We start from the raw sequence: 72,089 nt of genomic DNA, 5'->3' as shown, positions 1-72,089 counted from the left end.
CAAAAACTATGAAATACCTAGGTGTAACTCTAACTAAGCAAGTGAAGGACCTGTATGACAAGAACTTCAATTCTCTAAAGAAGGAAATCGAGGAAGATCTCAGAAAATGGAAAGATCTCGCATGCTCATGGTTTGGAAAAATCTACATTTTAAAAATGGCCATCTTACCAAAAACAATCTACAGATTCAATGCAATCCCCATTAAAATTCCAACCCAGTTCTTCATTGAGTTGGAAAGAGCAATGTGCAATTTCATTTGGAATAACAAAAGACTTAGAATTGTGAAATCTATCCTCAACAACAAGAAAACATCTGTGGGAATCATTATCCCTAAACTCAAGATATATTACAAGGCAATTGTGCTGAAAACTGCTTGGTACTGGTACAGAAATAGGCAAGTGGAACAATGGAATAGAATAGAAGATCCAGAAATGAGCCCTCACGTATATGGTCACCTGATTTTTGACAAAGGAGCTGTAGATATTCAATGGAAAAAGGACAGCCTATTCAACAAATGGTGTTGGTCCAACTGGCACTCAGCATGCAAAAGAATGAAAATAGACCCTTTCTTATCTTCTTGTACAAAGCTCAAGTGCAAATGGATCAAAGATCTCCACATTAAACCAGGTATACTGAAACTATTAGGTGAGAAAGTAGGGAAAACCTTAGAACTCATAGGCACAGGAGAAAATTTCCTGAACAGAACACCAATAGCTAGAGCTCTCAGGTCAAAGATTGACAAATGAGACTTAATGAGATTGCAAAATTTCGGTACGGCTAAAGACACTGTCAAGAAAACAAAATGGCAGCCAACAGAGTGGGAAAAGATATCAGATAGAGGCCTAATATCCACGGTATACAAAGAACTCAAAAAGCGAAATACCAGCGAATCAAACAACCCTATTAAAAATGGGGTACAGACTTAAACAAAAAGTTCTCAATAGAGTTATATCGAACGGCTTAGAAGCATCTAAGGAAGTGCTCAACATTTTTAACCATCAGGGAAATGCAAATCAAAACAACCCTGAGATTCCACCTCACACCAGTCAGATTGGTCAAGATCCAAAACTCAGATGACAGCAGATTCTGGCAAGGATGTGGAGAAAGAGGATCACTTCTCCACTATTGGTGAGGTTGTAAACTGATACAACCACTCTGGAAATCAGTCTCGGGGTTCCTCAGAAAAATGGACATAGTACTACCTGAAGACCCAGTTATTCCACTTCTGGGCATTTACCCCAGAGACGTTTCAACATACAACAAAGATACATGCACCACAATGTTCATTGCAGCTCTATTTATAATATCCAGAAGCTGGAAAGAACCCAGATGTCCTTCAGTAGATGAATGGATACAAAAATTGTTGTACATTTACACAATGGAGTACTACTCAGCCTTCAGAAACATCGGCTTAATGAAATTCTTAAGATTTGGATGCATTAGAGACTATCATCCTGAGTGTGATAACCCAGTCACAAAAGAACAGACATAATATGCAGTCACTGATAATGGGATACTAACTTCATAAAGCTCTGAACACCCCAGAAACAACTCACAGACTGTGTGAAGTTCAAAAAACAAGAATATATTTTAATTAAATAGAACTGTACCACATCCCCCTTTTCTTCCTACAACCCCTCCCAGTTTCTCTCCTATCCCCTCAAATTAATACCCTCTTTTCCTATATTATTGTTATATATATACATATGTGTATGTATATGTACCCACAAATACTTAATTTTAACCTTAAAATGTATTTGTATACCTTTATGCAAAAATGCTTAAAATTTTGTACATTTATCTTTGTTTTTTAAATAATGTTTTTCAATAAAAAATAAAGAAGCTCTACATTTTAGATCCTAAGCCAATGCCAATTTTTTATACACAGGTTCCAGTTTTGCATAGTAAGTGTCCACTCTGAACTTCCTATATAATAACAAATGCAGTTGCTCCAGTAGTTTCATGACATGTAAATGGATAAGAATCTCTAGGCCAAGGATGTAAACAGCATTTCGGGGAAAAAAAATAACAACCAAAATACCCACAAAATGAAAGTTGATATTTAAAATATGTTTTCTACCAAAAGTTTATTTCATATCAACAGATACAAAATACTAAAAAAGAAGGAATCTCTTCTCAAAGCCATGAATATGCAGTACAGTAAAGACTGATGGTCATAACTATACCAGTGACAGAAAACTTAAAACAAAAGTGTTAAAATGCAAAAGAAGAGTACTAACAAGTGGTATACGGTGCATAGATAGAAAGTCCTTGACCAACACAGGTGCAGGTCACAAACCCAGAATGCCAGCATCTATAACAGACCACATAATACATGTGAAAACCTGCACCTTGACCATATGCTTCTCAAACATGCGAAGACAACCTGGTTAAGATGCCAAGTAAGTCCATTAAAATCCGATGTGCATATTTACAGAAAGTCATCCTGAAAGCACCAAGAAACAGCACAGAGCCAGGAAAGACTAAGAGGATCACACCCAGAGGTGATCTCACAGGATATTACAATCACAGCAATGAAAACCACTTGGAATTGTCATGACAACAGACAATAGGAAATATCTATGGGAAGACAGGCTAGACAGAATTTAACTATCTACGAATATAGCTCCCGATTCTCATCAAAAGTCTCTTGGCATTATTTAAGAACTGAAAAAACAAACACTAAAATGTAGAGAAGGTCCTAGAATACCAATAGCTCTAAAAATCATTAAATATTACATTTAGTGGTACTAATTTTATAACTTTAAAATATATTAAATCATAGAAGTGTACACCATTTAATATTGATATGTAGACCTGCCACCAACCAGCTGGCACAGGCCAGAATTGAGGTTGGGCCACCAGGTGTTTAGGGATTTAGAGGCCATCAGGGAGGTGACCTTATCTCCAGTTCCAGTGGAAATCACAGTCCAAGGTTGATGGACTGGCACAGGAGGGCGGGGGTGAGGACCTGGTGAGTGTCACATGGGATGAATGCACTCGGGCCACAATACCACCCACCTGGAGGGCTGTGGAAGGGTTAACAGCACTAGGAAGAGTCCCTTCCACTGGGGTTCCAGCAACTGTGTCCGATGCCTCTGGACATAGACCCAGTCACCAGTCTGAGAAGAGTGAGGGGTTTCTGGCATTCCTGGAGCATATAAGGCAGATTTGGGTAAAATCTCATGTTGTATTGTATGAAAGGCTTGGAACCTCAAGAAGAGGTTCCTATCAGTGAGTTGTGTTACTTCTAGGGAGGACCCAGTGGATACCAAGGGTGTTTGGGTACCAAACAGGATCTCAAAAGGGGTCAGGTTAAATGGTAAGATGTGTTCCAGGCTTAGAACAAGGAAGGAGCACCACCCAGTCAGTACCAGTCTCCAAGGTCAACTTAGTTAACGTGTATTTTAGGTTCTCTCTACCTACCTTGAGCTCTGGGGATGGTATGCACAATGGAGCTTCCAATTACTCCCCAATATCTTTGTCAATCCATGACTTACCTTAGAAACAAAAGCAGGATTATTGTCCAATCCAATTATTTTGGGCACTCTAAACCTCAGGAAAATTTCTTCTAATATCTTCTTGGCTACCACAGTAGCTGTTTCCTGCTTGGTGGGAAAAGCCTAAACCCATCCAGAGAAAGTATCTACAAACACTAGGAAATATTTGTAACCATATTTTCCTGACTTAAATTCTGTGAAATTAGCCTCCCAATATACCCCAGGTTGTTCTCAGGTCTCTTTCCCTGTTTGTTCTTGGCTGACACACATTACACTGTTCTATGCTCTCTCTGGCTAAAACATAAGGTCCTTCTGGCCTCAAGTTCCAAGACTCTGGTGAAGAAAATTAGCCCTCTTTCTGTAACAACATACCAGGGAGTAAGAGGTTCAGCCCAGATGACATTTGTGCCATCCACCATGACAGCACCTGCTCATCTCTGACATTCATGGAGAAAACTGCTTCTGTCTGTAAACCACATAACCTCAGCTCCTGGTAGGGTTGGTCAGAGAGGTCATTCCTTTGCCCATGGGCTTCTGCCCGTATTTCTTGATACTTCGGTTGTGGTGGCTTGAGGTTGGGATCAGGCAACAAGGTGGCCAGATTGAGCCCAGATTGACATGGAGAATCTAGTCCACATCATCTGACCGGTGGTCCCATCCTTTGGGTCTTTCCATTCAAAGGTGAAGTATTTTTGATTTTGGGATGCCAATGTCAGGCAAAAGAAAACATCTTTTGAGTGTTTACCAAATTCTGGAACATGGCAATGAACTCAACGGAGTGTAGGGCTAGGCACAGTAAGGTAGGTGTCAGCCACCCGACAGTTTACCTCTCATAAGTCCTAGATTGGGGAATAATTGTTAGTTCCCGGCTTGTTAACTGTCAGGAGCAGTGTGTTCCAGCCCGAAGAGTACAAAGTAATACCCCATGCTGAAGAAAGCTGGTTATGTGTGGCTTAATTTCTTCTAATTCCACCCCAATATCAGGTACTGGCGCACCAAGACAGGATCAGCCTGGGTCTGAAGCTCCACATACACAGGGGTCTGCATACATGCATGACCTAACCCTGCCATTTCAGCCCAAGCTAAAGGAAACTTTCTCAGCCACTAAGCAATATCTTCTGTCTTTTGGGTGTTGGTCTCAAACAATGTGTTTTTGTTTTCCAGTCTAATAGTAAGGACTGAGGCAGGTTCCCGGGCAGGCATCCTCAATTGAGGGCCCTCAGGAAGGAATTAGATCTGAGCTCCCATCTTGGAGAGCAAGCCTTGCCCCAATGGAGGGTAGGGACAGTCTGGGATGACCATATATGATTGGGATACCCGACCCATTCCTAGGTCCACTGTTCTTTGGGTAGTTTATGAATATATTTTGGTGTTGGTGGCTACTTTGATCCAATATTTTTTCTTGAAAACAGGGTCATATTTTGACTGCACCAGACCAGAGGCTCTCCAAGTTTTACAGACACTCATGAGAAAACCAAAACTGAAAATAAGAGAAAGACAATCAGACAGGATAAGACAAATGCAGTACTTGACCTTCATGCCTGTGTTCTCTGTTCACCAGGCTCTCATGTCACTTCAGGAATTCTTGATTCCTGGCACATGCACCAAATGTAAGACTTGAATTAAGCCTTAACTACCTGGAGACTCCCTTGAATAAGACTAGAAATTGGGGATTGATGCAAATACAAGAGTTTTATTTTCCAGCATGTCAGGGTCAACCTTCAATCAGCCCCTCATGGTGAGTGATTAGAAGGTGACCCAAAATGGCTATAACAAGCAGTTTTTATACTTTTTGGGGGCACAGGTTACATCAGCAAGGTTACAGTTTAAACATATTGGCTAAGCATATTGACCTTTAAATTTATTGACTGGCAAGTATGACACTGATTTGAACTCTACCTGGGGCTCTTCAGAGGGCCAGTTAGTACATTCTGAGAACTTCTTTATTCAACGACGTTTCTGTGGGTAGAGAATGGAACTTGGCCTAGTCTTATCACCAGGTGAGGGGGGAAGCTGTAAGAAGGGTGTGGGACTGTAAAAGCCCTTAGAGTCCCTCAAACATTTTTGTTAGATTCGGAGACTCATGGCTATCCTAAATGTAGAAAATAAATAAAGTACATGATTCTAATTCTAAAATAGCCAGTTACACCATCCCGTCTCTATCTCCAAGAAGAAGGATGAAGAAGAGGTGGTTAGGAAATAAGAAGGGAAAGATGAGGGGAAAGGCTAAGACACACAATTCTCTAAACTCCATACAGCTATTGCAATCAGTAGTGAAGAGCAACTGTACTCACCCGAAATACCCTCACTCAAGACCATAGTCAGTCTAGAAAGGGGGACAGCTCTCTTTAACTCCCAGACCTTGGCTATAGATAGATTTGAGAAGAATCACTTCCATTACTTGTTATCCTCTGCTGAGCACATCAGGCTCCAGTACATACCTCCAAATGAGCAAGCAGTCTCACAAATAGCTCTGGTTAATCTCTGTGGGTCCCAGGCAATATGAATATATATGAACACAATAGAGTGATTGTTGTAATTGTGTACCAGGATACTGGAAAAAAGTTGAGGTAAGAGTAGGCAGTATTTGAAGTGGGCATAGAAACTCACAATGATGCAGTGTGTGTGTGTGTGTGTGTGTGTGTGTGTATAATTTCTAAAAATAGAAAATTTGGGGGCTCATTCATTCATTCATTCATTGTAGACAGGGTTTCTCTATGTGAACCTGTGTTTAAAGACCCAGGCTAATGTGACCAGATCAATTGTTTAAAAAAAATCAGTGTGTGATTTTTTTTTGGTTGTACCAGTATATGGTATAATTATTAATTATATTTTTGAGACATGCTGGCCTGGAACTAATTGAAATCAGCCTTTTCTGCCTCTGGAATACTAGAATTAAAGGCATGTTCCACCATGCCACGTTCATCATCTGGTTTAGCATCAGGTCATAGAATTAAGAAGGCTTGATTTCTTTGTCAAATGTTAAGTTGATTGACTGTTAGTTCTTTGAAGTTCTCATAGAATGCTGTCATTCTGGGTGCTACTGTTTTAAGGATGGGTTTTATAATGGCTTCAGTCCTATTGTTCCTTGTAGGGTGCTATGCTGTGCTGCGCCCCAAAGATGGCACTGACCTCCACCTTCCGCCTTCCTGATGGCGAGCGCTCCCTGTGATAAACAACTCCTTATTTGGACGCACTTGCCTGGCTCCTTAACTTCCGAGTGGTTACAACCTATCTGCATTGCCCACGTGGCAGCTTATGGTTTTCCAGTCTAGAGTATTTAGCCTGCTCCCTCCCCCCCCCCCCCCGCCCGGGAGCGGAGACAGAGGCAGAAGCTGAAGAAGAAGCTTGTTCAGGTTCCTGAATAAGCTGCTGAAGAAGATCTTCCCCAGGTCGTGTCTTTCTTGCTGGTTGAGGTTGGGCATGACAGTTCCTCTTAGTCCTGTTTATATTATTTATTTCATGTTGTTTATATTTGGTATGTTATATGCACCTGGAAACTCATCCATTTCTATTGGAGTGTCCTATTTAGTGGGATAGAAGTCTTTAATGTCAGTTGACAGAAATGTACTTGTTAGCATGTTTCTATCAAGTAAGTTGTCCCTTTGTCAGGATCTTATGAGCTGGACAGTGGTGGATGCATTTAATCCAGGCAAAGACAAGCAGGTTCCAGTGAGTTCAAGGCCAGCCTGGCCTACAGAGTGAGTTCCAGAACAGCCCAAGTTTCACAATGAAACCCTGCCTCTACAAACAAACCAATGAACAACAACAACGACAACGACATAAGAAAAAGGTACGTGTAGTTGGGTAAGGTCTTGTAAGCCTTCAAACCAAGCACTCAAGAGGTAGAAACAAAGGAACTATGTACTCAAGGCCAGCCTAGACTACATAGGGAATCTAGGACATCTGACATTACAGAGAGAGACCCTGTCTCAAAATAGAGCAGACTGCTCCCCGAGGAATAGCTTGTATAAAACCAGAATCAGCTTACAAGCTTCCAAAGGAGGAATCTAATGAATAGTCCCACTCAGTTATGATGCCTATGAACCACTTCAACAGTCATCTTTGCAGGAGAACTCTAAGGGTGCAGTAATGGCAAGATCACCTTGGTAACCAATAGTTCTCTCACTGAACATAGGACACTATTAACAAAAGGAAACCATGACTGACACTGGAAAACATAGCTACCTTTTCAGTGCTGGTGAAATCAGGAATCTTACAGGAGAACCAACAACCACCACTTTACTAAACCAGCATAAACTCTAATAAAAATCTAAACATTTTTCCTTGTACCAACAAACAAATGTAGGCTTCTTTTCTTACCAAGGAAACTTCTATTTCAACAGAGACCAGTACAAAAAAATCCACAACTAATCAAAGTGTAGAGTTGTAGAGCCCAGGCCCAATAGAAACATTAACAAAACTCTTTATTACCCACTGCTCAAGGAATAATTTTGAAGATGGGTATCAATAATCATGAGGCAGAGGATCAGGGAGTTTGCTGTGAGATTGTTTCTCCTAGAAACACCAGAAGCTTATCTATAGCATCTCAGAGCATAACTGTCCAATAAAGTGGTGAACAAGCACAACCACAAGGCACATGTCAATGTGGATGGAGAGGAGCCCACGAGGCCTCAATCTCTGCAGAGTGTATTACTGCACAATGCTGGGAGCAGGAGTCCCCCCAGGGACTTGCACACCAGCTAATCAATTCTTACCAAATGGTCAGCCTTGAAAACATATATGATATGTAATGTATAAGTAATATGATATGGACTGAATAGGTTATATTTAGTTATATATGTATTTTTATTATACATGTTGAAGTCTGTTTCTCTTAACTGTTTCACTGGCTATACTTCTTACAAATAACTATAACTATTTTGTTTCAGGTTTTGTTGCAATCGACAAAGATGAAAAAAGAATTGGAGATCTGAAGACCACTTTGAAATCAGACAAAGAGATGCAGCATTTGTGGTTTACTCAGCTAGTTTCCTGTCTTGCTTTGGGGATTGCAGTTAAGTGGTTGGATGTATCTCAGAAGAGACTTTGAACTTTTTGGACTTTTAACATGGCTGAGACTGCTATAGACTATGAGAACCTTTGAAATTAGACTACATGTATTTTGCATTATGCTATGTTTAGGTATGGTTCTCATAGATTCATATATTTGAACAAGTTTATAGGGGCCAGGGAGTAGAATGTAGTGGTTTAAATATGTTTGGCCCAGGCAGTGGCACTTTTTGGAGGTGTGACCTTGGAGTGGGTGTGTCACTGTGGACATGGGCCTAAGATTCTTATCCTAGCTGCCTGAAAATCAATATTCTGCTAGCATTCTTGAGATGAAGATGTAGAACTTTTAGCTCCTTCTGTACAATGCCTGCCTGGATGTTGTCATGTTCCTGATTTAATGGTAATAAACTGAACATCTGAACCTGGAAGCCAGACCCAATTAAATGTTGTCCTTATAAGAGTTGTGTTGGTCATGGTGTCTGTTCACATCAGTCAACCCTGACACACAGCCTGTACACATGTAGTATATGTGCAGCTTGGTCTTCATGTAGGTCCCAAACAACTGCAGCAGGGACTATCCCTAAAGCTGTTTCCTGTCTATGGAATAAGCTCTTTTAGCTGAGATGCCTTGTCTGACCCAGAGAGGACGAGCCCAGCCCTGCAGAGATTTGATGTGGCAGGGTTGGAGGATACCCACGGTGTATGTGTATGTGTGTGTCTATTTTCTCAGAGAACAAGGGGATGAGAAGTTAGGAAGGGACTGTAGGAGGGGGAACAATGACGGGGGCCAGAGATTGGGATGTAAAGTGAATAAATAGAAATAAATAAATAGCTGGCTGATTCCCACCCAAATGCTGTAGCCTGCTGCTTTCCAGGAGGTCCACAGTGACCAAGGATACAGGAGATCAGCCATAACTCAGGTCTTAGAGTTCTACCTGCCTCCAAGGAGATCGTTGGTTCCAGTCAGAGACACCCAGGCCAATTAACAGCAGAGAGTACCAGATGGCCAGAAGCAAGCGCAAGATTATAAATGACAGAACCCAACGTGATTTGTCATCTTCAGAACCCAGTCCTCCCACCACAGCAAGCTCTGGCTACTCTAACATGCAAGAAAAAAGCAAGATAATGAACCTAAAATCCCATTTAATGAAGATGATAGAGGACTTTAAGGAGGATATAAAGAACTCCCTTGAAATAATACAGGAAAACAGGCAAACAAATATAAGCACTTAAAGAAGAAATAAATAAATCCCTTAAGGAAATGTAGAAAAATATAATTAAACCTGTAAAGGCATTGAACAAAATGGTCCAGAAACTACAAATGGAAATAGAAACAATAAAGAAAACACAGAGGCAACCATGAAGATGGATGTCTTAGTCAGGGTTTCCATTTCTGCACAAACATCATGACCAAGAAGTAAGTTGGGGAGGAAAGGGTTTATTCAGCTTACACTTCCACATCGCTGTTCATTACCAAAGGAAGTCAGGACTGGAACTCAAGCAGGTCAGGAAGCAGGAGCTGATGCAGAGGCCATGGAGGGATGTTACTTACTGGCTTGCTTCCCCTGGGTTGCTCAGCCTGGTTTCTTATAGAACCCAGGTCTACCAGCCCAGGGATGGCACCACCTACAATAGGCTGGGCCCTCCCCCCTTGATCTCTAGTTGAGAAAATACCTTACAGCTGGATCTCATGGAGACATTTTCTCAACAGAGGCTCCTTTCTCTGTGATAACTCCAGCTTGTGTCAAGTTGACACAAAACCAGCCAGTACAATTGACCCCTTGTCAACTTGACACGTAAACAAACCAATATTAAGCATCAGCCCTTACTTTCTTGTTCATCCCCAAGATCTAGATAACCTTAAGAGTCCCACAGTCTTTAGAACATGTAGATCTTATTCCCACTTATATTAAAGACTTCTTTTATAATAAATTGAAAACTCTAATTCAAATAGATGAGTTCCCAGGTCCATATAACATGAAACTTAAACAACATAAAACAAGTCTACCCATAGCTGATATCAGAGAGGTAAACTGAGCCATTCCTTTCCTAGACTGTGGTCTTGTGTGAGACCAGTGCAGTCAAGGACAGTTGCTGTTGGTAACTGATTCCAGTAGTTGTATGGAGTCTAGAGAATGGCCTGTCTTAGCCCTTCCCCCTTTTTCCTGTCTTACTTCCTAACCATCCCTTTCTTCCTCGGTATTCCCAGAGCTAGAGAAGGTACATTTGGTGTCACTGTCGTTTTTAGTGTTGGAACCATATACCTTACTTATTTTCTGCAGCAGGGACTGAAGTGCAAACTTCTAGATTCTTTGGAAAATTGGGTAAGTCAAATGATGTTTTGCTGGGGCACACAGGTGAAAGGACATCTTACTATAGCAAACACATGAAAGAACATGTGACAAATACGACTTCACAGACAGAGGGAGTAAGAGCATTGGTTTGCTTTGTTCTACCTCACTATTCTTGGCTAAGGGCATGCATGTATTGGTTCATCTTACATAATGTTGTTGAGCTCCACTTGTGGTAATGCTGCCATTGAGAGAAACTCACCTAAGACGTTCTGGTGAGGTTCCTGTGGTTTCTTGCTACTTCAGTAGCCTCAGGTGGCTGTCAAGCCTTGCTGTTCCTTCAGGATTCAATTACAGTCCAGAGGACTGGACTGCAGCTGATGAATTGTATTTGGTGTTTTCTACAGGACTGAACTGCTGACAAGAAGACTGAGCTCACCCCCAAAAAGCTATTGTTAAAACAGGTCCACTTCCCCCATATCCTAATAAGTTTTCTCTTCTACTACCTCTGGTGGGGTGGTGGGAAAGAGGAGAGGTTGAACGTTTATTAAAATAGGATGCAAAAATTTATTTCTACTAGGAACATCCAAGTTTTTTTGCATTTATCGCTGTATTTAAAAAAAAATTCTAGGTTTTATCTCAAAGCACTTTTAGCATAAATCATGAAAACAAACTAGTTTCTGAGTTACTAAAATGAGAAGCCCGCCATCTAGTGCGGAAAGCAGTGCATCATGGGATGAATTCAGTCCCGGGCTCTTAGCTGTGAGCAGATGGGGGTGTCAGTCCCTCCCTACCATCCAGCATGCCTGTAGCCATTTTGCTCCATGCTTGCCAACTTCACATTGTTTCTGTCACATGCCTGCCAGTCACTGACTCAGAAAAATAACTTGACTCAGAGCAGGGTCTCGTTGACCACATACCTTGTTTGTTCTGTATTTTCGGAAGTTAATTTATCTTAAGAAATTCAACAAATGTAAATTCCACATAGGACGGATCAGAATAAAGGTCAGTTAGAACTGTTTTGTCTAGCGAATCAAAATAACCTGAGTCAGGGCTGACCACAGGGCAACACTCTCTGAACCTGCACATGAGCTCAGTGTGTGTGTGTGTGTGTGTGTGTGTGTGTGTGTGTGTGTGTGTGTGTGTATGTGTGTGTGTGTGTGTGTGTGTCTGTGTGTGTATGTGTGTGTCTGTGTGTGTCTCTGTGTGTGTATCTGTATGTATGTGTGTGTGTCTGTGTGTGTGTGTATGTGTGTGTATGTGTGTGTGTGCGTGTGTGTGTGTGTGTATGTGTGTGTGTATGTGTGTGTGTGCGTGTGTGTGTGCTTATAAACAGGCCCTGGCAAATGTTTGAGGTTGTAACTCAGCCCCCAAATTCTGAATCATGGCCATGATAGATCAGTCTTAGGGTGTGTGTTCAATAAACCATCCCTGTCTGACTGAAATTGGTTTGTGGGGCAACACCTGAACCCTAACACTAACCGCTGAGTTCTTGAGACAGTTCCTGGAAGGTCTCTCACCAACTCAAATTACAGTATTTGGTTTTGGCTTCTCGTGTTTATGTTTGGAAATGGGACTCTGATATCTGAAGTTTAGCCTCTTCTGTATGCAGTTCGTGTGGCCTACAGGCTGATACTCCGATAGAGATTTAGGTGCCTATCTTGAAGGATTCTAGTATGGTGTCATATATCCGGGTGCAGCGTCCTAGTATATCCATTTTTGCTCTAGGCTGGCAGTGAAAGACCAGGATAAATCCTGACCCCTAACAGGTAAATTAGAAGACCCTGAGCAGGTAGAGTAGAGCCAAAAATGTAGAATAGCTGGTTCATTGACTCTGTTCCAGGAACTGACTGACCATAAAACCATAAAAGTTAAAGTAAAACCTTGTAAACAATCTTGAGAAACGGGGTGTTTCCCTTGGGATTCTTCACTGGTATTTTTGGCATTCTCCAATGACGTACTCCCTCCCCTCTTGGGTTGTGGTTTTTTTTTCCTTTAAAAACTCCTTGGTTCTGGTCAATTCCCGTAAATAAACCTCAGATGATTGCAGCAATGATGGTCTCTCTTGAGTTCTTGGGGGAGGGGGTCGTGTCATCCCGAGACTTGAGTGAGAGTCTCCCCTCTGCGGGGGTCTTTCAGTCGCTCGCACGTGGGGAGACTGTGCACAGAGGGTCCAGGGCAGCCTGAGAGCTGAAACAGTATAGAAGGAAGCCAGAGACTTAGGGGGAGGTGCTGGCTTCGGCAGGGCGGGGCCACTCACCTAGAAACAGGGATGGGAGGATGTGGTCTGTTGGCTGGTTGTGCGGAGAGGGTGCAGAGTGGGTGGGGTTAAAGGAGTGACGCTTACGAAGTTGGACGCTAAGCTTGTGAACCAAAGGAAGTGGGGGAAAAAAAAGAGACAAAGCCAGAAGTGTCAAGGACCCATTTCCAGACTGAGCTGGGGCGGCCTGCACCGTGGGGAATCGCGTGTTGGAGACCTGAGTGCAAAGGGCACGGCCGGGGACTCGTGGAACAAAAAACTTCCCTAAGCCTCCGGTAGCTCTGGGGCGTCCTGGGAGAGGCAGCAGCCAGCACCTCCGCCACGGGAACCGCAGCCCGGAGGCTTCGAACACAAACAGGTCAGAGGAGCTGTGGGGCTGCAGAACCGGTGGGAGCAGAACAGAGCATGATCAGTGGGTGTGCTACACATAAGAATGACAGCTCTCAGAATTCTGCTGTGAATGTCTTACCCTCGTCGATAAATTTTCAGTAATATTAACTGAAATAATGCACTTTTAAAATCTATATTCTTCCAGATATTCTCATAAGACTAATCTAGTAGAATATTTGAATTTATCTGCTGATATTTGCAAACTTAGTTCTCTTTGCTATGATGAAAAGGACCAAGCTATTGACCTTTACTACCATCCATACTAACTTCCGTGTTTTACCACTTCCCTATTCAACCTAGGGACTTGGCTTCCCAGCAATACTTTAGGTACTAGTCATGAAAGGAACCTCTGAAAATTTATTTGAATAGGAAACTGTATTTGTTGTGAGGTCAATGGGTATGGATGCAAACATTAACTTTTAAAAGTAAACATTCTGTCCACCATTAATTTTCCACAGGAAACGTTTGCAAACCTGCTATGTGAATACAATGCTGTATAAGGTGTGCAGCAAGGTTTGGTGACAGTCTCCTTTTCTCTCCGCACCCAGGAGGCAGAGGCAGGTGGATCTCAGTGAAGCTAGCTTGGTTTTCATTGTGAGTTACAGAATAGCCAGAGCGCCAGGGTGAGACCCTGTTTCAAAAAACAAAAAACTAACAACTACAAGAAAAAGAAAAGGGTGTGTAGAAAGAAGGAAAGAAGAAAAGAAAAAAGGTGTTTCCTTGTTGTGAGTTTTTTATGACTAATAGATGTTGTTGAATATTAATTCAATGCACACTTCTAGACCAGTGTTGATTATTTTATCAAAAAATATATCTGAGAGCTGAAAACAATGAAGCCCCCAACATCTGCCTCTGGTCACAGTTAACCTTTATCAACACAGGCAGGAACATCAGGGAATTTAAGGAACATCTCTATTCTTTCATGTGTATTGTCGCGTTTTACCCAGCTTACTTCAGGAGACAAAATAAGGGAAATATGTATTGTATGTTAGAAAAAAATGTATAAAAATTAAGATCAGCATTCCTGATGAAATTACTCCAGCAAAAATTTACACACACAAAAGCCCAGAGGAAAGACAGTCTAAGAAAAAAGAGCACAATATCTTGTACAATCCATATTAAAACAAGGAATATAGTGGGATTTATTCAATGTGTATGTTTCATATAAGCAAATTTGTCACAAATTTTATGTTATGTGGGTCCATATGAAAACTCACAGGACATCCAGACTAGATGCAAAATACATTCAACAAAAACATTCTAGAGATGTTTAAGTTGTTACAACTTTTACAATATTTCCAGATCTCTCCTAATATTTTGTGGGAAATAAGGTGCAATTTTAATTAAAAATAAACACATTTTATAATTTATTTTTTACTACTAATTCCATCTCACAAAAAAATATAATTTCCTACAAATCCTAGAAAGTATTAAATTTATAGGTATCAGTTTATACAAACTAAGAAAAGGGTTCTAACTCACCAAGACATAATTAAACACATATCTGACTAAGTAACCCAAGATAGACAGTGGATTTTGTTGGGACATAAACAGTGTGTCCTTCCTTGGATGCAATTTGAAGGTGATACTTTTTAATAACCTATTTCCGTATCATGGCTTCAGTTTAGGGACAGAGCATCACAACAGAATTACCTAAACACACACACACACACACACACACACACACAAACAGAGAGAGAGAGAGAGAGAGAGAGAGAGAGAGAGAGAGAGAGAGAGAGAGGTTACCATGGTTACTACCAGATCAAACACCCCAGGAATGAATAGTTGTTGAGACATGCTTGTCTCTCAACAAGCATGAAATCAACATCCTTGATAAGTTTTAAGCCTTCATTTTTTTTTCCATTTAGGGGCTTTTTCAGTTGACCTTGGTCTTTCTCTTCATTCTTCATTTTTGCATCTTCCTGCACGGCCAACGCCTCCACTTCCGTGGAAGATCAAAGGATCCACCTGTAGCCAGTGAACGATGAATGTCGGGTAAGGCATTGCGGCAGCCTGCCATTGTTGAAGACTCGAAGCAGCTGACCAGATTCCACATCATCTCCAGTGAATCTGTCCTCATCACCAAATCTTTATCTTTCCTCTCCTTTCCTCTCAGGGGCTTTGTTTTCTGCCTCCCCAGACTAATCTTGTGTGATTTCTAGTATATCATGAACGCCCAAAATACTTGCTATTTCTCCTGGCCACATGTTTATGATCCATCTATATTCGAGGAGGCTTCTTTCTCTCTCCCTAGTTCTTCTCCCTCCTCTTGTTCTGAGTTCTTAATGTTGTAAATTAGAGCCTGGGAAATCCACAGTATGCTGTCTATGGGCATCAGGTCTCAGGATTTTCAGGTAGCCAGGGCATTATAAACCAGCCTGAGGTGGTGACACACACCTTTAATCCCAGCACTCCAGAGGCAGAGGCAGGTAGATCATGGAGTTCTTTGCCAAGCCTGGTCTATAGAGTGACTTTAAGGACAGCCAGGGCTACATAGAGAATTCCTGTTTTGCAGCAAAAAGAAAGAGAGAATGAAACAAAATTAAAAGGCACTAATTGTAGTATAGGATAATATTAGAAATGGTCCTGTAATAACCACGTTGACTCATCCACATCAGAAAACGCTCTGCAGTTCTCTTCTTATTGGTCAAGAAAGGCATTCTGCCCCTGGATACATGACCAAACTGTAGTAGAAGTCACCATGTAGACTAGGTGGACTGGGATTCGCAGATTTTCACCCACCTCAGTGCTAACATTTTAAAGCTGTGCACTCTGTTGTCTTTTATTTTGTGGTCAGTTGACAATCAGTGGTGTGACCGTGGACTTCTCCCAGGAGGAGGGGCAATGCCTGGTTCCTGCTCAGCGGTCTCCGTAAGGAGTTGGATGTTGTGAATAAGAAGAGTGGTTTCTGTGGGTGAGAATAGTCTGCTTGCTGTCTCCCTTGCTCCTCCTTGGGGTTCTTGGCAAATTAGACTGCAAGTATGTGATATTTGTATGTATGCGTCTCATACTCTACAGAGTAAGTCAGAATCCTCAGAGGAACAAAGACATTTCAGGAAAAGTTTTCTCTTTTTTGTGTGAGTTCATGTGGGAGTGAAAGGCTTCCATCATTTTAGTCCATGATAAATTCAGAACCTCTCTAGTGTGTAGCATTCTCCTTCCACTCAGTCAGTCCCACATCTGCACCAAAATGAGCTTTGAGTGGAAGGGAGGGTCAAATGATGCTAACTGAAAGTGCTTCTGAACGTTTTCAGTGTCTGACCCTGCCCGACACTTGCAGGGTCACTATAGTCTTCAGTTAGTTTGTCTCTATCTCCTGAGCACAGTACTGTCTTAGAAATAGAGGGTCTTTCTGACTGAACTCTTTCTCATGTGCAGGGTCACTATAGTCTTCAGTTAGTTTGTCTCTATCTCCTGAGCACAGTACTGTCTTAGAAATAGAGGGTCTTTCTGACTGAACTCTTTCTCATGTGCAGGGTCACTATAGTCTTTAGTTAGTTTGTCTCTATCGACTGAGCACAGTACTGTCTTAGAAATAGAGGGTCTTTCTGACTGAACTCTTTCTCATGTGCAGGGTCACTATAGTCTTCAGTTAGTTTGTCTCTATCTCCTGAGCACAGTACTGTCTTAGAAATAGAGGGTCCTTCTGACTGAACTCTTTCTCATGTGCAGGGCTCACTGATCTCCCAGACCTGCTCACCTGTGAAGATGGAGAGACATGAGACAGTGGCTGAGGATCCAGGTGTGTTGGGGGAGTGGTGAAGGGATGACAAGGGGCTCGAGTGACTGTGGAAGTCAGTTCTGCCACATCTGTTTCACTGGAAATAATTGTGGAGACTTCCACTGAGAAAAATCTCCTCAGGACTGTCCTATTGTAGAGATGAGAAGACTTTCTGCAGAAGAACTGATACTAGGAGGCAGTAAACTTTTACCTGACTGTGCATGTGAGTGATGCTGGCCTTGTTCCATGCACACCACTGATCAGGTCTACATATCAATTTTAAGGTTTTTATTTCAGTGGTTTTAATGTATTATAAAAATTAATACTTTTAGGTATATTTATTATTTTCAGAATTTTGAGCTTTTGGTATTCTACCATGCTCTCTACCTTTTATTGTTAATTTCTCTTTTCCTGAAAATAATGCCAACATTGTTTTCATAAGAATCAGAAATTATATTTGCCAACAGTTAAACCAGTCTATCCTGTCTTCCTGGGGGTACCTCTTATTGCCCGTTGTCATGACAATTCCTAGTGGTTTCCATTGCTGTGACTGTGATATACCGTGAGATCACCTCTAGGTGTGATCCTCTTAGTGTTTTCTGGTTCTTTACTGCATCTTGATACTTTCAGGATGATTTTTTGTAAAATAAGCAAATAGAGTTTTAATAGGAAGTAGTTGGAGTCTTAGAAAAGACAAACCTTTTTCTAGGTTCTTCTCAGGCTCAAAAGAACATGGCCAATGTGACTGTCTTTATAAGTTTTACACAGTCTCCTGTTCATGTCTGCTGGGGTGTCTGCATTCTGGCTTTTCTGACATGCACCCATGTTTCTCAAGGACTTTATATCTAATGCTTGATTTTATCATTTGCTAATACTTTTTATTTTGAATTTTAATACTTTTGTCTCAGATTTTCTGTCACTAGTACAATTATGATCATCAGTCTTCTTACTGCTGTTCACAGTTATAGCACTCTTTTAAAAAATGTTTCAACCTGATGGTGTTAGTGCAAGCCTTTAGTCCCAGCACTTTGGAGGAAGAAGCAGGCTGATCTCTGTGAGTTCAAGGCCAGCCTAGACTACGGAGCAAGTTCCAGGACAGCTAACTAAAGCTACTGTCTCCAAAAAATTGTATTATTGCCCAGTATTTTGTATATTTAGATATTGTTCAGACCTCCCCCGTCCCAGCACAGTGTGGCCATTTTGTTCCATGACTGCCAGGTATTTTGTATTGTTGCTGTCATATGCCTGCCAGTCAGTGATGCAGAAAATAACTTGACTCAGAGCAGGGTCATGCTGACCACATTCCCTGCTGTGTCCTGTATGATATGAGGTTTGTTAATCTTCAGAAATTCTACAACTATAATTTTTTACATAGGACCCATCAAATTAAAGGTCTATTGTATTATGTCTAAAATAGGTTGAATCAGGGTTTAACCAATAGCACTTCCAGCATTAATCTCTGAGCTCAATGTGATTTCTGCAGTTTTATTTTTATAAACTGGCCCTGAGAAATGTGCCGTGCACAGCCTTGAGCTGTTGCCCTGGTTGATCAGTCTTAGGGTGCGTGCTACATAATCTGTCTTTTTTAACTGAGATCAGTGTTAGAATGTTTTCTGCAGTAACTCCTGGACCACAACAAAATGAAATGGATTTTTTGATAGAGAATATGTAGGATGTCAAAGACCAGACTTCCCACTCATGAAGGGGAGGTGTAAGCTGCGATAGGCATTGAGGAGTGGGTGGGGACCAGTGCTGAAGAGCAGCTGATGGGGGTCAGCACTAAGAGGGGCTGAGGTGCAGGTTGAGATGTCAGTCCATGTACCTATAGGGCTGCTGCCTATGGCAGTCAGCAACTAGAGAAGTTACTCAGGAGACATTTCTCTCAGGCACAAAACTTGATTGACTGTGGCTGGCAGTCCCTGTGCCAGAGGAAAGATTCTAAATTCTTTGAACTCTTAGGGGCCAGCGAGAAAGAAAAGGAAAGAGCAAATCCATAGACAGACAGTCAGTCAGTCAGTCAGTCAGGCAGACAGACTCGCACTGAGTGGAAGCAGCAAAAGATGGATGGATGGACAGACAGATGTACGTATTCAGACATTGAATGGCTGGAGCAAAGCTCCAGCAAGCAGACTCCAAGTATTTCACACACACACACACACACACACACACACACACACACACACACACACTCTCGTGTATATATATACACATAGTTAGTGGATAGAGCAAGCTCCAACAATCACTCACTCAAGCTTTACATATCTACATACATACAGACGGATGGAACAAAGTTCCAACACATTCCCATATAAACTTTACATATCCATATATGCAGATTTCATAAATGGAACAAGGTTTCAACATCTTTATTTTTTCTCTCATAGCTTATATATCTCAGAAAAATCTTTTAATCAGTATAAAATTACAATGTGATTTCATTCTGTTTTTTTTTGTAGTGAATGACTATGAAAAAACAATATATCCTTCAATACCTTTACAAGAAATGTTATATAGTACAGGTAAAGAAAAGAAATTATGCCCAAGAATCCACTTACATTCATGACTAAGCAACTTGTAATGGATTAACAAAGTGTGAGAAAGCAAGGTAGTTTTCTCAGCCAGTTTCTTTTACTGTAAGGTAGCAAATCAGGATAGATGACTTTATTATTTATATTCAAAAGAATCTTCAAAGAATCACAAATTGAAATTTTTATATAAAACAGTCACATCTACTGTAAATCCTCAGAACTACTCATCAGCAGTTCTTATTAAATCACACCAATACTCTGAGGGCAGACATGGACATAAGAAATCAATCGTCATCAGTCCAGCCTCAGTGAGAGTCCCATCTGTCATGTCAGCCTTGTTCCTGTTATGGCCTGACCTCACTAGAAAAGCTGCAGCCATTTTTTTATGGCTGACATCTCTTTCATATTATTGCTATAGCATACCTTCTAGTGGTTGACACGGAGAACTGACTTGGATTAGAGGAAGGACAAACTGACCACATACCTGTTTGGTTCTACATCGTGTTTTAATTTTAATAAATAAATCATGACATCCTTCTTTTTTGTAGCTGAATAATATTCCACTGTGTAGATGTATAACATTTTCTTTATCCATTCTTTAGTTTAGGGACATCTAGGTTGCATGTTTCCAGTGTCTGGCTATTACGAATGAAGCTGCTAAAAACAGAGTTGAGCAAGTGTCCTTGTGGGATGTTGGAGCAGCAGCATTTTTGGGGTGTATGCCAAGGATTGATATAAGCTGGGTCTTGAAGTAGAATTATTCCCAGTTTTCTGAGAAACCATGAAACCGATTTCTAAAGTAGTCAAAACTGTAGCTTTTAAGGTTCAAGTCTAACAGAAATTGACAGTCAGTAACCTTGAAGAAGATTAAATCCTTTAATATGTTAAGAAATGTATTTAAAGTCATGCTAAGTATTGATGCAGTTAATTTTAACATTAAAGTTTTATTTAGTCTCCTGTATAATGTTTAAAAGGTGCCGTTAGAAGTAGATAACTAAGACAGACAAAGGTTGTTTAGCTCAGAAAGACTAGGTAGGTAGTACAGGTAGATCTCAAACCACTCAGAGATCTGCTGAATATGGAGCTAATATGTTTGAACTTACCATAAGAGACAGAAACTTCGGATTCCTAACAGTGACCCCCCAAGGTCTCCAAGAATATATGGGCATAATGACATAGGACATCACTGGGATTGAGGTATGATAACTACTGTACTTAACTGCCCCAATGCCTTGCCTACTGCCCAGACCCAGCCTAAGCTGTGGTCAAACAGAAGGCAACTGGAGAATTGATTGAAGTCGGACTATTCTCACTTGTTTGAGAAACCGACTTTGGCAGTGTCCTCAGGACATGTGCTCCTTGGGGTTGTGCCTCTCAAAGTCACATCCGTCTTGTCTGTGCCATCCAATGGGCCCCATTCCATGAGTTCTAAAACTGTTTGCCGTTCCTTCTGCATGGATTTCAGCAGAAATACATGTTTTAATGTCAGCTGTCACTTTTATTATTATTTTATTCATTTACATTTCAAATGCTATCCCCCTTCCCAGTCACCCCTCTACCAATCCCCACACGTCATCCTCCTCTCCTGCCTCTCCTTTTCCTCTATGAGAGTGCTCCTCCACCCATTCACTGACTCTGGTCTCACCTTTCTAGCATCCCCCTATGCTGGTGCATCAAGGCTCCATCCCCTCCCAATAATGACAGATAAGGCCATCCTCTGGTACATATGTAGCTAGAGACTGGCTCCCGCCATGTGTACTCTTTTTTTTATTGGATGTTTTATGTATTTACATTTCTAATGTTCTGCTCTTCAATCTCTCTCCCCCTACTTTTTTTTCCAAGCTTATTATATATTGTTTTTATTTTTTAATTAAACAACTTTATTTTTTAAAAAAAGATAAATGTACAGATTTTAAAAGCATTTTTGCAAAAAACTATATGAATATATTTTTGTCAGTACTTGATTTTTTTAAAGGTTTAATAGTATTCATTAGAAATGTACTAGTTATAATGAGCATAAAGGACATATAAAACAAAAAGTAACATGGAAATACTTGAAGTTTTCTTGTGTATAAAGATTAAACATAATGATATTTAAATACCAACGATTGTCACAAAGCTGCGTTCTTAGCTCTTGGATTATTAATGATTTAATGTCTAGGCACACCACACTCTGAGAGGGTGCTATACACTTTTTATTTTTACTTTTATTTTTTGGCATAGAACTATATGAATATATTTTTTGTCAGTACTTGATTTTTTTAAAGGTTTAATAGTATTCATTAGAAACTTACTAGTTACAATGAGCATAAAGTACATGTAAAACAAAGCATAACATGAAAATAGTCAAAGTTTTCTTGGTATGTAAAGATTAAACAATGATTTTTAAATATCAAAAAATGCCACAAGGCTATCTTCTTAGCTCTTGATTTATTAATAGTTTAAGGTCTAGGTGTTCCCCACTCTGAGAGGGTGCTATACGCTTATTGTTTTTTTTTCTCTAAGAAGGACTGTTTTCACATTTTGGCCTTTCTTTTTTTTTTTTTGAGCTTCATATGGTCTGTGAATTGTTTCTTGGGTATTCAGAGCTTTCTGGGGCTAGTATCCAATTATCAGTGACTGCATATTATGTCTGTTCTTTTTGGACAGGGTTACCATACTCAGGATGATATTCTCTAGATATATCCATTTCCCTAAGAATTTCATAAAGTCATTATTTTTAATAGCTGAGTAGTACTCCATTGTGTAAATATACCACAATTTTTGTATCCATTCATCTACTTAAGAACATCTGGATTCTTTCCAGCATCTGGCTATTATAAATAAGGCTGATATGAATATAGTGAAGCATGTGTCCTTATTGTATGTTGGAGCATCTATGGGGTATGTATCCAGAAGTGGAATAACTGGGTCTTTAGGTAGAACTATGTACAATTTTCCAAGGAACCACCAGATTGATTTCCAGAATGGTTGTACCAAGTTACAACCCCACCAACAGCATAGGAGTGTTCCTCTTTCACTGCATCCTTGCCAGCATCTGCTGTCATCTGAGTTTTTGATCTTAGCCATTCTGACTGGTGTGAGGTGGAATCTCAGGGTTGTTTTTATTTGCATTTTCCTGATGACTAGGGATGTTGAGCATTTCCTCAGGTGCTTCTCAGCCATTTGATATTTCTCAATTGAGAATTCTTTATTTAGCTCTGTACCCCATTTTTAAATAGGATTGTTTGATTCTCTGGGGTCTAACTTGTTGAGTTCTTTGTATATATTGGATATTAGACCTCTGTCAGATGTGGGATTGGTAATGATCCTTTCCCAGTCTGTTGGCTGGCATTTTGTTTTCCTGAGAGTGTCCTTAGCCTTACAGAAACTTTGCAATCTCATGAAGTCCCATTTATCGATTCTTGAACTTAGAGTACAAGCCATTGGTGTTCTGTTCAGGAAAATTTCCCCTGTGTCTTTGTGTTCTAAGCTTTTCTCCACTTTCTCTTCTAATAGTTTAAGTGTGCTTGGTTTTATGTAGAGATCTTTGATCCACTTGCACTTGAGCTTTGTACTAGAAGATAAGAAAGGGTCGATTTTCATTCTTTTGCAAGCTGACTGCCAGTTGAGCCAACACCATTTGTTGAAGAGGCTGTCCTTTTTCCATTCAATGTTTTCAGCTCCTTTTACAAAAATCAAGTGACCATAGGTATGAGGGCTCATTTTTGGATCTTCTATTCTCTTCTATTGATCAACTGGCCTATCTCTGTATTAATACCATGAGGTTTTTAACACAACTGCTTTATAATATAGCTTGAAGTCAGAAAATGTGATTCCCGCAGATGTTTTTTTTTTTTTTTTCTTTTCTTTTTTCTTTTTTTTTAGAATAGATTTTGCTATTCTAAGTTTTTTGTTATTTCAGATGGATTTGTAAATTGCTTTTTCCATCTCTATAAAGAATTGAGTTGAAATTTTGATGGGGATTGCATTGAATCTGGAGATTGCTTTTGGTAAGATGGCCATTTTTACAATGTTGATCCTTCCAATCCATAAGCATTGGAGATCTTTCCATCTTCTGAGATCTTCTTTAATTTCCTTCTTCAGAGACTTGAATTTCTTGTCATACAGATCTTTCACTTGCTTAGGTAGGGTCACACCAAGGTATTTCATATTATTTGTGACTATTGTGAAGGGTATCTTTTCTCTAATTTCTTTCTGAGCATATTTATTCTTTGAGTAGAGGAAAGCTACTGATTTGCTTGAGTTAATTTTATATCCAGCCACTTTGCTGAAGTTGTTTGTCAGCTGTAAAAGTTCTCTGGTGGAAGTTTTGGGTCATTTAAGTAAACTATCATGTCATCATAAATTAGTGATATTTTGACTTCTTCCTTTCAGATTTGTATCCCTTTGATTTCCTTTTGCTGGTTAATTGTTCTGTCCAGTACTTCCAGTACTATGTTGAAAAGGTAGGGGCAGAGTGGGTAGCCTTGTCTAGTCCCTGATTTTAGTGGGATTGCTTCAAGTTTATCACTGTTTAGTTTGATGTTGGCTACTGGTTTGCTGTATATTGCTTTTATTATGTTTAGGTATGGGCCTTGGATTCCTGCTTTTTCCAAGACTTTTACCTTGAAGGGGTGTTAGATTTTGTCAAATGATTTCTCAGCATCTAATGAGATGAACATGTGGTTTTTTTCTTTGCGTTTGTTTATATGGTGGATTACACTGGTGGATTTTCATATATTAAACCATCCCTGCGTCCCAGGGATGAAGCCTCCTTGCTGATGGTGAATAATCGTTTTGATGTGTTCTTGGAATTGGTTTCCAAGAATTTTATTGAGTATTTTTCATCAATATTCATGAGGGAGATTGGACTGAAGTTCTCTTTCCTTATAGGGTCTTTATGTGATTTAGGAATGAGAATAATTGTAGCTCTGAAGAATGAGTTGGATGGTGTTCCTTCTGTCTCTCTTTTGTGGAATAGTTTGGACAGTATTGGTATTAGGTCTTCTATGAAGGTTTGATAGAATTCTGCACTGAACCCATCTTGTCCTGGGCTGTTTTGTTTGGGAGGCTTTTGTTGACTGCTTCTATTTCTTTAGGTGTTATGAGACTCTTTAGATGGTTTATCTGATTCTGATTTAACTTTGGTATCTGGTATCAGTCTAGAAAATTATCCATTTCCTCCACATTTTCCAGTTTTGTTGAGTATAAGCTTTTGCAGTAGGATCTGATGATTTTTTGAATTTCCTCAGTTTCTGTCGTTATGGCTCCCCTTTCATTTCTGATTTTGTTAATTTGCATACTCTCTCTGTATCCTCTACTTATTCTGGCTCAGGGTTTATAGATGTTGTTGATTTTCTCAAAGAACCAGCTCCTGGTTTGGTTGATTCTTTGTATGATTATTTTTGTTTCTACATGGCTGATTTCTGCTCTGAATTTGATTATTTACTGATGTCTACTCTTCTCGGATCTATCTGTTTCTTTTTGGTCAAGAGCTTTCAGCTGTCAAACTGCTAATGTATGCTCTCTGCAGTCTCTCTTTAGAGACACTTAGAACTATGAGTTTTCCTCTTAGTAATGCTTTCATTGCATCACATAGGTTGGGCATGTTGTGCTTTAATTTTCATTAAATCCTACAAAAATCCTTAATTTCTTTCTTGACCATGTTATCGTTGAGTAGTGCATTGTTCAGCTTCCATATGTATGTGGGCTTTTTGTTGTCTTTGTTGTTATTAAAACCAGCTTTAGTCCAGAATGATCTTATAGGATGCATGGGAATATTTCAATCTTCTTGTATTTGGTTGAGGCCTGTTTTGTGATCGAGTATATGGTCAGTTTTGGAAAAGGTTTCATGAGGTGTTGAGAAGAAGGTATATTCTTTTGTTTTAGAATGAAATGTTCTGTAGATGTCTGTTAATTCCAATTAGTTCATAACCTCTGCCAGTTTCACTGTGTCTCTGTTCAGTTTCTGCTTCCATGATCTGTCCATTGATGAGAGTGGGGTGTTGAAGTCTCCCACTAATATTGAGTGAGGTACAATATATGTTTTGAGCTTTAGTAGGGTTTCTTTTATGAATGTGGGTGCTCTTGTATTTGGAGAATAGATTGAGAATACATCTTGGTAGATTCTTCCTTGAGTGAGTAAAAAGTGTCTTTCTTTATCTTTTTGACAACTTTTGGTTGTATTTTATTTGAAATTAAAATGGCTACTCCAGCTTGGTTCTTAGGGCCAATTGCTTGGAAGTTTTTTTCCAGCCTTTTACTCTGAGGTAGTGTCTGTCTTGTCTCTGAGATGAGTACCCTGTATACAGTAAAATGCTTGATTCTGTTTGTGTATCCAGTCTGATAGTTTATGTCTCTTTATTGGGGAATTGATTTTGTTAATGTTATCAGATATTTAGGAGTAAAGATTGTTGTTTCCTGTTATTTTTGTTGATAGAGGTAGAATTATGTTTGTATCTTTCTTCTTTTTATTTTCTTGCATAGTTTTTTTTTCTTGGCTTTTCCTAGGATGTAGTTTCCTTACTTGTGATGGGTTTTCCATCAATTATCATTTGTAGGGCTAGGTTTGTGGTAAGATATTGTATAAATTTGATTTTGTCCTGGAATGTTTTGGTCTCCTCATCTATGGTAATTTAAAGAATTGCTGGGTATAGTAACCTGGCCTGACATTTGTGTTCTCTTAGAATCTGTATGATGTCTGTCCATGATCTTCTACCTTTTATAGTTTCTGTTGAGAAGTCTGGTGTAGTTCTGATTACTCTGCCTTTATATGTTACATGTCCTCTTTCTCTTACTGCCTTTAGTATTTTTTCTTTTTTTTAAACATTTGGTGTTCTGACTATTATGTGTCAGGAAGAATTTCTTTTCTGGTCCAATCTATTTGGAATTCTGTAGGCTTCTTGTATGTTCGTGGTCATCTCCTTCTTAAGGTTATGGAAGTTTTCTTCTATGATTTCGTTGACAATATTTACTGTTCCTTTTAGTTGATTCTTTGTTCTCTTCTATACCTATTATCCTTAGGTTTGGTCTTCTTATTGTGTCCTGGATCTCCTGGACATTTTGGGTTAGGAGATTTTTGTTTTTTGCATCTTCTCTGTCTTTTTGTCTATGTGTTCTTTGTTTCTTCAGCCCCTGCGATCCTCTCTTTTGTCTCTTGTAGTCTATTGGAGATGCTTGTATCTATGACTCCTGATTTCTTTCTTAGGTTTTCGATCTCTAGGGTTGTCTCTTTTTGTGATATCTTTATTGTATCTATTTTTATTTTCAATTCCTTCACCTGTTTGATTGTGTATCCTGTAGGACTTTGAGTGATTTCTCCTGGTTCTCCTGCAATTGTTTAAGGCAGTTAGTTATTCGTGTGCCTCTCAAAGATCTCCATCATTATCATGAAGTATGATTTTAAGTTTAAATCTTGTTTGTCTGGACTGTTGGGAAATCCACTACTTGCTGTGGTCGCAGAACTGGGTTCTGTTATTGTCAAGTTGTCTTGGTTTCCATTGTGTGGGTTCTTGTGCTTTCTTCTTGTTGTCTTGTTGTCTGTGATTGTTGGTGATGTTTTTGTTTCTGACTGGTGCTTGTGTCTCCTGTGGGTCTGAAAGCCCGTGGTCTCAGGAGAGAGATTGCTCCTGGATGTTTGGCTCTCTGTGTGCAAGCAGTGAATTCTGATGGCAATGACTTAGTTCTGTCTTCGTGGGCTCAGGTGTGAGAGCTCTTTCAAGGCTGTTCTGGGAGTTCAGCCTTCTGCCCACAAGTCCTGAGTCCTAATGGCGGAGACCTGGCTTTTTCTCTAGGCCAACAAGGACCCTTTTCTAGAGAGCACCATGCTCCCTGCCCTCCAAGAAGTACTTGCATTCCCTCGCTGGACACTCAGCAGGCCTAGGCATCAGGCTCACCCTTGGTCCAGGTGGAAAAGCACCTGTGCAGCTGATCTGGGTGTACAGCCTTCCCCGGGCAGATCCCAAGTCCTGATGATAGTGACCCGGCCCTCTGTAGCCCAGAAAGGACCCTTTTTCCAGAGAGCACCATGCTCTTTGTGCTCCAAGAACTCCCGGTGTGACCACCCTGGGCCTGGGCCCCAGGTTCACCGTTGGTCTAGGTGGAAAAGAGCCTGTGCAGATGATCTGCAAGCTCAGCCTTCCCCTGGCATTTCCTCCCCATAGTTCTATGAAGATGCTCCCACTCCCAACCACCCACTCCCACCTCAACATCCTGACATTTCCCTACACTGGCAAAACGAACCTTCACAGGACCAAGGGCTTCTCCTCCTATTGATGGCAGACAATGGCATCCTGTGCTTCATATGCAGCTGGAGCCAAGGGGTCCCAGTGTATACTCACTGGTTGGTTGTTTAGTCTCTGGAAGCTCTGAGTGGTCCAGCTAGTTGATATTGTTCTTCTTGTGTGCTTGCAATTCCCTCAGGTCTCCTTCAGTCCTTCCCCTAGCTCTTCCACTGGGATTCCCGAGCACAGTCCAATGGTTGGCTGTGAGTATCTGTATCGTATTGGTCAGATGCTGGTAGAGCCTCTCAGGGAATGTCCATATCAGGCTCCTGTCAACAAGCACTTCTTGGCATCAGCAATAGTGTGGGGCTTTGATATGTGCAGATGGGATGGATCCCTAGGTGGAACAATATCTTAATGGTCTTTCCTTCAGTCTCTGTTACATTTTTTTTTGTCCCTGTCATCCTTTGGATAGTAACGTTTTCTTTTTCTTTTTTTCAATATTGTTTATATCTTTAGCTTAGGGAATATTATCTACTTATATTTGAAGAAATTGTTGAAAAATACACTTGTTACTGTTTAGAAACATGAGTGTGAACATTGAGTAGACAGAATTGGAATCTCTGTATTTGAACTTACAGTATATTACGACTTGTAATGCAGAGCCTTTTAATATGTACATATTGGCCACTGGAACTGCTGTTGAGCATGATGGGTTCGATTCAGTTGCTTATTTATTTATATCACCATTTGCTTCCTTTGTAATTATTTGATTGATTCTGGGTTCTCATCCACTGTTCTGTAGATAGACAGATAATGAGTATATTTATGGTGTGTTCTTTCTCTTTATACTTTTAGTTATTATCATTTCCTTGGATGTTTATATTGTACACAGTACTATTTGTCAGTTTCTGCTCTTACATCAAATGTTGCCCCTGTGTTACTGTGTAGGATTCACTGTTTCAGATCATACGTGAAGGCCTTTGATTTCTTGTATTGTAACAGACACTTGGACCCAGGTTCTTCTTTATATATGTGGATAATTACTTTCCCAGATACCACTGTTTGAAGAGGCTGTCTAGTGTACAGCCCTTGTTTGTAATATTTTGTAGCGTTCACATTGTCATTGCTATGGGGCAGGTTTAGGTTCTGCTGTTCTACTGCTTCGGGTTGGTCTGGAGTCACAGGGGAGAGGGTTGGCCTGGAGTCACAGGGAAGAGGGTTGGCCTGGAGTCACAGGGGAGAGGGTTGGTCTGGAGTCACAGGGGAGAGGGTTAGTCTGGAGTCACAGGGGAGAGCTCAAACATGACAACATGTTCCTTGAATTTACACAGGAATTTCTGGGTCAACATACATTTTAGGTTTCTCTTTACCAGTTCTCTGAAAGTTATTGTGTGAAGTTTAAATCTAATGCTGTTTGAACTGAAGCTGTAAATCCCATTCAGAATGACTTCAGATTTCATACTGTCCCATTCTATATCTGAACTATTGTTCCATGTACTAGTCAGTGTCTTCTTTAGTTCTTCAATGAATCAAATTTTTCATTGTATAGATCTTCATTTACATGACTATTTCAGTCATGAATTTTTAATTTTGTTCTCTCCCCCTCTCTCCAATTTCTTTACATTTAGATTCATATATTTAGGTATATGAGTGCCTTGCCTAACTCAGAGTATGCCTTTACATAGTGTAGGACTGTATATCATGTGAATATCATAATACTGGAGTTGAGATTCTAGGCATGTAACCCAGGTCTTTGCAAAAACAAAAGGCACCAAAAACATTGGTCTATCTCTCTCACTGCCTATTAAGTGTCATTGATGTTAGCAGCTATAATACAAATAGCAAAGAAGAATTCTGGTCATTGTTATGTAGATGATGCAAAATCTTCACTTTACACAGACATTTATTATTTCTTAATAACATTTTATTTCATTGTTGTTTTATGTTACTGTAAATTCCTAAATATAAAACTACAGTCTACTTGCCTGTATGTTTTCAGGGATATCCACTTGCTATTGGGTAACCATATACTATACTATTTTCTGGGGAAGACTATTTCTCCAGCTCTCAGAATTCCTTAGTGTTTGACTAGGGGTGAGGCCTAGTGAGCTTTCTCCCTTCTATGTTAGCATACCTTTGGTGTTGTCCTTCTTCAATGAATGTATAGGCAACATTAATTAAAAGGTCGCATGCATGTAGCTTCTTTGACATTTCTAGGAGACACAGTGTCACATCAAACCTCCAGTTCCCTCTTGCTCAGTGATGCCTGAACCTTAGTATCCAAGTTGTGTTGCTTATATGTCAGTTGGATCAAGCATCACAACTTTACATTTTGACTGATTGTAGTTTTCTGTAATAATCTCCATTTCCTTGATGAGAGGTGATTACCACATTTATTTGTGGGAGTTATGATACATATTTAGAATGCAGTTAGGATTTATTCTGATTTAGTGGTTGTAGGTTCTCCTCCAAGATCTGTGACTTTACTAGTCTTGGGGAAACTGGCTAACTTTTCAGTACCAGGCATGGCTCTCTTGTTGAGAGGATCTTAAGTCAATTAGAAAGCTGTTGTTTTCCACCAAGGCATGGCTGCCACTCTTGCACCCTCAACATTATCATGCAGTGCAGATGTTTTGGTTCATAAGGTGTCATAGCTGGGTAGGATTGTTGGTTGGCTCCCTCCTTGGTAAACCTGCATGTTGTCTCTTGCATGAAAGCTAGTCCCCAGGGAGGAGGCTTTATTGTCAGATCCATATCTTGAGTTCCCTGGGATCTGTGTCCAAAGTTTATGACTTCTTCAACAATATGGACTCATCTTCTATGTCTGTCAGGCAACCACGAACAACAGCAATATCCTGTAATGTATTGGGAGTCAACTCTACAGCTGTAACAGCAACTTTACAGCAAGCTTCTCATTGGTGGTTTTATTAGGAAATATATTAGGAAATAAATTCTTGCAGGGAGCATTATCAGCCCAATGGGAAGTTTTCCTTCATACTCCAAGTGTATGTGCGTTCACAGGCTTATATGCATGGTAGGCCTTTTATGGTCGATGGATAATTCCTCATGACGGTTTAGACATCCTTGATGTTTTTTCTCCTTCTTATGTGTTTATATTTGTCCCTTCTCTATAATTGAAGTTCCTCCCCTACTTTTTCTATTTTTCTTTTTAGATGAGTTGTTCCATGTTATCTCCTGTCTGTTACTCCCCACATCCCACCATGGTCTGTTTTTACTTTTCTGGTTACTGTATATACTCCAGGTTGTGTACTCACATCTGAAGATTTGAACTTAGGAACTTCCTATGAGAGAGAACATGCAATGTCTGTCTTTCTGGGTCTGGGTTACTACACTCAGTATGATCTGTTGTAAATCCATCCAGTTACCTGCAAATATCATGACTTCAATGTTCTTTAGACCTTAATAATAATTTATAGTATATATACACACATATATATGTATGTGCATTTTTATTTGTCAGTTGAAGAACATTTACTTTATTTCCACTTAGTACCTATTATGAACATAGCAGCAATGATATATGGCTATGATTTTTCTTCTTAGCGCTTATATTCCTTATGACTTTTTGTTGATGTTGCTGGTTAGATAATTTATACTATTCTTTCCTCACTGTTAAAATAGGTGGTTTATTGTCTTGAGCATGGATGATTCCTTAACAGTTTTCCTATATTTATTTATTCTTCACATGAAATGTATCATTTCTCATGTTCTCACAGATAATTCCTCTAATCGTTCTGTGTATGTTTTGCCTCTAATTTACTATGTGCTATGCTGCTTTGGTAAAATGAATGGTGATAATTCATGACCGTCTTCACATGCACTTGTGTCTCCATTGTTTTGAGAGAGTATTTTTCTGAGTGTAACGATGTGGTTGCTGGGAATTTTCTCTCTCCGCACTTTAGATGTCTTTCCATGCTCTGCTGGCTCTGGGACCAGACACCAGGTAGCATTCTGTTACTTAAGTCTTTTTATATGGTTTGACCTTGTTCTTGAACAGCATTCAGTATTAATTTTACTTTTCTCATTTGACTCCTTAATATTAAAGATCCACAAGACAGCTATTCATTGTTCTTCAAAGAGAAAATCAAAGAAGAGAAACAGAAAGACATGTCCCAGGTCAGTGGCTGTGTCTACTCTATTTCTAAAAATATTATAGTTTGATGCATTACAAGTCTAATTTTCTGCTTCTGATGATTTTCATTTTGAAAAATTTTGCCAGCAGAACAAAAAAATTACACACTGCAATTAATCACATCTATAGACTACACAACTCAATGCACTTTATGCAGATACAGCATTCATTTGGGACAGAAGCTCTGGATCCTCAGATGTGGTTTTATGTTTTCACTTTTAAATATATGTTTATATACTAATGCAACACCAAACCCCCCAAATTTTGTGATTGAATTACAGTAAGAACAACATTTACCTTTAGATCCTTTTTTATAACTGGTGACCATTACCTTCATGGAAGTCATATGTGACTTAATTATGACATGAAACTAATGTTATTGTGTATAGACTAAGATTTTAATCTTCCTGTATTTATCTCTGGTGTTTAATATCACGATTGATGTGTCCATGTGTTTATTGGCACCTCATATCTGCTAGTCTTAGAAAAATCATTCACTTCTTTAGGAAGCTCAATGATAATTTACCAAAGTAGAGAGTTCAGTATTTTTACTTTTTTTTCCCTTTATTTTTTTGTTATTGTTCCCCACGCCATCCTACAATGCAGAACACTTAGACTTGGACTCATTATGTAAAATTCTGTAGAATGCATCAGTACAAATGTCTTATGGTCATTGACTGAGACATGTGCACACGCTGTCACATTTGATGCAGAGAAACTGTCCCTCATGATGTCCTTGCTCTAGACACTGTGTTTGAAAGTCAGTGCTCCATGCTTACTTTGCAGCTGCACAGTTCTGAAATTATTATTTATTTATGGTGGCTCTTGTATATTCTTAGGAAAATTTTTGATTATATTAAATGTGTCTGATGTAAACTTTTCTGTTTGTTAGTGGCCCAAATATCCCTATAAAATTAATTGAGCAAGCGACTTGATTTTTATATGTTATAGTTAAATTTTTCAGTTTGTAGTGTTACTACAATCTTTGCTTCTGTGGGAAAAAAATCTTTGCCTTCTTTGCCTAGAAGTTGGTCATGAATTCTGCCTTCCATACCTACCCCTTTGTTATTTAGTGGTGTGGCATTGAACCTAGAATTTAAAAATCATACCTGAGCCTGTTAGAATAGAGTTATGTGAGACACAAGTAGAGACAGGATTAACTCACTATTTTAGCATGATCTTCAGGCAGAAAATTTAAGAATACATGTCCTCATCATGAATGTCCTTCTGAGACATGTACACTGTGATCCTGTGATAGATAATCATTTCTAGTTCTTAAATGTGTCTCTTTCTTCATTGATACTGCTTGTAAAACTATTGTGTCATCCTGTTTTCACAGAGTTCAAAAATTCTTTACAAAATGTGACCATATTGGAAATTTTCATTTTGATAAATTTTAAATTTTTAAAATGATTTATGATGATAATTGTCTTCACTCATCTACATACTATCTCCTTATTCTAATTTTTAGAGCATAATCAAACTGCAATTTTTATTTCAGGGTCTGTTGACATTCGGGGATGTGGCTGTGAACTTCTCCCAGGAGGAGTGGGAATGTCTGGACTCTGCTCAGAGGGCATTGTACATTGATGTGATGTTGGAGAATTACAACAACCTGGTCTCTGTGGGTGAGAACATTTTGCTTGTAGAATTTTTAACTCATCCTTTGTAAATACTGACCCTATAGGTTGTAAATTCTCAATATAAGCTATTATGGGGGAAAAAACCCAGAAAACTAGGCAGTTTGGTAATGAAAAAGAAATTTTCCAAGAGGTTCGCCTGCCCATGCTGCCAGAAACAGTCAGAGGGTGTGACAAGAGGTTCGCCTGCCCATGCTGCCAGAAACAGTCAGAGGGTGTGACAAGAGGTTCGCCTGCCCATGCTGCCAGAAACAGTCAGAGGGTGTGACAAGAGGTTCGCCTGCCCATGCTGCCAGAAGACAGTCTGAGGGTGTGACAAGAGGTTCGCCTGCCCATGCTGCCAGAAGACAGTCTGAGGGTGTGACTACTGTGATGAAGTATATGGTGGACAGACTGGAGACAAGGAGCATAGTGATTTGTGCACTATCAAGAAGAGCTGAAACTGAAGACTCAAGCACAGTGAGGAACAGCCCGATAGAGAGGCCTGTGGTGCCACCTGACGTCTTGGTGATGTCTGGGCCATACTGCCACTGCCGATTGCCATGTTTGGGTTCATGACACTACTACAGTGTGTCTGTGTCAATGTCTATGGCCCATGTTACTACAACTGGCCGTGCAGGTTTCTATGGTCTGCATTCAGGTTGCTGCCTGAGGGCATGTTGATGACTGAGGGGTTACCTGAGCTGTCTCTGCCTCTACCAGCCATGGTTGTGCAAGCTATGACTTCAGCGTGTGAGAACTGTTTCTGATGACATGGGTGCAGGAGAACTAATTGGCGACGAACTCAGCTACCCTCCAGGACCAGTTCCAGAACTAAGTTAGTCCACCCAGACATCTACCACAACTATAATCAACGGGATCATGTGAAAAGGCCAGTTATCCTGAACCAAACTGCAGGATCTCCACGACTCGTACAACAGTAAGATATACAAGAGGAGTCCTGTCCAAGGTTCTGTACTGATGGCGTAGCAGAAGCCAGAGGCCTGAAACCGGAGCAATTACTCATTGCAATAAACATTTGCAAGTAAAACTCTTTGAGCAAAAGGGTATATGGTATGATATATGTGATGGTGGGGTGGACTTGGACATGCACAGCAGACATGGTGCCCTAACAGTTTTTCCAGATATTAGAGAAGCTGCCATTGTTACAAGAGCATGGAGTTCCCCATAGGAGTTAGGCAGATTTTTTAAAAACTGTCTATTTTTAAAATTTTTTAATTAATTTTTAAATTTTTTTGTGAGGGGTAAGTTGCAGAGGTAGAAGGTAGATATGAAAGGACTGGGGTATTAATGGAATAAGGTACATGGTGCAAAATTCACAAACAGTAAAAGTATTAAGTTAAGAAAAAGAGAACACTTTATGGTATTTAGGTTTTTCTTTTCATTTTTCATTTTAGAAGTATCATACACCTTGGTTTTGGTTCCAAGATGCATTCTGAAATTCAGTAGTATATACTAATTCAAGCCATATCTTTAAACCTCCATAACCATCACTGCGATTGATATTGTTTTAATTGCAAGAAAACTGAAGATATGCAAACTGAAACTTCTCCCGGAATATGCTGGAGATTCTGACGGGACATGGTACTGGGAATTTATTCTTAGGTTCCTGTACTTTCTGTCCTTCTAATGTACTGAGCACAGTATGTTGTTAGACACCTTTGTTCCCAAAACTTCTAACATGGGTCATGGACTACCTCACAGAAAGCCTGGGCTACTCTATGTAGAATAAGCCTGGTGACTTGTGTGGAGCTAATGAGGTCACAATGGAAGGTGGAGAAGATGAAGTAACCGAATCCAGGAAGTGGGAGTGAGCCAGACAACAGCAAAGGTTTCAAGTGAAGAGAAAGACAAGAGAAAACCTTTGCTGTATTCAGCCATACTTGAAGGACTCCTGATCGCTGCACTTACTACAGTCTCCTGTCCTTAAGATGCATCCTGCCTGCTGTAACTCTTAGAAGATGTTGTGACTCATTAAACCTCTCGGCCTGTATGGGGCCTTAATACTAGTACAATGTGCATTTTTACTTGACTGTGCTGACATGAAATTGAAATGATTTTACAAATTATATATCTAATGTGAGTCCATGAACTAGGATTATTCTGCAATTGCCTAACTTGTTTGTATGTCTTCATATTATGTGTTTAATTTTCATTTCAGTGGAGATACAGAGACATCCTTGTGGAAATAACCTTAGGAGGCTGTATACAGAGTGTATGTGAGAATGACCACATAAGGAAAGTTAGGAAACAGCAGTGTGTGGGGCTCAGGCAACGGAGGAAAAGATATGGGCAACAGCTGCCCGTGGAAGTCCTGCTTCAACTGATCTAGACATTTAGATATCTGGCAAAATATTTGTGTCACATTTATTATTTTGGAAGAATCTAATGCCATTTATATATCTATCTGTCTATCTATCTATCGATTTTAGAAAGGAACAAACCCTTTAATGCTTTACAGTAAGCCTTTATCTTAAAGGGAAATGGGTCTACTGAAGAGCAGTTGTCTTTGTTATATATTAGGAAGGACACTCACTGTGAACCTGGAATTAGATTAAAGGTTTTATCCATTTCTGAGTGGAAAAAAAAAATAGAGACATGTGTTGTAAGTATAATCAGTGAGTAAGTGCCATCGAAAAGCTGATTCCTTACCCTCACTTATGTGTTCCATCTTGTGCCAAGTTCACCATTTTTAGTAAAGATCAGGTATCTATCAGAAATCACTGACCTTGAAGACTGTCAGGCTGACTTTGTGAGGACCCATATATTCACAGTGAACAAAAAGTGTCAGCTACTGGGAACGTGGTTCTAAACAGCTGTGCTTTGACCTTTTAAATGAGAACTTACAGAGACAGTCATTTATCACAAATGTCATCTAAGATCAAGCCCTATTAATCTGAATTGTATTCGTTTTCAGAGAACTACTGCAAATGTGAAACTGTCCATCAGCAAGTGAGGGCTAAAAAGGAGTCTTGTCAGTGTGATGCACTTGGTGAAATGCTTCATGATCCCTCCCGTGGTTCACACTATAAAGTAAGGGACTCTACAGAAACCTCCAATAACCACAGATGCTGTAAGGACAGGGATGCCTCTGCTGACTCGTCAAACCCAGATAGACACACAAGCACACACACTGGAGAAGAGTGTTGTCAATCTAAAGACTGTGAGAAATCTTTCAGTTTGTGTTCCAACATCAGGGAAGATCAAAGACTCTACACTGCAAAGAAAGAGCACAAGCAAAATGAACGTGATGACCATTTCAGCTCTGCATACCGTCTTATGCTACCCACCATTGAAACTGGAGAGAAACCATATCAGTGTGGACACTGCAGGAAATACTTCAGTACTGCCTCAAGCTTCAGCATACATAAAAGGATTCACACTGGAGAGAAACCTTACAAGTGCAACGTTTGTGACAAATCCTTTAACAAGGGCACAAATCTTAAAACACATCAAAGACTTCATACTGGAGAGAAACCGTACAAATGCAAAGAATGTGGAAAGTCATTTGTGCAGCTATCCGCACTTAAAAGCCATCAGAGAAGGCACACTGGAGAGAAGCCTTACAAATGCCAAGACTGTGACAGATCCTTTGCCCACTGTGCTTCATACAGAAGGCATCAGAAAACCCATTCTTCTGAGATACATGACCAATGCAAAGAGTGTGGTAAATCCTTTCTTGACTTATCACATCTTAAAAGGCATTACAGAACTCACACTGGTGAAAAGCCGTACAGATGTGAGGTATGTGATAAATCCTTTACTTCGAATTCTGCTCTTAAAACTCACCAGAAAATTCATACTGGGGAGAAACCTTACAGATGTAGGGAATGTGACAAATGTTTTACCCAGTATGTACATCTTAGAACACATCAGAGAGTACATACTGGAGAGAGACCTTACAGATGTATGGAATGTGGCAAATGTTTTACTAAAGCCTCAACTCTTAGAGTACATCAGAAAATTCACACTAGATAGAAACTTTATAAATGTATGGAAGGCAACAAATCTTTTACCAGATGCTCACATCTTAGAACATCAGAGTGTTCATACTGGAGAGAAACCTTACAAATGTATGCAATGCACAAATCTATTCCTACAGGCTCAACTCTTAGAGCACATCATAAAATTCATATTGGAGAGAAACCTTACAAAAGCAAAGACTATAACATATCTTTTTCCCAGGCCTCACATATGAGAACACATCAGAGAGTTCATACTGGAGAGAGACCTTCCACATGTAAGGAATGTGGCAAATCCTTTACTCAGTACTCAACTCTAAGAGACCATCAGAAAGTTCACACTGGAGAGAAACCTTATAAATGTCAGGAATGTAACAAATTCTTTACTAGGTGCTCATATCTTAGAGACCATCTGAAAATTCACACTGGAGAAAAACCTTACAAATGCAAAACCTGTGACATCCTTTATTTTTTTATTTCAAGTCTTAGAAGACATCAGAAAAGTCATACTGGAGAAAAAGGTACCATTGTAAATAATAACATAATATTTGTCTGGTATTCCTTGCTTACAAATCACAACAGAAAAGATGGTAGAAACATAAAGAGAAGCTTGTAAAAGCTTTTAATGAAGACTTAAATCTCACAAAATGTATCAGAGTTTATATTAAAATAAAATTCTGTAAATGTAACTGTGGGGGAATCTTTTTATTTCTTTTAAATACTGGGCTGCAAGTATGTGTCTGTACACTACATATATGCCTGGTGCAGGTAGAAGCCAGAAGAGAACATCAGATCCCCTGAAGTTGTCAGTACAGATAGTTGTGTATAGCAATTTGTATGTTGGGAATTTAACTCTGGTTCTCTGGACAAGAAACCAGTGCTCCTAACCACTGAGCCTTCTCTCCCACCCTTGGGGAAAGCTACAACAAAACATTTAGCTTATTTTACATCTAACAATTCATAATAACGCCAGGCATGATGGTACTCACTGAGCACTCAGAAGACAGGCTAGACGATCACTGAGTCCCACTCCAGGACTGCCAGGACCTCACTGACCCTCTCTATAAAGGTCACAATAAGGACATGTAATAACACAAAAATGGCAAAGACATCTAACTGTACTGTATATCACATATGTACTTATGATAGACCATGTAAAGGTATACTGTATGTAATACTGAAGTGTTGTTCTTCCTTGGAAATTACACCACCCCTAAATGTATTGAATTTGACAAATCCTTTCAAAATAGTCCTAAAATTGCAAAAATAAAAGAAAATTCATCATGAAAGAAAAGTCCTGTAATAAATTCTCATAACTCATTCACCTTCACATTTTTCATACTAGAGTTAACCCTTACAAATATCAAGGAGACAGACTGTCAAGAAATAGGCTGTGCATGTGACATAATTGGACTGCTGACATACCGCTTAGAAATTCTCAAAGGCTAAGAATGTCATCCTGCACCCTCTGATCCCAGTGATCTGGACAGAGAAGTGGGTACATCCATATAATTTTCACGGCAGCCTTGTCGACAGTACAAATTTCAACTCAGTCAGGATTACAAAGAGAAAACAGTCTCAGAGAAGGGGGACAAAGAATGCAATCAATCTCTGTAGGCAAGCAGAGATTCCTTTTGAAGTACTGATGGGGAAATATTTGCTCCAAACTCTAAAATTAAATAATACAGCTGCCATTACCAGCCACTACACCCTCATGGAATTAATGGAGACCACAGAACCCTCCCTTGGCCTTAATGAAAAGGTCACTGCACCAGTCTTACACCTAAAGAAATAGAGGCAGTCATCAAAAGCCTTCCAATCAAAAAAAGGACAGGTCCATATGGGTTTAGTGCAGAATTTTATCAGACATTTATTGACTACATAATACCAATACTCAACAAACTATTCTACAAAATAGAATCCGATGGAAAACTACCTAACTCATTTTTTGAGGCTACAATAACCCTCATTCCTAAACCACAAAGAGAACCTACAAGGAAAGAGAACCTCAGACCAATCTCACTTATGAACATTGATGCAAAAATACTGAACAAAATCTTTGCAAACCGAACCCAAGAACACATCAAAATGATCATTCACCAGGATCAAGTAAGCTTCATCCCTGGGATGCAGGGATGGTTTAAGATACAAAAATCCATCAATGCAATCCACCATGTAAACAAACTCAAAGGAAAAAACCACATGGTCATCTCACTAGATGCTGAGAAAGCATTTGACAAAATTCAACAACCATTCATGTTAAAAGTCTTGGAAAGAACAGGAATACAAGGTCCATACCTAAACAAAATAAAAGCAATATACAGCAAACCAAGAGCCAACATCAAACTTGAATGGGAAACTTGAAGCAATCCCACTAAAATCAGGGACTTGACAAGGCTGCCCATTCTTCCCCTACCTATTCAACTTAGTACTGGAAGTCCTGGCTGAACCAATTAGACAGCTAAAGAAAATCAAAGGGATACAAATTGGAAAGGAAAAAGTAAAAACATCACTATTTGCTGATGACATGATAGTGTACTTAAGCGAACCCACAAATTCCACCAGAGAACTCCTTCAGCTGATAAACAAGTTCAGCAAAGTGGCTGGATATAAAATTAACTCAAACAAATCAGTAGCCTTCCTATACTCAAAGGACAAACATGTGGAGAAAGAAATTAGGGAAAAGATATTCTTCACAATAGTCACAAAAACTATGAAATACCTTGGTGTGACTCTAAGCAAGTGAAGGACCTGTATGACAAGAACTTCAAACCTCTAAAGAAGGAAATCGAGGAAGATCTCAGAAAATGGAAAGATCTCCCATGCTCATGGATTGAAAGGATCAACATTTTAAAAATGGTCATCTTACCAAAAGCAATCTACAGATTTAATGCAATCCCCATCAAAATTTCCAACCCAGTTCTTCACTGAGTTGGAAAGAGCAATGTGCAATTTTATTTGGAATAACAAAAGACCTAGAATAGCGAAATCCATCCTCAACCACAAGAAAACAACTGTGGGAATCACTATCCCTACATCAAGCTATATTACAAGGCAATTGTGCTGAAAACTGCACGGTACTGCTACAGAAATAGACACGTGGATCAATGGAATAGAATAGAAGATCCAGAAATGAGCCCTCACATATATGGTTACCTGATTTTTGATAAAGGAGCTGTAAACATTCAATGGAAAAAGGACAGCCTATTCAACAAATGGTATTGGTCCAACTGGCACTCAGCATGCAAAAGAATGAAAATAGACCCTTTCTTATGTCCTTGTACAAATCTCAAGTGCAAGTGGATCATAGATCTCCACATTAAACCAGGTACACTGAAACTATTAGATGAGAAAGTAGGGAAAGCCTTAGAACTCATAGGCACAGGAGAAAATTTCCTAAACAGAACACCAATAGCTCAAGCTCTAAGGTCAAAGATTGACAAATGGGACTTAATGAGATTGCAAAGTTTCTGTAAGACTAAAGACACTATCATGAAAACAAAATGGCAGCCAACAGAGTGGGAAAAGATATTTACCAACCCCACATCAGATAGAGGCCTAATGTCCAAGATATACAAAGAACTCAGAAAGCGAGATACCAGAGAATCAAACAACCCCATTTAAAAATGGGGTACAGACTTAAAAAAAAATTCTCAATGAAGGAATATCAAATGGCTGAGAAACATCTAAGGAAGTGCCTAACATCCTTAGCTATCAGGGAAATGCAAATCAAAACAACCCTGAGATTCCACCTCACACCAGTCAGATTGGCCAAGATCCAAAATTCAGATAACAGCAGATGCTGGTGAGGATGCAGAGAAAGAGGAACACTTCTCCATTGCTGGTGGGGTTGTAAACTGATACAACCACTCTGAAAATCAGTCTGGCGGTTCCTCAGAAAAATGGACATAGTACTACCTGAAGACCCAGTTAGTCTACTTCTGGGCATTTACCACAGAGATGCTCCAACATACAACAAAGATACATGCTCTACAATGTTCATTGCTGCTTTATTTATAATAGCCAGAAGCTGGAAAGAACCCAGATGTCCTTCAGTTGATGAATGGATACAAAAATTGTGGTACATTTACACAATGGAGTACTACTCTGCTAAGAGAAACAGTGGCTTAACAAAATTCGTAAGAAAATGTTTGCATCTAGAAAATATCATACTGAGTGTGATAACCCAGTCACAAAAGAACAGACATAATATGCAGTCACTGATAATGGGATACTAACACCAGAAATCTCTGAACACCCCAGATTCAACCCACAGACTGTGTGAAGATCAAGAAAAAAAGAAAAAAAAAGAATATATTTTAATTAAAATAGAACTGTATCACATCCCCCTTTCCTCCCTACAGCCCCTCCTAGTTTCTCTCCTATCTCCTCAAATTAATAACTTCTTTTCCTATATTATTGTTACAGATATACATATGTGTATGTATATGTACCCATAAATACTTAATTACAATCTTATAAAAATGTATTTGTGTACTTTTATGCAAAAATGCTTAAAATCATTACATTTATCTTTGTATTTTAAAATAAAGTTTAGAAAAAAAAGAGAGAACAAAACATTCATGGGAGGAGATACAGGGACAAATAAAGGAGCAGGGATTGAAGAAAAGATCTACAGAGACTGCCTCACTTTGGGATCCATCCCATATGCAGCCACTAAACCGAAGCTGATGAGAAGAAGTGCTTACTGGCAGGAGCCAGATATTGATGCCTCCTTAGAGGCTCTGCCAGAGCCATACTGATATAGTTGAGGATGCTTGCACCTAATCATCAGACTGAACAAGGGGACCCCGTGAAGGAGCTAGAGAATGGACTGAAGGAGAAAGGGTTTACAATCCCATGGGAAGAACAACATTATCAACCAACCAAACTCTTCAGAGGTCCCAGGGATGAAAACACCAACCAATGATTTTACATAGAGAGACCTATGGCTCCAATTGCTTATATAGCAGAGAATGGCAATGTCTGGCATCAGTAGGCCTTTTGGTCCAGTGAAGGCAAATTTTCCCAGTGTCGGGGAACACCAAGGCACTGAGGTGAGAGTGGGTGGTTAGGAGATGGAGCACCTCTATGGAAGCAAAGGAAGGGGGAGGGGAAATTGATGTGGGGGTTAAGGGGATAGCATTTGAAATATCAACACAGAGAATATTAAATAAAAAATTGAAAAAATATTTTCATTCCTTTTCCTACTGCCAAATCCTCACATATATTATTTCATGCCCACTTTTAAATTAATGGCTTCTAATTCTATAATTGTTTACAAATTGTTCAGAAATTCTTCCTTGAGCCTTAGGTACAGGAATGCTTTGTAGATATCTCCAATGGGCATGTGCTCCACAACTCTACATTTAGATTAGTTGTGTGTGTGTGTGTGTGTGTTTTTTAAGTGGTTTCTGTCCATTGAAAGAGAAGTTTCCCAGATGAGGAAAGAAGATTACATTTATTGTGGGTATGATTAAAAATGTTTAAATTTCTTTAATAGAGATTATTCTGATTTAGTAAAATGGTGGTTGTTGGCTCTCCTCTAAGATTCCTGACATCACATTCCCTGAGTAGGTAGCTATGTTTCCAGTATCACACATGGTTTCCTTTTCTCAAGAGTGTCTTAAATCCAACTAGAAACCTGTTGCTTTCCACTAAGGTGAGCTTGCACCCTTAGAGCTGTCCTAACCAGATGAACATTTATGTGGCCATAGGCATCGTAACTGTGTTGGACCATTCATTAGATTCCTTCTTTGTAAGTGTTCTGGGTCCAAAATTGCTTCACAACCCACACAAACACTGATCTCAGCCAGATAGGAATCGTTTATTGAGCATACACCCCATGACTGGTAGACTTGACATGAATCATGACATTGAATTAAGACCCTACAGAGTTTTTAAGCTCCCAAGTCCACAATCATCTGTGCCAAGTTATTTCCCTAATCAGAATGTAGGGGTATCGATATTTTCTTAGGAAGATGTCTTTGTTTTCCATTTACCCTGCTTCGATTTGTTGGTGTATTCAAGGGTTGCCTTGTCTACATTCATGTCTTCATTTGTCTAACAAGATGAGACTGTCTAACATTCATGTCTTAACTTCCCAACTAGGATTTCAGTTACCCATGTACATGTCTCTTTCTGCCAGGTAGGGTGGCAGTTCTCAGGGAGGTCTTTGGAACTTAAACTTTCCTGGATTACTACTCAAAATGGAAGTCCATTCCAGGGGCAGCTTAGTACCATAAAAGCTTATTCACAGGAAGTGCTCCTGGGTGGCACAGGTCTAAGTCTACTGTGAGTAACGATACAAAACAGTTCTACTGACTTCTGTTGTGATTGTTTCTCAGGGCACAGAACATAACAGAATATGTAATCAGTCTTGCCATTTGGAAGTTTCCTAGTAACAATAGAAACATATGAGAAAGTTTCCTTATAATCACAGCTATCCAGGTAAGTATTACCTAGGCCTTAACATTTTCCTAGGCCTTACTATTTTACCCAGACCTTAACAGGAAGCTTGCATGCTGGATCTGGTATCATAAAAGCGATTCCACAGGGAGGAGTTGACTTTATTCTGAGACAGCGTCTCCCAGTGTATTGCCGGCAGATGTAGATTCTCTATGTGTAGCAGACTGGACTTGAACAGAGTTCACCTTACATTTCCCTCCTGAGTTCTGGGTTTGAGGCTTGCATGGCCTTACCGTATTATACATTACTTTTCTGATGTCTTTCTTTGTTTGTTTATTTGTTTGTTTGTTTTCAGAGACAGACTTTCACTGTATAAACCTTGGCTAACTTGGAGCTCACTCTGTAGACCAGGCTAGCCCTGAACTCACAGAGACCGGCTTGGGGATTGGAGGAGTGCACCACCACTTTCAGCTTGTAATGTCTTGACAGTTATCCGCAAGCTACTTGATAGGAGTTAGTTAAGAAGCAGATCTTATGTCTACTGACATTAAAACTTCTATTATGCTAAATTGAAAACTCTAATTGAAATAGATGAGTTTCCAGGTTCATATAACATGCTAAGTGTAAACATGATGAAATAAACAATATAAAATATACTACAGGTAGCAATGTCACTGAAGCAACTATAAAAACCTTAAAAACAACCCCAAGACCACATTGACAGGATTCTATCAGAACTTCCAAAAACTATCAGCTTAATACTTCTTGACATAACAAAGCAATACTTCTTGTGAATATTTTTAATATATTCTTTGATGCTGAGTGTCTTAGTTAGGGTTTTATTGCTGTAAACAGACATCATGACCAAGGTAATTCTTATAAATAAAAGCATTTAATTGAGGTTGGCTTACAGGTTCAGAGGTTCAGTCCAGTATCAAGGCAGAAGCATGGCAGCATCCAGGCAGGCATGGTACAGGAGGAGCTGAGAGTTCCACATCTTCATCCCAAGGAAGCCAGGAACAGACTGAGCATCCTCAGGCAGCCAGGAGGAATGTCTCCAAGCCCAGACCCAGAGTGACACACTTCCTCCAGCAAGGCCACACCCTCTACTAGTGCCACTCCCAAGCATATGCAAACCATCACACTGAGCTTTGATTTGTTGCTCTGTATTGTAATACTAAATACTTGCCCTAAGGTCTGGTTGCCCCCAGGGACTAACATACTCACAGACTCCAAATAGAGCCACCACACTCTCCGTAAGATGGAGCTCCCACAGGGAGACTAATGACTACTTCTGATATTAGCTCATACTAAAACTGATAATGAGCCCAGCATGGTGGCACATGTCATTAACCCTAGCATACTAGAGCCAGAGAAGGATCACCTCAGTGAATTTAAAGACAGCCTATCTTGCAAAACAAAAATATAAACAAAAAAAAAATCTATGAGATATTGGTGCTACTAAGTTATAAATTACAGGCTGATGTGGTCATTTAAGCCATTGCCTTTAAAAAGAAGTTTACACGGAGAAATTCTGTCTTGAATGAACAAACGAATGAATAAATCGCCTTAATCTTTCTATTATTAGCTATTTAACACTGATATAATATGTATAACATATTTATATAGACAGTGTGTATGTGTGCACACATCAAACGCTGCCCACTCTCACTCCTGCCTCTCCACTATCGTGGTCCACAATTCCAGCAGTCACTCTACTGTGTTCATATGTATTCATGTTGCCTGGACCCTCTGAGGTGAACCAGAGCCCTTTGTGAGACTGTGGCTTTGGCGCTATGCGCTGGAGCCAGACGTGCTCAGCCGAGGATAACAAGTAAAGAAGTGGTTCTTCTACAATCTATCCATAGCTGACGTCTGAGAGGTAACGTGAGCCGCTCCTCTTCTCAGACTGACCGTGGTCTCGTGTAAAGCCAGTGCAGACAAGGACAGTTGCTGTTGGTTACTGATTACAATGCAGTATGGAGTCTAGAGAACGCCGTGCCCTAGCCTTTTCCCCTTTCCCTTCTTATTTCCTAGCCACCTCTTCTTCTGCCTTGGTCCCAGAGCTACAGGTGGATGGCGTAGTTGCCTTTTAAAGACCTTACCTATTTTCTGCAGCTGGGGCAGCCAAGAGTCTCTGCCTTCATAACTCCATAAAAAAAAAGGAAGGAAGAAATTCTGTTTTCTCTCAAAGCACCGTAAGTCATAGAAGACTAATCTTTTCTGAGTTAGTAAAACGACAAGACCGCCCTCCTGTGGTAAAAGCCGTAAACTGCAGGATAAAGTCTCTCCTTTGCTGCTAGCAAAAAGCCTGACCTCTGACTTCTTCAGACGCTTATTTCAAAATCCAATTTCTTTAAATATCTCTCCTCAAGTCAAAATTCCAGGGTTTTGGCTTCTCATGCTTGTGTGTTGGGATGGGACAGCCTGTTGCTGTTTGGTATGAAGTATGTATGTAGCACAAAGGCTGGTTTGCTAAGTTGAGGTGGTAGGCTATCTTGGATCTAAAGTGTTCATTCAGAACTCAGTCTGTGTGTCAAACACCGGGTGCAGCGTCCTACCAGATCCATTTCTGGTCTAGGCTGACAGCATGCATGTGGGGCGGCTATGCAGCTCCACATCTGGAGCTGTGTGGAGGGCAGCTTGACACAAAATGGGACGGACTGGTCACCGCAGGGCGGAGCCGCTCACCCGGAAACAGAGGGTGCGAGGATGTTGAGTGTTAAGGGGTGTGTGGGCGTGGGGGTAGCAGTGCTCAGAGTGGGAGGAGCTAGGGGAGTGACGTGAACGGAAGCTGGGAACAGGCTGACTGAGGCCTGGGTAGTTGGACTGAGAGTCAAAGCCAGAAGTGTCAACGACCTGTTCAGGTCCAGAACTCCCAGGCCCGCACTGTGGGGGGCCACGTGGTGCAGACCTGGGGGCAGACCACACGGTGGACTTCGGGAAAGGTAAAACGACCGACAGCCACGGGTGCGGCGCGGGGTGTCCCGGGGTGGTGTGTAAGGCGGCGGCAGAAACCGCCTCCCTTCAGCCCTGGGTCCTCCCAGGTCAGCGACGCTGCCGGGCTGCGAACCCAGGGGAAGGGACCAGGCTCTGATCAGTTTCTCTGCTGTTCATAAGGAAGCAGGCTCTGAAATTCTGCTGTGGATGTTTCTCCTTTTCAACAAATTTTACCTCATATGACCTGAAATAATCCTGATTTGTTTAGGTGAAAAGGACAACGCTCTTGGATTTTACCTTCATCCATGCTAACCTAACTCCCTTAGTATACCCGCAGAGGTTCTTGGTGACTTTTCACCCAGGGGGAGCTTTTAGATACTAGTCATGAGAGGAGTGGCTGCAAATGTAGTGAATCTAAAAGCATATATATATATATATCTGTGATGTAAACGAAGCAGAATGTAAAGCCACCAGGCTTGGTGGCTCTCACCTTTAGTCGCAGCACGGGGGAAGGATAGCAGAGGCAGGCTGATCCTGCAGCTGGAGACCAGCCTGGTCTACATGGTGAGGTCAGGGTAGCTAGAGCTACAAGATGAGCGCCTGTCTCAATAACAAAAGGACAGAAAGAAAGAAAAGAGAAACTTGTTCCTGTGCTGAGTTCCCAGAGCCTGGAAAAGCACAGTACTTTCACAGCGAGGGCAGTATAAACCAGGTGGTATTGGCACATGCCTTTAATCCCTTCATGTGGGATTAAAGGTGTGCACCAGGACAACGATTCAAACTGCTATTTTGTATTTTGTGGTCAGTTCACAGCCACTGGAGTGACTGTGGATTTATCCCAGGACAGGCAATGTCAGGACTCTTCTGGGAAGGCTTTGTACAGAGAGACTGGGTGTTGCAGAATTATAGCAGTCTGGTTTGTATGAGTCAGAATACTTTGGATCCAGTCAGGAAAAGGCAAGTTACTCTGCAAGTGTGAGTTCCTTGAGATTGTAAGGCTTCCATCCTTTTTAGGTCATAATAAATTCAGCACCTCACTAATGTGTAATATTCTTGTGCCCCTGAGACTTGAAGTGAGGCTCACATTACACTAACTGAAAGTGCTTCTTAAATATGCTCAGTATCTAACACTGCCTGAGAATTGGGGGATCTCTGCAGAGTCTTTTTATCCCCTGAGCACAGAACTGTGCTAGAAATGCAGGTGATTGCTAAAGAATCTTTCTCGTTCACCCAGACCTGCTCACCTGTGGAGCAGAACAAGCGCCCCAGAAGGTGGAGAGACGGGACACAGTAGCTAAGGATCCAGGTGTGTTGGAGGATTGGCAAAGGGATGACAAGGGGCTCCAGTGACTGAGGAAGTGGGACATGAAATCAGTTTCTGGAGACTTCTGCTGAGACAAATCTCTTAAGAATTGTCCTACAATTCTTTCTACACAAGAATTGATAATAGAAGGCAAGTAAAGTTTATTTGACTGTGCATGTGAATGACGCTGTCCTTGTTCCTTGCACGTCACTGTGCATGTGAATGACGCTGTCCTTATTCCTTGCACGTCACTGGTCAGGTCTACTTACCAATATTAAAGGTTTTGTTTCAGTATTTTTATGTATTATAAAACAATGAAAATTAATACATCTAAGTTTATTTATTGTTTTCAGAATTTTAGAGCTTTTGGTATTTTAGCACATTTTCTACTTTTTATTGTTAATTTTTCCATTCCTGAAAATAATGCCAACAGACTTTTAATAAGAATCTGAAGCTATATTTATAGACCTATCTCGTCTTCCCTTTGATACTTCCTATTGCCTGTTGTCATGACAATTCCAATTGGTTGTCATTGCTGTGATTGTGATACGCTGTGAGATCTCCTCAAGGTGTGATCTCTTAGTGTTTTTTGGCTCTGTGCTGTTCCTTGGTGCTTTCTGGATGACTTTCTGTAAAGTGTGCAAATAGGATCTAATAGAAACAGCTTGGAGTCTTACAGAGGACAGACCGCCTTCCAGGTTGTTTTCTCATGTTTCAGAAGCACATGAGGCAATGTGCCAGTCTTCACGTTTTGTGTATTCTGCTATAGATGTTTGCACTCTGGGCTTTGTGACATGTACCCATGTTGATCACGGACTTTCTATCACACGGGCCAATATAGCACTTGTAAAAAGTCTTTATTTTGTATTTTAACACTTTTGTCTGGATTTTTTGTCGCTGGTATGATTATGACCATCAGTCTGAACTGCCTTCCAGACACATGCCATTTAAAGGACATTCCTTCTTTCTCAATATTTTGTATCTTTAGATATGAAGTAAATATTTTGCAGAAAATGTGTTTTTTATCTGCTGCCAATTTTGAATGTTTCTGTTTGTTTACATGTTTAGCTTAAGGAATATTGTCTACATTTCAAGAAGAAGATATCTCATCTGCAACCTGTGTTTGTGTTATTTGGTGACGGGTTCTGCGTCTGCTGCTCTTGCACTGGGCTGATCTGGAATTATAGGGCACAGCTCAAGCATTGCAACATTTTCCAAGGATTGTTCTGCATGCAGGGAATTTGTGCATTAATGCAAATTCTAGGCTTCTCTTCACTATTTTTTTGAAGTATATTGCAGGAAGTTTATGTGTCATAGAGTTTGAACTGGTCATATAACCACTTCCAGAGATCCTGCAAATTTCCCAATATTATGTCCCATTCTGTGTGAGTGAAACATTTTTCCATGTTCTTGTTAGTGTTTTCTTCAGTTCCTTCAGCAAATCATAGTTTTCGCTGTACAGACATTTCATAAGCTTGGTCAGTTCACTGGTGGAGTTTTTTATTTTGTTTTCCCTTCCTTCCTCTCCCCCTTCCTTCCCTCCCTCCTCTTCCCTTTCACTTCCTCTTCCTCCTCCTCCCCGCTTTCTCTATTTGTCTTTTCTAATTACTAATATTTAGCTTTTTGTTTAAAGGTCTCCAAAAGAGTATCATTTCTTCAGAAATATCGAACCATCTCCCTAGACCCCTAGTAAGTTTTATTTATGTAAGTAGCAATTATAGAAAATGATATAAAGCCATTTTCGTTGATTTTATTTTTTAAATTTAAATAATAAAAAGCTTGACTTCGTGTAGGCATTTACTATTTTTAATAAGTTTTTCTTTTATTGTTGTGGGGTTTTTTGCACTCTTAAATATGACATTCCTACCTACGCTCAGTCTGTGTTTTTCGGGAATGAACACTTGGATAACCATATGGCATACTGTCCTTCAGCTCTTATAATTCACTACTGTTTGACTAAGGCTGAGACCCAGTGAGGTTTCTCCCTTCCGTGTTAGCATGTCTTTGGGTAATATCCTTGTTCAGTTCATGTTTCACAGCTAAATTTGTATGATTTTATATAAGTAGCTTCTCTGACATTTCTGGAAGACACAATGTCACAGCAAACCTCTGTTCTTCTGGCTCTGGCTCTTATAATATCCCCACCCCTCTTGCTCAGTGATGCCTGAGCCCTAGTGCAGGAGTTGTATCAGTTGGGACTGAGCATCACAACTTCATATTTTGACTGATAGTGGTTTTCTGTAATGTTCTTTGTGTCTTGCTTAATGAGAGTGAGGATTACATTTATTTGTGTATTTAGAGTGCTGTTTGGGATTGGGCTGATTTAGTTAAGCATTTGTATGCTCTCCAAGATCCATGACATTATTAGCCCTGGAAAACATGGCTAGTTTTCCGTTACTAGGTGTGAATTCCCTCTTGTTGAGGACTTAATTCCAACTAGAAGCTGTTGGTTGCCACCAAAGTATGTGTGCCACTCTCGAACCCTTAGGGTTCTTGTGCAGGGCAGATCACTGTTTTGGTTCATAGGTGTCATAGCTGGGTAGGGCTGTTGGTTGGCTCTCCTTTGGAAGCTTTCATGTTACCTTCTTATACCATACAAGTTAGCCTCCAGGGAGGATGCTTTAAGGTGCAATCCATCTTATGGTTCTGTGTCTGAAGTGCATGGCATCTTCAACAACAGGGAATCACCTTTTGCCTTTAGGAGGCAACCAAGAGCAGCAGCAATAGCCTATAATGTACTGGCAGCCACCTGGACAGTATGACCAACAGCTTCAAAGCAAGCTTCATTTATACTCTAAAAATATGTGTATCCAGAGGCATATGTATTATAGGCATTGTTGATGGGTGGATAGTGGTGCGATTCCTTATGACTTTTTAGACATCTTTACTGTTTTCTTTAATTTCATTGTCCTTCTGGATTGTGATGGTTTGTACATGGTTGACACAGGGAGTGGTATTTTTGGAGTAGGTGTGGCCTTGTTGGAGTAGGTGTGCCACCATAGGCCTGGGCTTTAACACATTCATCTTAGCAGCCTTCAGATGAAGAGTAGATTCTCAGCTCCTCCTGCACCATGCCTGCCTGGACACTGCCATTTTCCCACCTTGATAATAATGGACTGAACCTCTGAACCTGTAAGCCAGCCCTGATTAAATGTTTTCCTTTTAAGAGTGGCATTGGTCATGGTGTCTGTTCACAATAGTAAAATCCTAACTAAACCAGAAGTCATATCTGTCTCTTCTCCATAATTAAATATGTTCCACTGTTACTCCATTCTCCCCTTTAGATTACTTGTTCCCTGTTACTTCCCTCTCTATTATTCCTCCACATTCCATTATGGTCTGTTTTTACTTTTCTGATTACTGCAAGTACTCCAGTTTATGAACTCAGAAAATTTTGAACTTCCTATGAGAGTTCAGAATGCAATGTCTGTCTTTCTGGGTCTGGGTTACTCCACTCAGTATGAGCTTTTATAGGTCCATCTGTTTACCCACAGGACTCATCACTTTTTCTTTACAGCTCAGTAATATTCCATATGCACCACATTTCACTACCCATTTGTCTATTGAAGACATTTATATTGTTTCCTTTTTTGAAGCTGTTGTGAATAGAGCAGCAATGAACATGGGTGAGCATGTTGTATGTGGAGTAGGACATTGATTTCTTTGAGCATATGCAAAGGAATAGAAGAGCTGGGTCACATGCTAGATTTATTTAACTTGAGGATTTGTTCTTTTAATTGAAGATTCTCCATATTGATACTCACAGTGGCTACATTTTTTTTGTTGTTGTTGTTCATGGGGTTCTATTCCCAGTGCTTTTATTATTTATGTTGTTGCTTGGATTATTGGTATCTTCTTCTTCTTTCTCTATGAGAATTAGTATTGTTGCTGTCTTGCTCTCTCCTGTATTTATCTGTTTTCCACATCAAATTTATTATTCCCATGTCTCAATGGCTATTCATCTATTTCTCTTGTGCATATTTTCCTGTAATTTACTATATATTGGGTTGCTTTAGTGAAAAGAATTGTGTTAATTTGGACTGTCTTACAATACACTTATATCTCATCATGAATTTAAAAAGATTATTTTTCTGGATGCAACAATGTGGTTGATAGTGACCTTCCCTCCAAGCTTCAGATGTGGTGCCATGTTCTGGTTTTAGGACCATAGTATTCTGCTGTTTGAATCTTTTTATGTGGTTTGACCCTATTCTTTAATAGACTTCAACATTAATTTCTGCCTTTTCTTCTTCTTTTTGACTCTTTAATATGAAAGGGCAGCAGGTCATCTATTCATTTTTCTATAAGAGAAACTCAAAGAAGAGACACAGAAAGAAATGGATGGTTTTCCAGTAAACATGTCCCAGGTGAGTGGTCATGCTCACGTCCTTTCTAGAAATGTCATATTTTCAAGTATTGCAAGCCTTTAGTTTTCTGCTTCTGATAATTTTTTTATTATAAAACACATTGGCAACAAAGAAACAAAATCACACACTGAAAACAACCAGACCCAAAATCTGTACAACTAAATGAACTTTTATACAGTTAAATTAGTCACTGGAACAAAAGCTCTGGAGACTCATTTGACTTAATAGTTTGAATATCTGGTATATTTTGATGTACTTACCCACTACCAAAAAATACAAAACCAAAAACAAAACACGTGACATTACAAAAAATGTAAATTAGAACTAGAAAAGTAATTAGCGTTATATCTTTTTTCGTAAGTGGTGGCTGTTACTTGCATTTAGTCATAACTCAGCCCCTGATATTTAACCTTTCTTGTTTTCTTTTCTCCATGTTCTGTTGTGCCCACATGTACATGGTTTCCATAAGCAAATATAATTGTGTAGATTCTGCATGTGAGGGAAGATATGGTTTCTTCTTTCTGGCAGTGTATGACCTTACTTAATAGTACACATTCTAAGTCCAGTTATTTTTCTACAAATTACTGTATTTTTCTCTTTACCTGAATAGATTTCTATTCTATATGTGTAACATTTTCATTTATGAATTCATGTGGTGATAGACAATTAGGTTGATGACAGCTCTTTGCAATGGTGAGTAAAGCACCAGTAAACATGAAGTGTGTGGATTATGTAGAATGGAGTGCAGAGTTCTCCAGGATCTTTCTAGGAATGCAGTTGCAGAGCCACTAATTATATCTTTATTTTTTGAATACTCTTCAAAATGATTTCTACATACACATGCACACTCACAGGCACACACACACACACATACACACACACACACACACACACACACACACACACACATACACACACACACCCTAACAGCACAAAGGCTTCCTTTCTTTCCACATCTTCTCCAACTTTTGTTGTCAAAGTAGTTGATGATAGCAATTGTGCCTATGGTGAGGCAATATTTTAAAATACTTTAAGTTTGTGTTTCTCTGATGGCATTTTAGGAATCTTGGATTCTTTTTGCCATTTGTATTGAACATTTGGCTTTCTGTCCTCTCAAGGTGTCTAGTCACATTTTTCCCCCATTGACAGTTTTATTTTCTTGGTATTTAATTTCTGTAATTCTTGGTAAATTCTAGACATGATTCCCTATTTAGAGTGTCACTAGTATAGATTTTCTCCCCTTCTTTAGGTGTCTGTGTGCCTTTAGACAGAAACTGTTTATACACACACACACACACACACCATCATCATCATCATCATCATCATCATCATCATCATCTTATCTGTTTACTTAGGGTTAGTTCCTGTGCGTCTATATAAAGCCAAGTACTGAATTCAGTGTCAGTAGTTTAGCATGATTGTCAGTTGTAGTATTTTAAAGCACATTTCCTCACCACAAATTATCCTGAGAAATGTACACTGTGATCCTGAGGGACACAAAGTGTCCATAACAGATAGATAATCATGTCTAGACGTCCACTGTGTGTCCTTTTTCGTGGACATGCTTGTGAGACTGTTGTGCCATCCTGTTTCCACAGAGGTGGAAGAATCATTATAGAGTGAGTGTACTTGAGAAATCATCTCTTGAGTAATGGTCTTCGTTCACCTACATCTCCTTATTTCCAGAAAAGTACTGTTCCCAGCATCACATGGTTTGTGCATTTTTGTTTCAGTGTCTGTTGACATTCGGGGATGTGGCTGTGGACTTCCCTCAGGAGGAGTGGGAATGCCTGGACTCTTCTCAGAGGGCTTTGTACATTGATGTGATGTTGGAGAATTACAGCAACCTGGTCTCTGTTGGTGAGAACATTTTGCTTGTAGAACTTCTACCTCTTCTTTCTATATATTGATTTTATGGTAGTAAACTCTGTTAAGCTGTTTGGAAACAAGATGAAACTAGGGAAAGTTTGATAGTAGAAAAGAACTTTTTCATGGGATATGATTTATTCATTCAACTTTCCATTCTAGAGGTATCATATAGCCTTCATTTGGTTTCCACAATTAATTCATAACATACTATCATATAATACTTAATCCATGTCTTACAGCTCCGTGTCTAACATTTGTAATTACATAGTTTTAATTGTGAGGAAAAAATTCAACATAAGTGAATTAAAAATTGTCCCTTAATGTGCTGAAGATTCTGACAGGAAATTGCAATTGGGAACTCATTCCTAGATTCCTCTACATTGTGTTCTCTCATGCACTGTGTAGAGTAGTATGATAGATGCCTGTATTCTTTTTTTAAATTTCTAGCATGGGTTATGGGCTACTTCACAGAACACTTGAATTATTGTTTGCAGGGTAGGCCAGGTCACCTGTGTGGAAAAAATTAGATTGTCCTGGAATGTGGACAGGAGAGATGAGCCACAGACAGGGTGAGTTAGGGAGGGGGGAGGCAAGAGTGGAGAATTGAAGGGAAAGGGAAAATGCTTTGCTATGTTTAATTCCACTTGAAATGATTACCGACAAATTAGCCTAGTATAATGTCTTGGCCCCAGAATGCGTCCTGCCTGTTGTAAATGGTAAAACACAAAGCCCTGGGGCTCTTTGGAAAACCACTCGAGCCTACTTAATACTATTTCATATGACATATACCTAGATGACTGCTCAACCCACCTGCTACTTTGTTTTCTTTCTTTGAGATAAGACTTCTCTATCCCAAGTTTGTCTTGACTTCTTTATGTGGCCCAAGCTGGCCAGTTGCTCAAACCTCACAGTTCAGCTTCCCAAGGACTGGGGCTCTAGGTGCATTACCATGCTTTGTTCTAACAAATAATATTACTGTTGACCTTTAAATTATTTCAGTAACATTAAAAATGAAAAAGGAAGATACCGTGCCTTATTGCTCCTGAATTATGGTGAGGTAATACTGTATAAAGTAGCTCTCCTCTAGCCTCGGGTGTTTGACCTGGTGGCTGGAGCCCTTCATTCTGGGACTTTCTCTCGGCCCTCGCAGGCCTCGATCGCGGAGGGACACAGCGAGCACTGGGCTCGGCTGGGCTTGAAAGAGCCGGGCCTGGGAGGAGCCCGCGTCCTGACTGCGGTGCTGCGGCTCCGGGGCTCTTCAGCGCAGCGCTGCTCTCAGGCTGGGCAGCAACCTGAGGGCTGCAGCCGACTCCTTCACGGTGGTGCTGAGAGAAGGCTGAATGGGGAAGATGTCCCTGGTGTTGCGCTACAGCAAGAACAAGTTCAAGGACAAGCACATCACCACCCTGCGTCTTTGTTAACCCAGAAGTTAAATGATGGTGGGAAAAGAGTAAACCTTGCCATATGGGATACAGCAGGGCAAGAGAGATTCCGTGCTCTGGGTCCAATTCACTACCGAGATTCGAACGGAGCTATTTTAGTTTATGATGTAACAGATGTACATTCGTTTCAGAAGGTAAAAAAAACTGGGCCAACTGGGCCAAATCATTACGGAATATGTTGGGAAATGTAATCTGTTTGTATATAGTTGGCAATGAAATTGACTTGGAAAAGGAGAGACATGTCACCATTCAAGAAGCAAACCGCATGTACAAGGATTGAAAAAAAAATAGCGGCATGTATTCTAAATATAACCAGTGAACTCCGTCCCCAAATTAATAATTGATTCCCCAATTATTTGATCCATCTTGAGCCATTAGACATTTTTCATAAAGATCACATAGCTATTATAAATCACAGACCCTTGAAGGCTGACTTGCTGCATTTGTGGGAATATATAAAATCACAGTAAAAGAAACACATCTGCTGGTTGACTTCTCTTAAGGGAGACTCTTTAGGAAGATAGTCATTTTTTAAATGTTTGATCATAGAACAAACCTTATTAATCTGAATTGTACTTATTTTCAGAGAACTATTGCATATGTGATACTGTCTACCAACAAATGAGGACTGAAAAGGGGGAACTGCTTCATGATCCCTCCAACTGTGCACTTTATAAAAGAGGGGACGCTACAGAAACCTCCAATCACCACAGATGCTGTAGGAACAGGGATGCCTCTGCTGACTCGTCAAACCCAGATAGACACACAAGCACACACACTGGAGAAGAACCTTGCAAATCTGAAGACTGTGAGAAATCTTTAAATGCGTGTTCCAGCATTCCTCAAGATGAAAGACTCTACACTGCAAACAAAGAGCACAGAGAAGAAGAACATAACAGCTATTTCAACAGTACATATAATCTCATGCAACAAACAATCTACCTTGAAGAGAAACCACACAAGTGTGGGAAATGTGGGAAATGCTTCAGTACCTCCTCAAGGCTCGTTAAACATCAGAGAATTCACACTGGAAAGAAACCTTATAAGTGTAACATTTGTGACAAATCCTATAACCAGTGTGCAAATCTTAAAATACACCAAAGACTTCATACTGGGGAGAAACCTTACAAGTGCAAAGAATGTGGAAAGTCATTTCGTCAAACCTCTGTACTTAAAAGCCATCAGAAAATGCACACTGGAGAGAAGCCTTACAAATGTAAGGAGTGTGACAAATCCTTTGCCCACTCTTCCAGTTTCAGGACACACCAGAAAATCCATACTTCTGAGGAACACTGTAGTTGTCCAGAATGTGGCAGGGAATTTCGTCAGCTTTCACATTTTAGAAAACATTACAGACTCCACACTGGAGAGAAGCCTTACAAATGCAGTGAGTGTGACAGATCCTTTACCCACTATGCATCACTGAGATGGCATCAGAAAACTCATTCTCCAGAGGTACATTATGAATGCAAAGAGTGTGGTAAGTCCTTCATTGAATTATCACATCTTAAAAGGCATAACAGAATTCATACTGGCGAAAAGCCGTACAAATGTGAGATATGTGATAAATCCTTTACTGTGAATTCAACTCTTAAGACCCATCAGAAAATTCATACTGGAGAAAAACCTTACAAGTGTAGAGAATGTGACAAGTCCTTTACTCATAACTCACATCTTAGAAGACATCAGAGTGTTCATACTGGAGAGAGACCTTATGTATGTAAGGAATGTGGCAAAACTTTTACTGAGTGTTCAACTCTTAGAGAACATCAGAAAATTCATACTGGAGAAAAAACTTACAAATGTGGAGAATGTGACAAATCCTTTACCCAGCATTCATATCTCAGAAGTCATCTGAGAGTTCATACTGGAGAGAGACCTTATGTATGCAAGGAATGTGGCAAATCTTTTACTACATGTTCAACTCTTAGAACGCATCAGAAAATCCATACTGGAGAAAAACCTTACAAATGTGGGGAATGTGACAAATCCTTTACCCAGGACTCACATCTTAAAACACATCACAGAGTTCATACTGGTGAGAGACCTTACATATGTAAGGAATGTGACAAAACATTTACTAGGTGTTCATATCTTAGAGCACATCAGAAAATTCATACTGGAGAGAAACCTTACAAATGCAAAGACTGTGACATATCCTTTCTCCGGATTTCTAGTCTTAGAATACATCAGAAAATCCATACTGGAGAGAAACCTTACAAATGTGAAGACTGTGATATATCATTTAACCAGATTTCAAATCTCAAAAGACATCAGAAACTTCATACTGGGGAGAAACCTTACAAATGTATGGAATGTGACAAGTCCTTTACTCATAACTCAAATCTTAGAGCACATCAGAGAGTTCATACTGGAGAAAAACCTTATAGATGTACGGAATGTGACAGATCTTTCACTAGGTGCTCTTACCTTAGAGCACATCAGAAAATTCATACTGGAGAGAAACCTTACAAATGCACAGACTGTGACAAATCCTTTATCCACCTTTCAAATCTTAGAAGACATCAGAGTGTTCATCCTGGAGAGAAACATACCAGTGTAAATCATGTGACTTGTCATTTATCCAGTATTACCTAAACTTACCAATCTAAACATTTTACATAAAAGAAACTACAGATGAGAAACTTGTGAAAGCTTTCAATGAAGTTTTCAATCTTAGAAAATACCAGAGTTTGAGTTAAAATTTTGCAAATGTTATTGTGTGAAAAGTTCCTCCTCCCCTCTCTCTTTCTGTGTGTGTTTGTGTGTAGTGTATGTGTGCTTTTGTACTTGTATCACTGCATTACATGTATGCATAGTGCCCATGGAGGCCAGAAGCTGGCAAGAGATCCCCGAAGGTGGAGTTAATGACACTGTGTCTGTGTGTGTTTTGGGGAATTGATCCCCAGTCCTCTAAAAGAGCAGACCTTGCTTTTACCTACTAAGCTATCTCTCTACTCCCTGGGCAGAGTGGCAATTAAAACATCTTGTAATCCAAAATTTCATAATGAAATTAATTCCATGCAACTTTGTGCACACCATTTAATTCCAGCACTCAGTAAACAAAGGCAAGAAGATACATGTGAAGTCAATGTTGTCCTGATAATTCAAGGACAGCCAGAACTACTTAAACCCTGTCTCAAAAAATAATAATAATGGCAAAATGTAGTTAACATTAAATGTGACAAAAACAAACAAACAAACAAAAATGTGCTGTATATCACAACATTCATATTTTTGAGAAGTCATGTAAAGTTATACCATATGTAGTTTCCATGTCTTGCTCTTCATTGGGAATTACACACCCCCACACCCCCGTATGTATTGAATTTCACAAAGCTTTTACTTAGTGCTGAAATTGCTGACAGGAAAACAAATTCATCATAGAGAAAGAAAACAAAAAAAAAAACCTCTAATAAAGTCTCATCTTTCATTCACCTTAAAATCTTTATACTAGAATCAAGCCTTACAATTAGCAAGAAGGTAAGAAACTATAAAGAGATGTGTAAGCTGTGCATGTAGCATCATGGGCATGCTTACACAGAACTCAGAAATCGGCAAGGGTTCTGGACTCTGTGCAGGCCTGTATTCCCAGCACCCTGCTGGCAGAAGCAAGTGGATCTCTGAGTTCAAGATCAGTTGCCTCAAGAAAAATCTCTGAGGGCACACACACAGAAATTCATTTTGCACTACTGAAGAAAAATTCAAAAGTATTAGCTAATATTCAAATTTAAAATCATATAGTTGCCATTAACAGCCAGTCCACAGTCAATGAGGTAAAAGAAACTCTGGGACCCTCATCAACCACTGTGAAATGGTAATTGCTCAAATCTTACACAGTTGCTTGTTCTTGGAACCTTCTGAAGAGTTGTGAGTTTCTGCATTATCTACCACCTGCTTTCACCAAGCTGGAGAGTTGTGTAAACTGGACCTAAGTATTTAGATGGAAAATGAACAGCATGATCACTAATAAAATGTCAGTAAGTTCTGTCCTTGGACCTACATTTTCCTAGTCCTGATTTATCTATATTATGAATTCCTCTCTATTGGCAGGCCTCAAATCCAGTCACTAGACAGGTTGCCTATAGGCATCTCATTTCTGTTGAGCTTTCAAGAGCTCCTCCCCACGACTCCATTACATATTTGAATGATTCTTCCCAATATCCCCACTCTCTAATTTTATATCACCCATAACCCACTATCCATTCTTGCTTTCTGCATCTCCCTTCTACTGGTCTGTTTCTAGCTTCTACATGCAGTCTTACTTGAATAAACACAAACTCTGAAGCTAAGACCCACATATAAGAGCAAACATGCTGTGTGAGTGTTAGGGACCAGGAGTCAGACTCATAATTTCTAGTTACCTACTTTATATCCAGATATCAAGCTTTTATTTTTATTCACAACTGAGTAATATGTCAGGTTTTATAGATACATATCACATTTTAATTTTCCATGTGTCAGTTGATGGATATCTGTATTGATTCTAGGCCTAGTGTGGTAGTTTGAATAGATGTACTTTCCAGAGATTCGTGTGTTTAAATGCACAGCTGTAGGGAGTGGCTCTATTGGAAGGTGTGGCCTTCTTGGAGGAAGTGTGTAACTGTGGAGGTGGGCTATGAAGTCTCTGAGGTTCTGCCCAGTGCAAAAGACAGTCTCCTGATTCCTTTTGATGATAGTCTCCTCCTGGCCTTCTGCCTCCAGGATAGCATGCCTCTTGCCATGAAGATAATTAACTAGCCCTCTGAAGATGTAAGCCAGGCCCAATTAAATCTTTGCCTTTGTAAGAGTTGCCTTGGTGATGGTGTCTGTACAGAGCAATAAAACCCTAACTAAGACAGAAGTGGTTCCAGGAACCGGGGCATTGTTGAGATAGGCCTGACCATGGCTTTGTTCAGAGGAATATGGACTTGGGATTAAGAAAACAGTGTGGGTACATCTACAGAATGGAATACTATTCAGCTGTTAAAAACAAAGACAAATGAGTTTGGTAGGCAAATGGATGGAACTTGAGAATATCAATCCTGAGTGAGGTAATTCAGTCCCAAAAAGACATGCATGGTATGTACTCACCTATAAGTGGGTGCTAGTCATAAAATACAGGACACCCATGCTACATGCTACAAACCCCAAGAAGCTAAAAAAGAAGGAAGGCATAAGTGAGCATGCTTGAATCTTAGAAGGAGGAATAAAATAGTTATTAAGAGGCAGATGGATGGAGGAAACCAGGTGGGAGAGGGGAAGGGGGGGAAATGAGTTTTCGAATCAGGTGTTTCGAGGGACAGGACAGATGGCCATGAGAATGAATGGAAGTCTGCAACTGATGGGGGTGGGAAGTGGGGGTATTCCCACGATGATACAGGGATGAGGGAGGCACCCAAAATCAATGGGAAGACTAACAGCATTGGGAATATAGAACCCAAAATGGTTACTTCCTATAGGCAGGCAGGAACCTCAGTGGAGCAATAGAGATACCAATCCACCTACAAAACTTTCTACCCCAAATTTATCCTGTCTACAAAAAAGGCAGGGACAGGGAATGTAGCAGAGACTGAAAGAATGGCTAAGCAATAATCAGCCCAAATTGAGACTCATCCTATGGGCAAGTAACCTGCCACTATTAATAATACTGTTATACTTACAGATAAGAGGCTAGCTAGTATGACTGGGTGGACAGGATCCACCCAGCACCTGAGTCAAGACAGATGCAGACACCCACAGCCAAATCATGAATGGCACTAGAGCTCTCTTATGGAACAATAGAAGGAAGGATGCAGGCCAGAAGGAAGCAGGAACTCCACAGGAAGACCAACCTACCTGGACCCTTGAGGCACTCAGAGACTGAACCACCAAATAAAGAACATACACAGATTAGACCCAGACCTCACTGCACATATGTAGCAGATGTTCAGCTTGGTCTTCATGTGGCTCTTGAGCAACTGGAGCTGGGGTTATCCCAAAAGCTATTGCCTGTATGTAAGATATGCTCTAGCTGGGTTGCCTTCAGTGGGAGAGGATGCACAAAGCCTCACAGAGACTTGATGTCCTAAGATTGTGGACACTTTCTAGCAGAAATAAAGTCTCTATACAGTATTCCATGGCTTACAATGGAGAACTTTTTAATCTGTACATATTGGCCATTTCAACTGCTATTGAATGTAGTGTATTCAATTCATTTGCTTATTGATTAGATTATAATTTTCTTCCTTTGTAGTTTATTGACAGATTCTGTGTTTCTATTCATTACACTATAGATTTATAGCTAAGAATTATATTTGCCATGTAGGGTGCCTCTTCATACTTTTAATTATTGTTTTTTCCATGGTGTTTTGAATTTGATGCTATCATTTTTCAGTTACCTCTCTTATACCAAGTGTCCCCTTTCTGTTACCCTACAGGATTCACTGTTTCAGATGACACATGAAGGTCTGTGATTCCTTCTATGGTATGAGAGACTTGAATCCAGTTTCATTCTTTATATGCAAAGAAATAATTTTCACAATACTGCTGTTTGAAGAGGCTGTCTAGTCTGCAACACGTTTGTGGTATTTTGGTGACAGTTATTGCTATGACTATTACGATGGTTAGTCATTGCTACTGGGCAGATTCTAGATCTGCTTCTGTTGCACTGGACTGATCAGGAGTCACACTGGAATAGCTTGAACATTGCAATATTTTCTTAGAGTTCTTTACCTATGGAATATGTGCATCAATATAAATTCTGAATTAATTTTTTACTATTTTTGTGAGGTAGATAGTGGGATATTAAATGTTATGTAGTTTCAACTGACAGTATAAACCACTTTCAGAAATACATATTTCAAAATATTTTATTCCCATTCATCTTAGCATGTTCTAGTTTACATCATCCTTAGTTCCCTCAGCAATTTTTCATTTTACAAACCTTCATTTCTCTCAACCACATTCTTATGTAGAGGCCTTTCATCAGCATAAATAAGTTTATTTAAGGAGTCTGTGTTTTGTTTTCTATCTATCATCTATCTATCTATCTATCTATCTATCTATCTATCTATCTATTTATCTATCTATCTATTTATCTATCTATCATCTATCTATCATTTATCTAATCTTTCTCTTTCCTGACTTTTATTTACATTTACATATTTTATAAAACAAGTGTTTTGTTTGTTTGCATGAATGACTACATGTCCTTTGCACTATAGAATTGTAGTTGTGGAGAGTTTGGATCCATATTGCAGTTTTTGGGAACTGAACTTTTGTTTCTCAGAACAATAGGTGTTTATAACCATTGCATCATCTACCTAGCCTCTTATTAAGTCTAATCATCAATATTATAAAGCCATTCTAGTCCTTTATTTTTTTTAACATAGATGATCTTAAATCTTGACTTTACACAGGAATTTATTATCTTTTAGTTGTTTTTGTTTTTCAAGGTAGGATTTTTCTGGGTACTCATGGTTTCCCTGGAAATCACTCTATAGACCATACTGGCCTCAAACTCAGGAATCTGCCTACCGATGACAAAAGTGCTCATAATAAAGACATGTACCACTACCTCCTGGCTCATTTTATTATTTGTTAACAGTTTTTATTTCACTGCTGTTGTTTGTGTGTGTGCATGTATACCTAACAAAAAACACAGCCTACTCAATCTGTATGTTTTCAGTATAGATAAACATTTCTTTTTGATAAATATATGGTGTATTCTACTGAAGACACTTTCTCCAGCTCTCAGAATTCTTTAGTGTTTGACAAGGGTTGAGAGGCCCATTAAGCTTTCTCCCTTCTTCATTAGCATGTCTCTTGGTGTTGTCTTTGTTCAGGTACCATGTTTGTAAGATTTTATTCCTGTAGTTTCATTGACATTTCTAAGAGATACAACATCACAGCAAACCTTCTATTTCTTCTGCTCTTACAATATTCCTGCTCACTCTTTCTTAGTAATCCCTGACCTTACTGCTGTTGTGTTGCTTATGTGTCAATTGGGATGAGCATCACAAGTCTGCATTCTGACTGATTGTGGTTTTCTGTAATAATCTTCATGATTGCAAAATTAACTTTCTTAACGAGGAGTTACAACTTCATTTATCAGTGGGAATAAGGGGAAATATTTAGAATGCAGTTCTAGTGTTTGTAGGTTCTCTTCCAAGATCCTTGACTTCACTAACCCTAGGGAATCTGACTAGGTTTCCAGTGTCAGGATTAATTTCCCTCTTGTTGGACAGTCCTAAATCTAATGAGAAAGAAGCCATTAGTTGTCATTAAACTATGTGGGCCGCTCTTGCACGCTCAGTTGGCCATTGCTCTGGCTCATAGGTGCCATAGCTGGGTAGGACTGTTGGTTGGCTCCCTCAGTTGGATGGAGTACCATGTTGTTTTCTCCTACTATGAAAGCTAGTCCCCGGGGTGAAGGCTTTGATGTCAGATACATCTTGAATCATGTGGCATTCGTGTCCGAGTGCACAGCTCTTTCAGTAGTACGGACTCACTTGCTACATCTAGGAGGCAACCGTGGGCAACAGTGATACCTTATAATGTTTTTTGAGTCTCTCTCTTTTTTTTTTTTTTTTTTTTGAGTCTCTTTTGTTTTTGTTTTTCAACTTTATTTAAAAAAACAGAGATACATGTACAGATTGTTTAAAAGTATTTTGGCATAAAACTATATGAATAAATATTTGTCAATACTAGATTTGTTTAAAGGTTTGATAATATGCATTGAAATCTTACTAGTTACAACTAGCATAAAGTACATGTAAAACAAAATGTAACATGGAATACTCAAAGTTTTCTTAGCGTGTAAAAATTAAACATAATGACATTTAAATACCAAAGATTGCCGTAAGGCTACCTTCTTAGCTCTTGAATTAATAATGATTTAAGGTCTAGGTGTGCCCCACTCTGAGAGGGTGCTATACACTTTTATTTCCTAAGAAGTGCTAAGGTTTCCACTTCTTAGACTTTCTTCTTTTCTTTTCTTTCTTTGTTTTTCTTTTCTTCTTCTTTTTTTGAGCTTCATATGGTCTGTGAGTTGTTCCTTGGGTATTCAGAGCTTTCTGAAGCTAGTATCCAATTACCAGTGACTACATATTATGTCTGTTCTTTTGTGACTGGGGTACCTCACTCAGGATCTATTCTCTAGATCCATTCATTTGCCTAGGAATTTCATAAAGTCATTGTTTCTAATAGCTGAGTAGTACTCAATTGTGTAAATATACCACAATTCTTTATCCATTCATCTACCGAAGGACATCTGGGTTCTTTCCAGCTTCTGGCTATTATAAATAAGGCTGCTATAAACGTGGTGGAGCATGTGTCCTTATTATAGGTTGAAGCATCTTTGGGGTATATGCCCAGAAGTGGAATAACTGGGTCTTCAGGTAGGACTATGTCCAATTTTCTGAGGAACCACCAGACTGATTTCCAGAGTGGTTGTATCAGTTTACAACCTCACCAACAGTGGAGTAGTGTTCCTCTTTCTCTGCATCCTTGCCAGCATCTGCTGTCATCTGAGTTTTTGATCTTAGCCATTCTGACTGGTGTGAGGTGGAGTCTCAGGGTTTTTTTGACTTGCATTTCCCTGATGACTATGGATTTTGAGCATTTCCTTAGGTGCTTCTCAGTCATTCGATATTCCTAAATTGAGAATTATTTGTTTATCTCTCTATCCCATTTTTAAATAGAATTGTTTGATTCTCTGGGGTCTAACTTGTTTGTATATATTGTATATTAGACCTCTATCAGATGTGGTATTGGTAAAGATCTTTTTCTAATCTGTTGAGTGCCATTTTGTTTACTTGACAGTGTCCTTAGCCTTACAGAAAATTTGCAGTCTCAAGAAGTCTCATTTATAGATTCTTAATCTTAGAACACAAGCCATTGGTGTTTTGAAAATTTCCTCTATGCCTATGTGTTCTAAGGTTTTCCCCACTTTCTCTTCTAATAGTTTAAGTGTACCTAGTTTTATATGGTGATCTTTGATCCACTTGCACTTGAGAATTGTACAAGGAGATAAGAAAGGACCTATTTATATTCTTCTGCATGCTGACTGGCAGTTGAGCCAACACCATTTGTCGAAGAGGATGTCCTTTTTCCATTTAATGTTTTCAGCTTCTTTGTCAAAGATCAAGTGATCATATGTGTGAGAGTTCATTTCTGGATGTTCTGTTCTCTTCCATTGATCTACCTGCCTATCTCAGTACTAGTACCATGTCATTTTTAACACAATTACTTTGTAATATAGCTTGAGGTCAGGGATGGTGATTCTTGCAGAAATTTTCTTGTTGTTGAGAATAGATTTTGCCATTCTAGGTTCTTTGTTATTCAAGATGAATTTGCAAGTTGCTCTTTCCAACTTTATGAAAAATTGGGTAGGAATTTTGATGGGGATTGCATTGAATCTGGAGATTGCTTTTGGTAAGACAGCCATTTTTACAGTGTTCAACCTTTCAATCCATGAGCATGGGAGATCTTTCCATCTTCTGAGATCTTTTTCAATTTCCTTCTTCAGAGATTTGAAGTTCTTGTCATACAGATTCTTCACATGCTTACAGGGGCACATCAAGGTATTTCATATTATTTGTGACTATTGTGAAGGGTATCTTTTCCATAATTTCTTTCTGAGCATATTTATCCTTTGAGTAGAGGAAGGATACTGATTTGTTTGAGATAATTTATATCCCACCACTTTGCTGAAGTTTTTATCAACTGTAAAAGTTCTTTGGTGGAACTTTTGGGGTCACTTAAGTATACTATCATGTCATCTGCAAATAGTGATATTTTGACTTCTTTTTTTCCGATTTGTATCTCTTTGACTTCCTTTTGCTGTTTAATTGCTCAGGCCAGGACTTCCAGGACTATGTTGAATTGGTAGGGAGAGAGTGGGCAACCTTGTCTGGTTCCTGATTTTAGTTGGATTGCTTTAAGTTTCTCACCATTTAATTTGATGTTGGCTATTGGTATGCTGTATATTACTTTTATTATGTTTAGGAACTGGTCTTGGATATCTGCTCTTTCCATGACTTTTATTGTGAAGGGTGTTGGATTTTGTCAAATGCTTTCTCAGCATCTAGTGAGATGATCATGTTTTTTTTTTTTAATTTATTTATATGTCAGATTATGTTGATGGATTTTCATATATTAAACCATCCCTGCATCCCAGGGATGAAGCCTACTTGATCATGGCGAATAATTGTTTTGATGTGATGTTTTATTCGATTTGCAAAAAAATTTTTGAGTATTTTTTATCAATGTTCATAAGGGAGATTTGTCCGAAGTTCTCTTTTTTTGTAGGGTTTTTGTGTGGTTTAGGAATGAGAATAATTATAGCCTTGAAAAAAGTGTTCCATCTGACTCTATTTTGTAGAATAGTTTGGAGAGTATTGGTATTAGGTCATCAATAAATGTCTGATAGAATACTGCATTGAATCCATCTGGTCCTGGGCTTCTTTTATTTGGGAGGCTTTTGATGACTGCTTCTATTTCTTTTGGTGTTATGGGATTGTTTAAATGGTTTATCTGATCCTGATTTAACTTTGGTATTTGGTATCTGTCTAGAAATTTATCCATTTCCTCCAGACTTTCCAGTTTTGTTGAGTATAGGCTTTTGTAGTAGGATATTATGATTTCTTGAATTTCCTCAGTTTCTGTTGTTATGTCTCCCCTTTCATTTCTGATTTTGTTAATTTGGATACTCTCTCTGTGCCCTCTAGGTATTCTGGCTAAGGGTTTATAGATGTTGTTGATTTTCTCAAAGAGCCAGCTCTTGGTTTTGTTTTTACTTGGTTGATTTATGCTCTGAGTTTAATTATTTACTGCCATCTACTCCTCTTGGGTGTATCTGCTTCTTTTTATTCTAGAGCTTTCATTGTGCTGTCAAGTTGCTAGTGTATGCTCTCTCCAGTTTCTTTTTGGAGGCACTCAGAGCTATTAGTATTTCTCTCAGTACTGCTTGCATTGCATCCCATAGGTTTGGGTATGTTGTGCTTTCATTTTCATTAAATTCTAGAAAATCCTTAATTTTTTTTTTTTATTTCTTCTCTGACCATGTTATTGTTGAGAAGCGCATTTTTCAGCTTCCATGTATATTTGGGCTTTTTGTTGTCTTTTGTTATTAAAGACCAACCTTAGTCCATGGTTATCTGATAGGATGCATGGAAGAATTTAGATCTTCTATATGTTCAGGCTTGTTTTGTGGCCAATTATATGGTCAATTTTTGGAAAATGTGCCATGAGGTGCTGAGATGAAGGTGTATTCTTTTGTTTTGGGATAAAATGTTCTGTAGGTGTCTGTTAATTCCATATGGTTCATAACCTCTGCTAGGTTCACTGTGTCTGTGTTCAGTTTCTGCTTCCACGATCTCTTCATTGATGAGTGTGGGGGTATTGAAGTCTCCCACTATTATTGTGTGTGGTACAATATATGTTTTGAGCTTTTAGGGTTTCCTTTATGAATATGGGTGCTCTTGTATTTGTAGCATATATGTTTAGGATTGAGAGTTCATTCTGATAGATTTTTTCCTGTAATGAGTAAAAAGTGTCCTTCCTTATCTTTTCTGATAACTTTTGGTTGAAAATCTATTTTATTCAATATTAGATATTAGAATGGCTACTCCAGCTTGTTTCTTGGGGCCATTTTCTTGGAAGTTTTTTTCCAGACTTGCACTCTTAGGTAGTGTCTGTCTTTGTTTCTGAGATGAATGTATGCACCAAAGTGCTGCATTCTGTTTATATATCCCATATGATAGTCTCTGTCTCCTCATTGGTGAATTGAGTCCATTTATGTTAACAGATATTAAGGAATAATAGTTTTTGTTTCTTGTTATTTTTGTTGTTAGAAGTAGAATTATGTCTGTTTTTCTTTCTTCTTTCAGTTTTCTTGCTTAGTGTTTTTCCCCCTTATTCTAGGGTTCTTATGTTGGATTTTCCATCAATTATTCTTTGTAGGGCTGGATTTTTGTTCAGATATTGTGTAAATTTAGTTTTGTCCTGGAACATCTTTGTCTCTCCATCTATGGTGATTGAGAGTTTTGCTGGATGTAATAACCTGGGCTGGCATTTGTGTTCTCTTGGCATCTGTATGATGTCTGTCCAGGATCTTCTAGCTTTTATAGTCTCTGTTGAGAAGTCGGGTGTAATTCTGATTGGTCTGCCTTTGTATGCTACTTGTCCTTTTTCCCTTATTGCTTTTAGTATTCTTTCTTTGTTTTATACACTTGGTGTTTTGACTGTTATGTGTTAGGAAGAATTTTTTTTTTTTTTTTTTTTGGTCCAATCTATTTGGAGTTCTGTAGGCTTTTCTTATGCTAATGGTTATCTCATTCTCTGCACTCTGGTTATTCATGGCATGCCCTTGCCAGGCCTGTGACCCAGGCTCTCTGCTGGTCCTGGTGGAAAAGAGGTGAGAGTTTGGTCGGCAAGCACATCCTTTCTGGGCAGATCCCAATTCCTGGCCCTCACTGTGGGCCGGAAAGACCCTTTTCCGTAAGCACCACCAAGTGCTCTCAGCACTCTGGATATTCATGGTGCAACCTCACCAGGCTTGTGCCCCAGATTCTCTGCTGGTTTAGGTTGGAAAAAGCCTGTCATTTTTTCTTATCTCTTGGATATTTGTCCAACTACTTCAGACCACGACTTCCATTTCTTATGTTTGTGGTTTTGGTATAAAAGTTACGGCTTTTTTAAGGAACATCATCAAGATGTGAAATTATTCTTTACACATTAAATGTCTGTGCATATACAAACTTATATGTATTGTAGAATTGTTTTTGCTAGACGGATAAAAGTATGACTCATTATGACTGTTCAAATGTTTTACTGTTATTTTAAACTCCTGGTTTTGTGTTTCTATCTGTTCTGTCTCCATAATTAAAACCCTTTTTTTTCTTCAAATCAGTTTTTCTTTGTTATTACTCTTCTTTATTGCTCGCACCCTACCCTGCACCCATGCATCCCAGTGGTCTCTTTTTGCTTTCTTGGGTTACTGTATTTACTCCAGGTTATGTACACAGATCTGAAGATCTGGAACTAAGAACTTTCTACGAGAGTGAGCACGCAATGTCTGTCTTTCTGTATCTGCACCCAGTATGTTCTTTTCTACGTCCACCTATTTACCTGAAAAGCTCATAATGTCAATATTCTTTACAGCTAAATACTATTCCATATAGTATATGCACCTCATTTTTATTATCTACTTGTTAGATAAAGGATGTTCTTTCCCTTTTGAAGCTATTGGGAATATATTGTGAATGTAGCAGAAAGGAATGTGGGTGAACATGTGTTTACATAGTATTATGTTGAACCCTTTGAGCTTATGCCATGGAGTGAAATTTCTGCGGTATGTGCTAGATTTATTTAACTTATGGATTTGTTTATTGATCTGAGGATTTCCATTTAGGTTTACAGATTGGCTACATTGTTATTTTGTTCTTAGGGTTTTTTTTTTTTTTTTCATTTTTTTATTGAAGAACTTTGTTTTTAAAAAAAAACAAAGATAAATGTACAAATTTTAAGCATTTTTGCATAAAAGTATACGAATGCATTTTTGTCATTGCTTGGCTTTTTTTTTTTTAAGGTTTGATAGTGTGCATTAAGATCTTATTAGTTACAATGAGCATAAAGTACATGTAAAACAGGATGTAACCTGGAATTAGTCAAAGTTTTCTTGGTGTGTAAGGAGTAAACATCATGGTTTTTTCTTTTCTTTTTCTTTTTCTTGAACTTCACACAATCTGTGAGTTGTTTCTGGGGTGTTCAGAGTTTTCTGGGGTTAGTATCCCATTATCAGTGACTGCATAATATGTCTGTTCTTTGTGACTGGGTTATCTCACTCAGGATGATATTATCTAGATGCAACCATTTTCTTAAGAATTTCATTAAGTCATTGTTTCTGATAGCTGAGTAGTACTCCATTGTGTAAATGTACCACAATTTTTGTATCCATTCATCTTCTGAAGGACATCTGGGTTCTTTCCAGCTTCTGGCTATTATAAATAGAGCTGCTATGAACATTGTGGTGCATGTGTGGCTTTTACTTTAATTTACTGTGTTTAATATTGTTTTGTTTTGTTGTTATCTCTTAGAAGATAGATGGGAAGGAGGGTTGTGAGAAAATGGGAGCAGTAGAGAGGGGAAAATAAAAGCATGATAAAATATGATATGATAAAATAATCATTTTTCAATACAAAGAGGAAATAAAAATAATACATCCACATTTTAATATTTATCATACACTTTCCAATTTTATTTAAAGCTTTCAATATAAACTTCTATTGCAAGTGTACCCTTATTTCATATGAGATGTATTTAATTGCTTTTAGTATTATAATCTTCCAATTCCTAATACATTAAGTCGACTTACATTTATGGTGGCTAGCTCAAATGTATGAACTTACTGTTGTTACCAATATACACCATAAATTTTACCTTGTTCTTTGTTTTCTTCCTTTATTTTCTGAACAAATCTTTTTACTTTTTATTGTTTAATTTCATGTTTAAGCTTTCTATTGTTTTGGAATTGATATATTATATTCCTTCAGTAGTTATTGTTATATTTAAGCACACATATTTACAAGTCCAAAATGAATATTTCAGCCCTCCCTTCTAAAATTTCTGAGCACTTTGAAACTTTTAAATTAAAATTATGTCCATTCTACTCATGTGTTTTGGGTGTCCATTAATTATTTCTATGCTAAGTCATGTGACTGGATAATACTATTGTTATTTATATGTATAATCACTTCATAAATTTATGGATGTACCTATATTTAGAGTTCATTATTACTTCTTTTTTTATGGGATACTAACCCCAGAAAGCTCTGAACACTAACCCCAGAAAGCTCTGAACATCCCAGAAACAACCCACAGACTGTGTGAAGATCAGAAATAAAAAGAAAAAAAAGAAAATATTTTAATTAAAATAGAACTGTATCACATCCCTCTTTCCTTCCTACAGCCCCTCCCAGTTTCTCTCCTATCTCCTCAAATTAATAACCTCTTTTCCTATATTATTGTTACATATATACATATGTGTATGTTATATGTACCCACAAATACTTAATTACAACCTTATAAAAATGTATTTGTATACTTTTATGCAAAAATGCTTAAAAATCTGTA

General features: G+C 39.2%; 1 protein-coding gene across 2 annotated transcripts; it reads left to right on the top strand.

Moving 5' to 3' along the window:
• The first annotated feature begins 49,946 nt into the window (after positions 1 to 49,946).
• Positions 49,947 to 59,835, top strand: LOC308413574 (uncharacterized protein). Of its 2 annotated transcripts, XM_080908616.1 has the most exons (4): positions 49,947 to 50,005; positions 52,593 to 52,683; positions 54,417 to 54,543; positions 56,581 to 59,835. In XM_080908616.1, the coding sequence occupies exons 2-4, from the start codon at positions 52,654 to 52,656 to the stop codon at positions 58,590 to 58,592; spliced, it is 2,169 nt and encodes a 722-aa protein (XP_080764742.1). In that variant the 5' UTR covers positions 49,947 to 50,005; positions 52,593 to 52,653; the 3' UTR covers positions 58,593 to 59,835. The 2 variants fall into 2 exon arrangements, with proteins under 2 accessions (XP_080764742.1, XP_080764741.1); XM_080908615.1 differs by lacking the exon at positions 49,947 to 50,005 and having other exon boundaries at positions 52,579 to 52,683.
• Positions 59,836 to 72,089: the final 12,254 nt, after the last annotated feature.

The sequence above is a fragment of the Micromys minutus genome (genome assembly GCF_963924665.1).
Source record: "Micromys minutus genome assembly, chromosome: 32".
Lineage (NCBI taxonomy): Eukaryota > Metazoa > Chordata > Mammalia > Rodentia > Muridae > Micromys > Micromys minutus.
The sequence above is the reverse complement of the archived record's forward strand: the minus strand, read 5'-3'. Positions and strand labels throughout refer to the sequence as shown.

What these genes read in the sequence shown, in the direction of transcription:
- LOC308413574 (XM_080908616.1), top strand. Translation starts at nt 52,654, where the DNA reads ATGGATGGTTTTCCAGTAAACATGTCCCAG. An exon ending in TTCCAGTAAACATGTCCCAG is followed by an intron (nt 52,684 to 54,416) that starts GTGAGTGGTCAT and finishes TTTTTGTTTCAG; the next exon opens with TGTCTGTTGACATTCGGGGA. An exon ending in CAGCAACCTGGTCTCTGTTG is followed by an intron (nt 54,544 to 56,580) that starts GTGAGAACATTT and finishes ACTTATTTTCAG; the next exon opens with AGAACTATTGCATATGTGAT.